Source organism: Aptenodytes patagonicus, chromosome 11 (genome assembly GCF_965638725.1).
Source record: "Aptenodytes patagonicus chromosome 11, bAptPat1.pri.cur, whole genome shotgun sequence".
Lineage (NCBI taxonomy): Eukaryota > Metazoa > Chordata > Aves > Sphenisciformes > Spheniscidae > Aptenodytes > Aptenodytes patagonicus.
Window position 1 is genome coordinate 24,609,135 of NC_134959.1, and position 69,023 is coordinate 24,678,157.

At 53.9% G+C, this 69,023-nt stretch overlaps 3 protein-coding genes across 7 annotated transcripts; 1 reads left to right on the plus strand and 2 right to left on the minus strand.

Annotated features, from left to right (window-relative positions):
• Positions 1–806: 806 nt before the first annotated feature.
• Positions 807–12,087, minus strand: CFAP20 (cilia and flagella associated protein 20). 2 transcript variants are annotated; one of them, XM_076349611.1, is made up of 6 exons: positions 11,904–12,073; positions 5,224–5,303; positions 4,021–4,132; positions 3,468–3,656; positions 2,180–2,290; positions 807–1,289 (listed from the first exon to the last, which is right to left on the minus strand). In XM_076349611.1, the coding sequence occupies exons 1-6, from the start codon at positions 11,985–11,987 to the stop codon at positions 1,284–1,286; spliced, it is 582 nt and encodes a 193-aa protein (XP_076205726.1). In that variant the 5' UTR covers positions 11,988–12,073; the 3' UTR covers positions 807–1,283. The 2 variants fall into 2 exon arrangements, with proteins under 2 accessions (XP_076205726.1, XP_076205727.1); XM_076349612.1 differs by lacking the exon at positions 807–1,289 and having other exon boundaries at positions 2,171–2,290; positions 11,904–12,087.
• Positions 12,088–18,349: 6,262 nt separating this feature from the next.
• CSNK2A2 (casein kinase 2 alpha 2) lies at positions 18,350–46,419 on the minus strand. 4 transcript variants are annotated; one of them, XM_076348762.1, is made up of 12 exons: positions 46,286–46,419; positions 45,934–46,045; positions 34,809–34,910; positions 33,875–33,925; positions 27,724–27,783; positions 25,458–25,541; positions 24,188–24,298; positions 23,876–23,977; positions 23,441–23,541; positions 22,588–22,736; positions 22,293–22,386; positions 18,350–18,790 (listed from the first exon to the last, which is right to left on the minus strand). In XM_076348762.1, the coding sequence occupies exons 1-11, from the start codon at positions 46,387–46,389 to the stop codon at positions 22,310–22,312; spliced, it is 1,053 nt and encodes a 350-aa protein (XP_076204877.1). In that variant the 5' UTR covers positions 46,390–46,419; the 3' UTR covers positions 18,350–18,790; positions 22,293–22,309. The 4 variants fall into 4 exon arrangements, with proteins under 4 accessions (XP_076204877.1, XP_076204880.1, XP_076204876.1 ...); XM_076348765.1 differs by lacking the exon at positions 18,350–18,790 and having other exon boundaries at positions 20,854–22,386; positions 34,809–34,906; XM_076348761.1 differs by lacking the exon at positions 18,350–18,790 and having other exon boundaries at positions 20,854–22,386.
• A 5,655-nt stretch (positions 46,420–52,074) lies between these two features.
• Positions 52,075–60,430, plus strand: CFAP263 (cilia and flagella associated protein 263). The gene is made up of 9 exons (XM_076349028.1): positions 52,075–52,139; positions 52,628–52,754; positions 54,121–54,282; positions 55,328–55,483; positions 55,907–55,987; positions 56,549–56,704; positions 57,382–57,489; positions 58,040–58,195; positions 59,727–60,430. Exons 1-9 carry the CDS (start codon positions 52,075–52,077, stop codon positions 59,787–59,789), a joined length of 1,074 nt encoding a protein of 357 aa, XP_076205143.1. The 3' UTR covers positions 59,790–60,430.
• Positions 60,431–69,023: the final 8,593 nt, after the last annotated feature.

The window sequence follows — 69,023 nt, forward strand, 5'->3', positions numbered from 1 at the left end:
AGACCAGCTTCGTTTTACGGGACAATAATGAAAGTGAAGTCTTCCCAATGCACTGCACAGCCCAACACCAGGGAAGGATCAGCACCCGCCTTAGGTACCTACCCGCCGGAGTAGCTGTTGGGGGCCTCGGCCCCAGGGAGGAAAGGCATCAGCTACTCCCAGACTCTCTCTGCTACTGGCAGAGGCCTGCAGCCTCCCCTCCGCAAGCCTTTCCACAACAAAGGCAGATTGGTTTGAGGCAGGGAAGGGCAGCCTCAGCACAGGAAAAGACTTCCGCTCCTGTTATGCTGCTTTGCTAAACCTCCCCTTTGATCCCTGGGGAAAGGGACCATTTGGCAGCTGGAAGGCTATTGTGTGCCTCTTGCTATAAGTAGCTGCTAAAGGCTTGGTTGAGAGCTGGAATGAGTTGTTTAACTACACAGCAAACAAGAGCTGTGCCCTAACAAGCAGGTAAGACCAATTTATCACTGCTGGGAAAACGGTTTCAAGTAAGAAGGGAATGAAAAACCCATTTCCATGTACTAAAAGTGAACGGCGTGAGTTTTTGTCATAGATAGAGTATCACAAACCTCATGGACTAGAGACAGATCCTGTCTCCTCTATGGAAACCTTACTATTTTTCCTCTCTCCAGATTGCTGTTGTTCACGTCTGTGCTACCCCTTAAACAGCGAGGCTGCCAATCAATGTCAAATTCAGAGGCAAATTCTAACGTTTGGGTTCCTAAAGAAATTCTTCGGCACTTTCTGAAGCGCTAACATGTGCAAGTTAAACGATCCATCAAAGGAGGAAGAAGCCAGAAGCAGACTTACAGAGTCAAATGTTTAATAACTTTCCAAGAGTGAGTATTACATCCATATTTAGGGCATATATAAAATAAGAGATGGAAAACAAAGAAAGAAAAAATAAAATTGGTATCTTCAAGAGGGCACACTTAACCCCGTAATTCCTGCTGAATCCCCTCTTCGGAGGCACAGTGGCAACTTTGAGCAACCCCTCTGTGCAACACAAGGTCAGGTACCAGGCCACTTGCAGTGTTTAGGCTCAGCACTTTAGGAACAGCTAGGAAAACTCTGATTCTGTACAACTCACACACCAACAACATAGCCCCAGACCTGTTACATGGTTAATTGTGTCCTGCCAGAAGAGGGATACCAGATGAATCAAAGTTACCCTAGGCAAGGTGAGCTGATCTAAAACTCGGTCTCAGCAGGGCCTTCTCTTCCACCTGCTTTTGTTTTCCTACTGACCCCAAACACTTCTCGCATCTCTTCCCAACGTGGTGTTATTGCTGGACAGAGCAGGGAGAAGAAAGGAGACACTTATTAGACTCAGCAGGACCAAGACAACTGTACTGGGAGGGCTCCAAGCATTCCCCAGACACACCCGGGAGGCTGCTACAGCCCAGAAGGCAGTGACAGGTTCCCCAGGGGTGTTACCTACTGTTAACACTGCCTTCTACCTCCCACTAAGATCAGCACCCAACATCCTCCCTCAGCTCCTTGAAATTTTGCCCAGGAATCTTCTCTGCTAAAAGAAGCATCTGCACTGGGACAGGCTGGCCCTGGCAAAGAAGGTGCTTCCTCACAAGCCTCAAGGCTGCTGCCAATATGCCAGGGACTCTGCTCCCATCACCGTAAGAGCAGAGCTTGGCATCTCCTCCTGCTGGGCAGCCACCACCTTGCCTATCCCCTTCCCACCTCATAGCACCACCATCTGCACTGAGCGGGGAAGAGATCAGAGGGGAGTAAATTTGATCCAGGGGGACACAAACAGCATCTCTCCTGGAAGACAAGTGTGGAGCTGCAGCTAGCTCTGAAGAGCAAAGCCGCTGTGCTGAGTCATGGGTGAAAGCTCCAGAGAGATGCCGGAAGGCTGCCACCCTGCCCAGAGTCCTTCAACACGAACAGGAAGGACGTGGGGAGCAGCTGCACAGCTCACCCTGCTCCTAGATGGGAATGACAACTTCCACGCCGAGTGGCTTTCCTGCCAAAACACAAGGCACCCCTGACAGACTGCTCACCCTGGCAACAGTGAGGGTGCTCCCTGGCTGACGGCCAAAGCTAGTAAGAGCTCTGCTGCTAGAAGAATCTCTGGATTGTGAAGGCAGCGGGAGGAGGAAGAGGAATGCTAGCCTGGCCCAGCTGCTGCTCCCACCCTCCTTGCCCACGGCTAGCTCACCTTGGCCTTGTTCTGGACAGGCAGATACAGCTTGAACTCAGCTGGGAGCTCATCCTCTGAGTAGAGCCGGTCAGAGAAGTACACCCGTCGGATGCGACAGTTGGCATGGATCTGAGAGTCAAAACAAAGAGTCAGTCCATTTTCCATACGCTCTTTCCACATCCAGCTTTGCTGTCGTGCAGCAGCCTGGATTCCTTGGCTCAGCAGCTGGAGAAGAGACCTCACTGTCTCTCTCGGAATCTAACAGGGCATCAGAGAAGGAACGTTGACTCATGCCCTCTGCTTTGCGTTTAGATGCTCTCTCCAGTGATGCAAGCTGGCTCAAGAGATTTGGCCAAGCTCTGGCATCTCTGCAAATTGAGATCTGCCTTAGTTGCTTAGAGGGTTCTTTGCTGTGAACCCACCTCTGCTTCTCCACTGGTATCGGCATTTGCCAGAACACTCTCAGCCTCAGCTTGCTGCATTTTTAACACTCCCTCTTCAGGGCCTCCCTGAGGTCAGGAATGAGACTGTCCAGCCTGTGCTGCCTCCACTATCAGCTGGCAGCGAAGGAGTTGCTCCAGTCCCCCTCATGGGCATGTGAGAAGGCAGACGTTTCCCAGCTGACTGCCTGCTCATCTCAGGGCAACCCCACAAAGAACTGCAGCAGTCCCATCGTACTAAGGGACAGCCACGCTCCGCACACAGGCATTCCTCAAAATAACGCATGCCACTGGACACAGCGAACATGAATCCCTAGCATATGGAACAAGTCTCACGTCCTCAGCAGGAACAAACACTGCATCAGCTCTGGCCCAAGGGGCTCGGTGAAGGCAGGATCACTCCACCCGCACTAGGAAACAAGCTTGACCAGGGATATGTACGGACCATAAGACTCTGGGTCTTTACCAGCCAGGCTCCCACTCAGCCGGTTGCTGTCTAGCATATCTGGACAGCAAGGCAGCACACAGCTAGTTCCCAGCAGACCTCCACGCAGCAGGATGTGTAGCACGCCGCAGAGAACTCCAGGTGGACTGCAACTCTTACCCTAACTGACAGCCAGCAAGAGAAACAAGATGGAAATGGGCTCCTTCATCCCAGTCTAGTCCAGTGAAGTGAGGCAGCACCAAGACCTCTGCTGCCTCAGTCTGGCCTTTGCTCCCCTCTTGCAGTGCTCTGCAAAGAGCAGGACTGGCAAAGGAACCAGTCAGGGCTAAACCCTGATTCCCAATCTACAGCAAGGCTGTCCCAGCCAGCAGGAGGACTACCAACCATTGGATTCTGTGGGCAGGACACGCCTGCTTCTCACCTGAACTCTCAGGGTCTCGATGTAATTTGTCCCGTAAGCCCGGCGTGTGAAGTCTGACAGGTTGAACTGGATTTGGTTCCAGCCGTCGTCCAGCCGCATGGGCATGGTGCAGATGAAGGGCTTCACCCGAGTCGTGCTCTGGTAGTTACTCGCCCGGAAACGCCGGCGTACGTTCTTATCATCCAGCACCTGGGGCAAGGGAGGAAGGCTGCTGACCCAGGTGTCAGGGGCCCCCAGCTCCCCGAGACAGCAGCTGTTCTAGACTCAGGCTTTACCCGTCTCTGAGAGAGGGCTCTCCTACTCCCACCCCTCCATTTCACAGCAGAAATATTTTTAACACAGGAAACAGACCCATTTTCAGGAATAGCAACGATGTGCTTGTGAGCTGACCGATGCCCCCATAGCAGAAGACCTGACACATCACATGGCCAAGAAAGCAAAACTGTTTTGGGGACCACACGCTGCCTGGGACAAGTTCCAACGTAAGACTGCGGGCTCCCTGCCACCTTCCTCACTGGTCCCTGGATGGGCCTCCCCACTGCACACTCCTCACCTGCACTTCAAAAGTGAAGTATTTCTTCAGGTTCTTGATGATCATCACTAGGAAAGGTAGTTTGATGCCCAGGGTCTTCTTTGGGTCAGCAGGGCACGTGATGTACGTGGTACTGAGAGGGACAGAAAAATGTTTTAGGATCTCACATGGCACAAAGCACGCAGCCCGAGTCCCAAGTCTCTCCCTTGACCTAATGCAGTCTGGGAGGACAGGCAGAAAAAGACAGCTGTGATCGTAAGATCTCAGCAACAACCAGGGCTTCCTACATCAGGAGGAAGAGTTTCAGAGGTAGCTGCAGGGAGACCAAGATAAGACCCAAAGAATGCATTTCAAATCCCACCTTTCTCACCCAGGGCATGAAACACCTTCCTGGACAGCTTCACCTCCCCAGTTTCAAGGCCACGCCAGCGCTGTTTCTTAACACAACCTCCTCCTACCCTTGACTGAACAGGTAGAGCCCTCCAGAGCACAGCAGAGGCCCTGTGTGCTCTATATGGCTGGGAAAACAGAGGTCATGAGCCCTAGAAGTACACGTCACGCCTGGCAAGTTCTGTATCAACACATCTTGGGAGGAAGAGAAGCGTTGGCTCAGCCTGTCTGCAGGAGAGGAGTCTCCGCTGCCCTTATAAGGAGTGCCCTGCTCCGAATCACCCCTGGAGAAGCCTTGGAGACTCTGAACCCGCTCATGGAGCTGGCGTTTCTCTCCCAGATCGATGGAGACGAGGTTGCTAAGTGAAGCACCATAAGCAATTCCCCTCATAAATCTCCCTTTGATCTTCCTGCTGTCGGGAGAGCAGCTGTCACGTGGGGAGAGCAGCAGAGCAGCCCTAAGACAATAAAAGATGCAGAAGGCAGTGCTGCTTTCTCAGTAATTGGCAGCACTGACTAGGGACCGGGTATCAAATACAGCTTTTTTTCCCCCCCAGGTGATGGAAAAATAACAGGACTTTATTTTTATTTTTGTATCCCTTAGCTCCACTGAGAGGATGACAGAGAGCTCTACAAGCACGTCCAGGGAAAGGCACGGTACAGTGCCACAGGGGGGTATCAGTGATCTGACCCCAGATCATATTCTTCCATTTATTGACAAAGAGATCGCAGTAGAGTCTGGAGGAGACGTCGGCTGGGCACCGACATCTTTCACTCTGCTCCAGGGCCAAGCCCCCAGGGCACACTAGGGCAGAAGAAGATGCCTTCTCCTACCTGACATTAGTTCCTTCGATCTCCAGCACCAGTGACTGAATGTCATTGTCGGTGATTCGCTTGATGTGGCCATTGCGCACCTGGAAGAGAAGTGGGGCAGACAGCACAGACGTTACTTGAGAGGGAAACAAGAGGTGCCCACAGCTCCACTGAGAGGGGGAAAAAGATCCCAGGAGGACCCATCTACGTTCACTTGGCTCCTGTTGTCCTGGACATGGCTGTTTCCAAGGCTTTGATCACCGCCCCAGAGTGCCAGGACTCCAAGCAAGAGTTTATGGCCCAGCATGCTGCACGGACACCGAGTGCAAGACTTCAATCTATCAAAATACGCTACAGTGAACACAAGTGACTCAAGCCTCATGTTAGAGGCCCAAATAAACAAACAGAAAAGTGTCAGAGCAAGATCAAACTAGAGTGGGATAAGGGGTAAAAACAAGTACGAGCAATACGGGGGGCAAGCAAAGGGAGCCACCAGCCAGCCACCGGTCACCAAGGGGTCTTAGTCTCTACTGCTGGGCATGGCTGACTGCCTCTGTGGAAGAACTTGGTTAAAATTCTTCATAATTACAGCACACGCAAGCGCAGAGCCATCGTCTGCTCTGCTGAGGGGCACAGGGATTTGGCTACTTGGATGCAGCCAGCTCCCCACAGAGCTCAGGGAGGCCAGGGCTGGAACCGGGAGCCAACACAAATTCATTTTTCTCCACAAGCAACATGGCTGAATCCCAGGATCTGAGGATTTATTTTTTTAATGAAGCAGCTCACTTCCCATCAATTTATCTCCATTTAAAAAGGCACTTTTGCTAATTAAGCCCTTTGCTCTTCCCAAAGCTAGATCAGTGAATTGCAATGCTCCTTCCAGCTCCATGAATTAATTTCTTTAGCACCTATCACCGCTGCTAACATACAGGATACATTAAGCTTCTAATGGGATGGTTCCAGTCATGAGCTACAAAATGATTTACGGGTTTAGCAATTCATCTTCAAAGTTCATTTCTTCAGAGGGACCTACCTGGGTGATGTTGCATACATTTTCTGGAAGAAAGAGATAAGCCCTGTGAGCAGCCCACCCCCCTGGCCTGTCTCTACACTAAACAGTTTCAAGAAACCTCAGCCTGGATCACCCAGCTGCTGCTGCTAAGCGCACGAGTGCAGCTCGCCCTGCCAGGCTGCTCTTAACTCCGCTTCAAGCCCGCACAGATACTTCCAGAAAACATTAAGCTCAGAGAGAGGATCCTTACAGGATAACCGTACCTCTCCTTTGCATCAAATGCAACTCCCACGGATGTACAGGTCTGTTCAGGAGAAACCAACTGCATGAGGTCTGGATGAGTTGCCTTTTTTTTTTTTTTTAAAAAAAATCACCAGCCCAGCAGAAGCCCCATGTGCCCCTCTCTACTTGAAGCAGTGGCTGGCATATGGGAAATTAAATCCTGAAGTCACAGGGATACAGCGTGCGGGCTTAACATTGGGAAATAACCCTGCCTAAGCAGGTGACAGTAGTGCAAAACAAAGCCTGCCTCTGCGCCACGTAAGACAGCTTTCACCAAGGGTAGCTTACGGCTCCACAGAGGGGAGAAAGTTCAGGTTTGGGCTTTGCTGGAGAGGACAGTAACAGAGAAAACAGCTAAACATGCTTTAAACCAATTAGTCAGCAGTGTTTCTATCTGCATCCCGGTCCCCTTCCTTAGTCTGTGAAGGCTTTCCTCCCCCAGATTACAGGGACAATGAAAAGAAGCAACTCTTCTTCCTCAGCATTGCTAGAAACAGGATGAAAGACAGCAGAAAGGAGAGGAGATAAGTACAAAGCAGGGCCAGACTGCGGCAGAGCCCTTCCTCCCAGCCTGACCTAGCTCGGTATGAGTTTTTGCGAGCTGCACTACCGCCCAGCTGCAGGGAGACGGTGGCCAGGTCGCGCAGGCGCTCTTCCGCACAAAAGCCAGCCTGTCCGCACGTGCCTGCAGCCAGCACTGGCAGGCCAGACACACAGACATTTGGAGCATGACATCCAGCACCGGCTGGATCAGAAGTTCAAGCAGGCTCGCCGTTTCGGTGAGATAAGGCTGAACGGCATCAGAAGTGCGCACCGCCAACAGGGGCTCAAAGCACTGCCCTCCGGGACTTGGTGGTGCCAAATGCCCGAGCTTGGCCCCTCGGCTCACTCCAGAGGCTGGCTCCCCGCCGGAGGCTGAGCTCGTCTCCTGCCTGCCTCAGGGACCACCTCTGGTGGAGGACACGTTTTGGTCACAGCCAGGGGGGTACTTCTCCTCCCCCACCAGCTCTGAGGGTCCCTTCCCAACCGGCTCGCACAGACCAAGAGGCGACCTCCGGCTCCATCAGGCACAGCCGCCAGCTCTGTGTGGTGCAGGGCTGGTGGGACGGTCCTGCTGTGCTCGCAGCGGCTACTCAGTGAGAGCTCCTAGTCTTCAGGGGCTTTCCCCTACCTCACAGAAGCTCAGAAAGAGAAGATCTCAGAAGATTTTAGAAATCTGAACGAAACACTCCACATTTCTACTTGGCCAATATTTTCTAGCTACCTTAAGCCCAAGAAGGTGGATTTTTGAAGCTGGAAAAAAGGGTAATAGCCCTCTTAGAAAATAAAAGTTCTTCAAATGCCTAATAGCCCCTGAATCAGGATAACTGGGAAGTTACCTGCTGTCTAAAGACAAACTGAAAAGGCTTTTTTCGTAGATGCAAACCTCAAATCTCACAGGGTTTGGAGGAAGCAGCAACTTCACAGACATTTGTGTCTGAACATATGTATTTTTGATGCTGCCGCTGCTGCTAGCAACACCAGTCAAACGTAACAAAGACCAGAGGAAAAGCAGCAAGGAGCAATCCTCCCCAGGCCCCGCCACCCACCCGCCGGCAGATGGGACGCCATGGTCCGAGGCCGACCTCTGGAGGCTTGCTCCCGCATCGTTGCCAGCTGCCCCGTCGTCAGGCAATGGGCTTGTGCCAGCAACAGCAAGCTGAAAGACGGCTGGCACCATCGCCCAGACTACCGTAGGCATGGGTACGCCCTCGCCTTGGGACAGGCCAGCACTTCTCAAAGCCAGTGGTGGGTCCAGAACAGCCACGAGGCCCTCGTGTCACCTCCCTCCCCCAGGAAGGGAGAGGGGGCAAAACAAGAGACAAAAGCAGGAGCTACCCAGCTCTGCTGTAGCGCCTGGTGCACACAGGTTTGGGGAGGAGGAGTGAGCAGCACAGACTGCTGTATTTGAGATGCAGAGATCTGGGGCAACCCCGACAAGGATGCTGTGCGAGAGAAGCAAAGGAGGGTCCCCAGACTAACAAGTCAGAGAAGGGCCGCAAGAGAGGACCCCGCCACAGCGTTCGCAGGGACTTGATCCTGGCCACGTTCATCAGGGAAATTGTTATCTGCATCCTGGTGGCAAAGCACACATTTGACATTCAGACGGGTATTGAACACTAGCTGACCTCGCGTCCTCCCAACAGCGTTTGAAACTGCTAACAATATTCCGCGTTGATGCGCCAGCAGAAGAAATACAGAGAAATTAGCAAGAGGATCGATAGGTTTGACAAGTTTCATCGAATTTGCTCTGCAGAAAAGTGTCAGCGAGTCCCCTGGAGACTGGTCAGCGCGTCTCCACACGTTGGCAGGGGGACCATGGTGGCAGGACGCTGCAGGAATAAACAGAGGACTCTCAACAACGAAGTGCTGGAAGGCAAACAGAAAACACCTCGCAAACAGGTCTCCAAACCAGCCACATGCAGCGCTGGAAGGCAGGAGAAGAGACCACAGCCCAGTAGTTACCAGCTCCCTGTGGACGAAGCTGAGGGAGGAACCTCTGCCTGCAGGGACAGTGGGACAGTCACTGCGCTCTTCCCAAGGCCTGTACACTTCAGTCCTGCCAGAGTCTCCTGGGACAGTATGCTGGTGGCCAGGACAGATTGGGCTCAGTGGGGTTTGTTGCCAAGGCCTGCCCAGAGCTTACCCACTGCCCCTGAGAGAGAAGGGAGAGAAGGGAAGGACTGTATCCCACTGCTCAGAGGGAGGTTACAAACACTCACAACAAGGAAAGGCTTCCAGTGCCCCATTTCTACACCTATATCAAATGAAGAAGCCTCTACTTCACACTGTCTCCATCAGCACAAGGTGCAGTAGTAGGTGCACGTCCTACTAGGGCCAAACAAGAAATGGTTTTCCCCATGTCACAAAAGCTTGAGATTCCCTAAGATCTAAAAACCAAAAAAATCACCGTCTGCTGGTACTTTTTGCGAAGATAAGAGAGTCCACATTAGCACAATGAATCCAGTAATCAGGGCATTCACCTAGGACACGGGAGAACATCAAATCCCTTGTTTCCAATTCTCACCAAAACTACAGGTGCATTTCATGCACCCCTGAAGAGAGCAGCGATCACCTATTGCAAAGTTTTGGTTGCTTTCCCCCCTTCCAGAAACCCCAACCCTAACCCTCTCCCTGTGGCAATGCCAGAGCTGGAACGTTCCTGGGATGTCTGTGTTTGGACAGATCAGTATTTTCCAATAAATAAATAAGTAAACCCACGGGAAAAATCCCTCACCATTTCTGGACATTTACTCACTTCTTGAACGCACTGCCCAAGTCAGACACCAGCCTGCCCCTCTGCTGCAGGTCTGGCAGGTTCTTGCGTCGAGCCAGAGCGCCTTCATCAGCAACTTAGCACCCAGCTCCCTGCTTGCAGCAGGCCATCAGCACCCAAACCATCCGTGGCACTTCCCCATGCAGTCTTCGCACTGCCCAACACGTGAGTCAACAGCATGAGCAGGATTTTCTGAAGGGGCTGAACAGGGGAGATGACACCCACACGCGGTGGAGTAAAGACCTGAGGGACTCCTCTTTCTCAGCTCCAAGGCAGCGAGATGCCCCAAGTGCCACCCTTTGCCTCCTGCTGCTGCAAACACACCAAGGGTGTCAGATCAGGAATGCTGAAGCTATTACAAACCCACCACCCCGGTTCCTTTTAAATGGAAAAGTGAGGTGAAAGAGCTAGCCACGCTGACATCCACAGCAAACAAGTCAGAAAACCCACTCTGGTTTCATGCCACACCTTTGCGAGCAGGGGGATCCTCACAACAAGCTGGCCATGCTTCCTCAGGACAGACAGACCTCTGAGCGAGGAAGAGCACCCGCACTCAGCCCTGCTGCTCACAAGGATGTTGGGCTGCTGCCGCCAGGCAGTGCCAGAGGAGCCCAGCCACATGCAAGCCCTACAGCAGGCGATGGAAACAGCCTGCACACCCAGCTGCTGTTCTTGGGAACAGCAGTGCTAATTTTTTGTCAGTCTTTTCTGGCCAATCCAGCTACTATTGCACCCGAATGGACCGCTGCTTACATCCACCCTGCAAGCAGCGTTCCTGCTGGCCACCCCACGAGCTGCACGATCGCAACGGTATCACCTTGCACAGGACAATTCACATTGGAAGGTACCTCAGGAGGTCTCCAGTCCAACCTCCACCTCCAAGCAGGGTCAGCCCAGATTGCTCATGGCTTTATGCAGTTTGGAGGCACGATACATCCCTTTGTCTAAGAGTCTTCAATGTGTCCCATCCTCACACCATCCAAATAAGCTGCTGATCCTTTTTTAAAGTCACAAATATTTGTGCAAAAGCCTCAACGCAGGCACATGCACACAGCCAGGCTATGCGAGGCAACACAGTTCTTCGCAGAGCTGCACGGGTACCCCATTGATGGGAAATGGGATGGGTCTGTGCTGCCTGTCCCCCATCCCACAACTTGTAAATGCTCACGCAAGCCCACTGAGGTCAAACAACACTGCTGTCTGCTGAACTGCCTTGAAGGCTTTCATTCCTGCTGAAACCACAAGAAATTCAGATTAGTTTCAAGCACAAGTAACTGAATACACGCCGTAACCTCAGAGAGGGGAGCCTGCTCTCAGAGAGTCTAACAAGCGTTCTGCAGAACCACTTTTAGGTAGCAACACAACTAGGGGTGGTTTGTGAAGGGGAGGAAGCAGCAGGTCTCAACACCTCCAGACTTCCTGATAAGGGCTCCCTGATGCGGGATACCCAGGAGAAGGCGGGGGACCCTCAACAGAGCCACTCTAGAAACAGACAGGAAGGAAAAACAAACAGATGAAACATTCATTGTACGCCCTAAAAGCTGCCATGCAGCCTACCTTTAAATACCTTTAGCAAGCCTGTTTAAAAAACGGGTCACGTACAAGAGAAGACCCCCATCTCAGTTACGTCCAGCTACCGTGGGGAAGCTGCTGGGAGTGGCGAAGGGTCATTTTGTTGTCTGCTGCCTATTTCCAGCGTTTGACATTTTTTGCAGCCTCTTGCCGCACTGCACCTCCTGACACCGGGCTGGCCTGCGCCCCTGGCAGGGCTCTGCTGCTCAGCAAAGGCAGAAGAGAAGATACCGTTATAATAACACATTCCCCTCCAAAAAACCAACCCCGGGGGGGGGGGGGGGGGGGGGAGGGGTGTGTCCCGGTCACCTGGCACGGGCGGCTCAGGCACCGGCGGCCTGACGAGAGCGGCCCCACGGGTGCCCGGGCCCCGCCGGCTGCTCCCCGGCGGGCCGCGGCCCCTCGTCTCGCCACGCCGGGACGGCAGCGGCCCCGCGCAGCCCCCGGCCTGCCCCCGGAGGCTGAGGCGAGCGGCCGCGCCGCTCCCCCGGCCCCGCTGCTCCCCCGGCGCCGCCTCACCTTCTTGTCCCAGATCTGGAGCGGCTTGCTGCCGATGCTGTACAGTACCGAGAGGAACCCGCTCTGGAACGTGTTCTTGAACATGCCGGGGCCGCGGCGGGCCGGGCCGGGCGTCGCTCTCCCGCCGCCGGGGCCGGGGCCGCCGCTCTGCGCAAGGACACGGGGGCTCCCGCGAATCCCTCCGCGCCGCTGCCCCGCGCTTCCGGGTCGCGGCGCCGCCGTCACCAGGGAACTACTTTCCGCGCCCCCCGGCTGCCGTCGGATCTACTTCCGGCCGCCGCCGAGGGACGGGGTGTTGTGGGAGCGCGCGCTGCCACGGCAACGGGGATGGGCGGGGCCGGGGCGGAGGGCCGGGGCCGGGGGGGGGAGGCGGGGGGCGAGGGCCGGGGCCGGCCGCGGCGGCCCGGGCGGGGCCCTCTCTGGATGGCGGCGGGGCGGCCCCGCGGGGAGGCCGCGAGCGGCCCCGGGCAGGGCACCGGCTGGTCGGTTTCGGCCTGCCGGGCCCTGTGCCTGGCCGCCGGCGTCGAGCGGCAGCGGGCGCGGCCCTGCCGCGGGCTGGGGCGCGCCCCGCCCCGGCCCTGCCCCCCGGTCCCGGCGTCGGTGCGGGGCTTGCCAAGGCGCCGGCCGCAGGCGCTGGGCGTCGGGGTTTCCCGCCCGCCGGTGGGCCTGGTGCCCGGGAGGGGACCCCTGCCAGGGCCGGCCGCCGGCAGTCCCAGCCCGGAAGGGCGTACCGCGGGGCGTCCGTCAGGCCGTGGGGCAGGTGGGTCTGGTGTAGCCGCAGCGCTGGACGCTGTCCCGAACAGACCCTGGCCGGGAGGGAAATCCTCGGCGCGGTGGAACCCCGGCATGGGCCGGGCCCTGTGCGCTGCTGCTGCAGGGTGCCGGGGCTCCCGCCCGCCCCGGAGGTCTCGCCGGGCGGGAGTCGCACGAGCACGGACTCCGAGCCCTCTCCTCGTTCACCCAGTGACACGCGTTACTGAAGCCAAGGCCATTCACAGCCACACGCCCGTGCCCAGTCCGCTGTAGCTAATGAAATGGCTGGTACTGCATCTGCTGAACACTTGGGACGTAGCGGGTACATACTTAAAATGTCCCAATCCTCCCCCTGCAATTCACAACCATCAGACAAAAGGCGACGCTTCGGTTTTCTGTTTCCAACAATGCACTTTGCTCGTGGAGTGTTTCTCAGTTTGGGCTCTGCTGTTTTCTCCTAGGGGCCTCCTTCTCTCTGTGCTGGTTTTACAAGACTGGAGTGCCCGGGCGGTGTTTGCTCTGCTTTGCTGCTTCCTTTAGCCCCAGTCTTGCTCCCAAGTTCCCAAGCTTCACTTGCCCCAGCAGGTGACATCCATCCATCCATCCATCCATCCATCCATCCATCCATCCATCCATCCATCCATCCCAGTCCCGGTGCTGCTCGGAGCAGCCTGTGCGTATCAGCAGGTACGCACGCCCGTTGGAAACCCTGCGTGACTGTTAATGCCAGCGGCTCCATTAAAACATGAGTGATAAATGCTCACCGCTTAGCCCTGCGTCTGTGGACCTGCATTTTTGGGTAGCACTGCCGCGAAGTGTGAGTACCGGAAAGCAGCTCCTGTCACTCCCAAGCCGTTTCCTGACTCTGGTCTTCCAAGACACGGCCAGGCCCTTTCCTGTACCTCTGTGGCCAAGGGAAAGGCAAACACCTTTGATGGGAGTGGAAGGGAAGGATGTTTCGGTCACACAACGGCGGTGGGCACGTCCCACCCTCCGCCAAGCCATTTCCCAGCCCTCTGACGCCGCCCGGGCTGGAGCTGGCTGCAGCCGTGTGCTCGGAGCGCTCTGTTTCTGCCACGTGCCGATGTAGCACTGACAGGGATGCACTGGTGCCGGGGGCTGCTGCCTCGTTAGGTCAGAAACCGCTGGGACGTCTGCAAATCCGTGCTTTCCAGAGGAGCCTCCTGCACATCGGCCGGTGCAGGAGGTTGTCCCAGTCCTGCGTCATGCTTGCTGTCACGGTGGCATTTTCTCAGACAGCATTTCAGGCCAGAACTGCTCCGTCGCCATGTGGAAATGGGCCGGAATCGCTGACATCAGAGATGCCCATCACGAGGCAGACCACTGGAAGGGGCAGGAAAGCTCTCAAAGACAGCAGTGCCATCAGTGCAACACCTCCAGCTTCTACTTGCCGTGCAGGGACACCAGCGCCGTGCGAGGGTCTCCTCCCAGGGGAGAGTGGCAGCAGCTCCAGCCCACTGGCTTGTTTGAGCAGAAAGGTGCTGATCTGTGCCCACGTGGAGATCTGGATTTTCGGATTAGTGGAAAGAGGCATCTTTGCCCTCCTGGAGAAGCACCAGCCCCCAGGGCCGGGAATACTGCGTAACCGCCGAGGGACTGCAGTGTGCACTGCTGGGAGGTGGGCAGACGCTGCCTGGGGTCAGAGAGGGCTGCGTCAGATCCAGCCCCCGCTGACGCCGGGGGGGGGGTACCCAGCTCAATGCATGCAGTGCCAAAACCCAAGCATGAATGTGTTCGCTCAAGCAAGTAAAGGTGCCCGAGGAGTGAACCTCTGGAAAAAACTTTCCCAAAGGCAAGAAACTTAAAAGCGGCTTCCCATGGGTGTGAGAAACAGATGATGTGATGTGGCTGCACACACTCTCCCTCCCTCCCCTCCACCAGCTGCCACTGCTCAAGCCAAAATGGTGCCTCTGTCCTTTGCTGATAGCAGTCGGTGAAACCCTCTGCAATCAGATTCACAAAACTCCTCGCACATGAGCGCACAGGTGGGCAGAGCCCTGTCCCTGCTGCGTCTGCTGCCCGGCTGCCAAGGGGCCATTTATTTGTCCAGGAAATCTCTGTGGCACAGGGACACGAGCCAAACCCGGTTCCTCTTCAAAAGCAGCCCTTCTCTGAGCACGAGCAAGAAGCGGCAGAGTACCTGTACAACCCTCATTTTTCATGCTGCTTACTTACTCCTTTTAAAGTATTGCTTTCAGCTCTGGCCTAGCCTCCAGTAGAAAGCTTTATCTGTTTGAGTATGTTCATCTTCGTGCTCTGAGATAACTGTGCCAGCAACAACCCTTGTCTCTTACTGCATGACTGCAAAGAAATGCTTTTTTTTTCTTTTTGTGAGCTGGGATAAGATGCAATGCCTTGACGATATAAGCGGGGGGCTGATGTACAGCTTTACTGTTGTGAAAATGCTTTCGAGTATAGACAGGGCCTTGCATGGCTGAAGAGGCTTAACAGGAACAGCTTGGGCTGGAAATTACATTTTTAAACTGAAATATATTACATTTCTTCCTGCTGTAATAGCATCCGTAGCATCTATTTTCAATGTACAGACATGAAACAGCATAAAAATTACCATCCTGCATCAGCTTTATGGTCCTGCAGTTTAACTCCAGGCCCCTGTGTAGCTCTTGTTGCTAACTAATGCCCCGTCCAAATCCCACTGACAACCACCACGTCGTCTGCTAGTTGTGCTTGTCTCTCCCTTGGGCTACAAATGCTCTGACTGTCCCAAACGCGCAGTCCCTTGCAGCACCCGGGTTAGCAGCACTTTCTCCTTCGCGCAAACAAGTGGAGCACACAAAAAGCAAGGCGTTATTTATAAATGATCGGCTATATTTAGTCAGTGGGTTAGAGTACACTTTATATGGCACGATTAAATAGCTTGTTCCCTTAATCAGATGGTAAGAGACAACTGGGACAAATATCCAGCTGCCATTCCTGAACAGCCTGCTCATTCACACGCTCTCCACTTACCATTTTAATGTCATGTTTTACTGCAAGTGATGTGCATGGAAATACGTTGTGGTTTCAAATTGTCCCTATTTCTCAATGAATTTTAACGAAAAATAATACCCATTGCCTCTCCTCCTTCCCCAGGGACGTGTGGGCTAAAGGAGAGGGCAGAAACAGAGGAGCCTAATGAGATGTTAACACATAATAATAGTCAAGGCTGGCATTCGGAAAGAGGCCTCTGGGAGATGTATTTCAATGAGACTCACACACTGATGTTATCCACCTGGAAGATCGCTAGGAAGATGTCGACATGTTACATCACCCCCGTTCCCGTTTCCCAGGGTGTAGAGGGATTGGATTTTGGGGAGCAGGTGGAGGAAAAGGCCCATCCTGAGAGAATAATCTGGTCCAAGGAGTGAGCAGCGGTTGCCTGCTCCAGAAATAACTGTTCACTAAAGCATTTCCTGCCCTTCAGAGTTCCCAGCAATCCGATGCCTTCAGAGGAATGAGATCTTCAGGAAGCTCCTGAAACATTGCTCCTCTGAAGTTTCACGTTGCTGGGTGCAGTTACTAGAGCAAAATGTAGCAGCTCTCTCCAGTATCACCAAGCCTGTGCTTGCCTTGGAGCACACTCTCCAGGTTCATGGCCTGGGAAATCCTAACCTGGACCGTTACCCTCTCGGCTTAAGCCATTGCCGGAGCGCAGGTGCCTAGGGCTGGCTGCGTGGCCCAGTGGGCAGCTGAAAGGACAGTGCTTAGTCCAGTAAAACCAGAACCGGATTCAGTCGGTACCTTTGTGAGCCAAAAGCCTTCATTGCATGGCAAAAACGAGAACAAAGCAATGACTTCTGGAAGGAGTGTGAGATCCTGCGATTTGTCCAGATGACTCCAGCCGTCTCTCCCAGCCTGGATTTTCCTACGGGAGCAGGACTGGATGAAGGGCAGCTGTAATGAGGAAACCAAAAAGGGAATTGGGCAGGATATCCATAGCCACCACATGCAAGGGGAGGCAAGGTGCAAAAGTGGCTTTGGGTGCTGAGGGAGCCTGGACAAAGACTTTGGGCCTCACACTGGCTGAACTCCAAGCAGTGCAGAAGGAGGAGGAGGAAGCTGGGCTGCTGCTGAGCAAGGGATCAGAAGAGAGCAGGGGAGCGTAAACATCAGTGGGTGCAGGAGACAATGCGAGCAGGTGCTGGAGCTCTTTGGCAGAGAAAGTCAAGGAAGCAGGACACGCTGCCTTGGTGGGACCACTGTGCAATGGATGTCACGGTGGAGATAGGGGCGAGAACGAACAAAACCTTTCTGACTCTTGACAAACTGAAGACAAAAAACGGGCAGGCAAAGAATTTATTTCTGACAAGCAACAGTTAAAAAAAAGAGCCATTGAGAGCATCCTTTAGAGACAAGCTGTTGACTTGGAGAGGAACCTGGGCTGCAGCGGGCAGCAGGTGGGAACGGGGGGCATGCCCCAACAGTGTCAGGAGAGGGATGGATGAGGTAGCAACAGCACTTGAGTGTGCCACCATGCTACAGGGACCTCAGTTCGGCATGTGCTCGCAGCGCTGCTTCTGCCCAGCACATGCGGACCTCAGGTGGACTCTGCCACGGGCACTTCCCTGCAGGGACAGGCTCTCACCACTGGCCAGATCTACACCAGCCAAAAAAAGACTCTTGCTCAATTTAGGCGCCAGAGATCAGCACAGTCCTGGATACGACAGGGCTATCATTACACCATGCCTCGGCAATGGACCAAGCCCTGCCTTACAGCACCAGTAGCTTGAACTTACCTGATGTACCATCCACATCTGGCCCCACATCAGCACATCTCCAGGTGTGACGCACGAGGACAGTGTTGGCAAATTTCCACCTGTACCACTCACAGGCTTTGTGCGAGGACTCACTCCTGCATTTCCACTTCAGCCACTGCCCAGGGCTGGGTGAGCACCGTGTGGTTCTGTGCCAGCAGGAGCCCACGGCTCACCTTACCCAGGCTCCCCTCCCTGGGAACCAGCGATGGGTCTATCTTTCCCAGTCAAGAGCCTTGTCTCAGAGGTACCCTTAGCCTGGGCAGCTTCAGTATAGGGGAAGACTGTGTAGGGAAAAACACATGGGCAGTGAAGGAATGGGACAACGGAAGAGAAATGACCGTGTACAGTCGTATGGAGTCCAGCTGGGGGTTTTTAGACCAGAGTTTCAAGTGGTCCGTTAACACCTAAGACCAGAGCACAGCTTGGACAACCACCAGTGCTGCAGCCAGGCTCTCCCAAGAGCTGCTGGTGAAGCACCACATCTGTAGGGAAACTCCTGTGATGCAGAGGCCCACGGGCAAGAGCTCCAAGCTCAGGGCTTTGCAGTGATCGTGCTGGGGAGGAGGAGGAGAGTCTCAGCCCAAGAAAGAGGAAGAGATGGGAGCTCCTGGGGTGCAGAGACAGAGCCATGCCCAAGCCCCAGGGGCTGGGAAAAGCAGGTACCAGCATTAGCACCCAGGCCACCACCCAGGCAGGCACCTCCAGAAGAGGGTGGGGGCCTAAGGAGGGACACCTCCAAAGGCGGCAAGTGGCTCCTTTGCCTCTGCCCGCGGTGATTTTGTACAACTAGTTCCTCCTGCTCTCCTCACCCAGCCTGTCCTAGCAGGGCACAGGGAAAGGCTCACGCTGCCAGCGTCCTCCAGTGTGGCCGGTCCTGCCCCACAGCTCTCTCCCCACTGAATACTCCTCCTCATATGCTTCTTTTAAAACTTTTATTCAACAATATAGAATTCTTTTAATTATATAGAACTGTCCATCGTGATACTACATTCCCTGCCACCCCCGTGCCCTGGCAGAGACAAGCACAAGCTGGCTAACCGTGGTCCGTCAGAGGTTGGGGGGGAACAGCCAGAACGGAGGAAGGAACAACTAACCAACAACTGCTTTGCACACCCTTCACATTTCCACGCTTTCTGGGTCAGGAAGAGCTCAACAAGGAACCAAAGGCAGAAGAACCTTTAACACTCGGAGGGAAGGGCTGCGGTCATAAAGAGGCGAGTGCCGTCCAGCCAGGCGTGCTGCCCCGCTCTCAGCCCTGCCCACGCCGTCTGCCCGCCGTCACTCTACACGCGCCGATAGGACGTTTGATTTGGTTCTCATTCTGCTTATGGAAAATTGGGAGCAACAGCATCGGACCTGAGGAGAGATGGGAGGAGGGAAGTGAGCGTCACGGGGCACTGCCAGCTCGACACAGAGCTCCTCTGGCCCCAGGTGACGAGGAGGTGGCTGGGCACGCTGCCCCACATCCTGCCACCCCGCTCCCAGCCAGGCCCGGCCACGCCCTCCACGCCCCTCTGGATGTGGGGACAGCGGGGCATCCTCAGCCTGCTTTAGAAGGGGTGGCAGGGTGAGAGGGGAAGGCAGGGCCGAGCAAGGCAAAGGAGAGACCCAGTCTGGCAAAGCAGCACTTTCATGGGCAGCCAGACGGAAGTTTGCACTTTTTTTCTCCTTTAAGTGCCCCTCCACTGCCTCAAACATCTCCTCTAGTTCCGCTAAAGGCTTCTGTCATGCCACAGCACACTTGCAACAGGCACGGAGAAGCTGGGGAAGTTGCTTACTGCATCCCTCTCCTACCGCATCCCTCAATGGCTGCCATGGTTCTGGTTTTGAGCCTTTCCTCTTACAAGGCACGCAGCCAAACCTGCGCTCTACCTCTGCTAGAAAGCTGGGGCCAGGCCAGCTGAAAGGCCAGGACGTGCTCCAGGACTCTCCCAACTTTCTCCAGCAGAAAGCATATGAAGCTGCATGTTCCCCAGCCTCCTTCCTTCGTAAGGACAAGACACTGCCTCCTCCAGCTCCCGGCTGTCCCTCCAGGCAGGACGACGCTTTGCTAAGGTCCAGAGGAGAGCAGGGTTTCCTGCTCTCAGTGCTGGAAGGGCTGATGGCACAGAGAGGGATTGGCCTGAGCTGCAGCCAGGCGTCCACACCACCCTGGGATCAGGAGACTTCACACCCTCCTCGCTCCCAGGCCACGCTTGCTCAGCTGCCATGTTTCCCTCAGGGATGAATCCCTCACAGCTCATCTACCCTAGAGCTGGGGTAGGGATGTGGGGAGATACAGGGCAGGTTGTTCCAGCCTCTCTGGTTACCGCAACCAGGGAAATCCATTTACCCATTTCACTCGCTGGGAAGAGCATCTCTCTTCCTCTGTTTGAGGGTACCAGGAAAGAATTTCTGACTCAAGGTTTACAGAACTGATACTTCCTGAAACATACACCACCTTGAAACTCCACCATCAGGTTTGGACACTGTCAAGCACTCGTATACAACGATCAACATTTTTCACCTATCAAAATTCCCACACTGAACCCATTCTTCTCCCTCAACGCCTCTTCCGCCTTGGCTCTCTGGGAGCTGGGAATGCCAACACACAAGAGCTGGAAAATGGGCAAGTTTCCTCCATAGCAACTTGGACAGGCCATGAGAAACATCCACTCCTGCCTCTTCCCAATGGAGCAATTCAATACATGTTTAAAATCAGTTCAGAAATTGATGTTAAAGCCCCAGACCAACCCTGCTGGTATTAGCACAGCTTAAGAGCACGAGAGACCCCCACGCCTCTCAGGCTAGGCAGCCTGTAGGTCAGGCAGATGGAAGGACAGGGGGCTGGAAACACTCGCCAAAGCCTTCAGCAGCATCTGCAGGAGAGTTAATGTTAGCGAGGGCCCTGTGGCATGTCAGCAACGCCACAGACAGCTCCTCAGACCAGAAACCGGTAACTGAGCTCATGCACCGGTTGCATCCCAGGGTGGGAGGAAAGAAGAGCTACTCCCTGCTCAGCACATCTTTAGAAAAAGCCATCCACCCAGGCTGAGAGGAGACAAGCATGGGGGGCACGCACGCGGAGAACCCCCAACTTCCAGCCATGCATTGGTGACTTCTGGTCTGATCAGCCATGTAACAGGCAGACTGAGTCCGCTACCCCGGGCACCGGCTGGCCGAGCGCAATGTACCACGACAGCTGACTCCCACGCCGTACCCAAAACCTTGCACCTCCTCTGCAGCCCCGTGGAAGCGGAGACAAATCTGCCACAGTGAAACTCTCAGGGCTGACAGCATGAAGAGCTGCAACCAAAGACTAAGAGATCCCAAAATACTCAGACAGGAGGGTCTGGAAGAGCCAACCTGACCTCCTCGAGGAGGCAGTGCCTTCAGCTCTCACTCTTTCTGGCTATCCCATAGATTTGAGACGGCAGACGTTCAGACGTATAGATATTTATTGGTTTCAGTGAATTATACAAATGGATTGACCTGCTATCGATGCCAATAGAACTTTATTGGAATATGGAATGTAAACAGATGTTTCAAATAGAAACATTGCAACCTTATAAAAAATTAACTATTTCAACAATGCCGCAGAAGGAAATTCTGTGTTTAGGTGCTGGTGGGAAAACACTATCTCCAGCTTCTAGGTTTGAGTGTCACCAGAACCACTTGATGAAGTTACACACAGAACAAGTAGAGGAGGCAACTGTGAATTGTGGGGCTATAAAGCCATCAAGGGATCTGATGAAAGAACCCGCAAGACGAACCCCCCACCCCCCCGCAACAGGATCGGCACCCCAGAATTCAACAAATGGCTGACTTTGTTAAAACACTACGTGGGATCCCAAGTCCTGGATCAGTAGCTGCACAGCCCCCTCCCCGACAGACCACGCCGCTGTTTGCTGATCCTTCTTCCTCCCTGTGCTCTCTTCCCTGGCCTCCTCTCCACTCCTCCATCCTGCGGTGCTGGATTGAACTGCTCCAGAGCTGTGCTCTGGCACAAGTCTGCGTCTGGCACGAATTCTCATGGGAGCCACGTCATGAGGTACGTGGTTGCACACCTATCACAAGAAGTCTTGCAACACTGACTTTCCCGAGCTCGGTGGGAAAGTCTGGATAGTCCCTCCCCCCTCCTGCCACAAGAGCAGCCCTCACATTCACAACTTTCCAAAGCAGGTCTATTGAGTTTCTTCTCAGAGCGAGCCTTTGTCAAACACACCTGGAGGAGGGATTCTCACCTCTCCCCAGCAACTCGGATCAGTGCCTTCGTTTTAATGCTCCAAACCAATCCTGAGATGCTGCTGGGTTTGTGGGCCGTTTTTTGTTGAACCTCCCCCCTCCCCCCAACCGCCCCGGCATTCGCAATTGAAACTGGAATTCAAGGGCCAAATTCAAGCCCAGAGTGAGCAGTAGGACTTGGACCTCAAAACAGAGTTGCACCTGCTGACCCCCAGCCTGAATTTGGTTCATCCAGAGTCTACAAGTCAGAAAGGCATGTTTAGAAAGAGGCATGCTAAGGGCTGATGGTGGAATGACCAATTTGTCCCCACCAGCGTGGTGGGGAAGGCTGGATTGAGAAGGAAGAGAAGGATCCATAGAGATGTGAACCAGAATCAGTTGTGTTGAGCCCTGGGGATATCACTACATGTTTAGCTCTTGCAAGACCATTTGCCCAGGGCTTTGGTACCACAGGGTTAGAGTTACATTAACCACAACCACCAGAGAGGAACTGAGGTTTATGACCCCCCCAAGGTTAGATTTCTGCCGAGTATAAAGGGGAGGGGAAGGAGGGGGGGGGGGGGGGGTCCTTGGTTCTTTTCCCTTCACTGCGTGACTGAAGGTTTTGCTTTTATTTGTAAACATCTTGAATTACCCGTCGTTTTCCAGTCTTCATCGCGCTGTTGTCAGGCCACTGGAGAGCACAGCATTTTCTGAGCTGGGCTGGGACTGCTCCTTCACCACTGGATCTGCAGGAGACACAGACCAGGCAGGAAGGGGAAACAGCATTTAATAAAGCGGAAGCTCCACCCTGGCAAACCCTTCCAGAGAAACTGCCCTCAAAACCCACACAGCTGCTAAGGTTTTTGCAGAGCGGGGAGCCGAAATTTGCCCCCACAACCCAAGACCCCTCTCCATCCCAGCTGGCCCCAGCTTCTCCACAGACTCACAGAAATAGGGGTGCTCCATCGCCTCCTTGGCGGTCAGCCTCTGTTGATGGTCATATCGCAGGAGCTTGTCCAGGAGGTCTAGGACTTCAGGACTCACCAGGTGTCTGTTCTCACTGTGGATGAAGTTCTCCCAGCGCTTCCGGGAATGCCTGCAAAGGGACCAGCTGTCACTGCCCAGCTCTGGCCAGCACAGCAGTTCCCAGAGGTCCCGGAGGTCCCAGGGGAATCACCTGCCACTATCTACTTCTGAGAAGAGATAGCTGCGACAGACACTGCTTACAGCTCTTCCTTGCACAAGCTACTGCTCAGCAAGCACTTGCTGAAGGGGGAAACCCCTCTTCTTCAGGTAGACAATTGTGTGGATGTCCTACGCCTGGGAAAGGCAAAATATTGCACGTTCCCTTCTGTCTACAGGGACTAGACAACAGCATGCAGCAGGCAGGGTGACACCCTTGAGGCCAGAAGTGCTCTGGCTTGCCAGCCAGCCTCACAGAAGCTGTCCTCGCTATCTCATCCACCTCTCATCCTTCTTAGGAATCTCAGCTGGGAGATTTTGAGCCCCTCAGCCCACACTCAACTCGTGTCTACATCTCCACTTCTACGATGTCAACAAGCAGGAGAAGGAAGAAAGAGGGGATGGCTCGTGGATCACGGGAGAGGCAAAAGGAAAGTGCCTGCATTTCAGTGACCTCCTGAGATGACATGAACAGCCAGATGGGAGGCCTGCAAGCAGCACTGTGACCCAGAAGATCAGAGCAGGCCTTTGCCGAGAGTCCTTCAAGGGGATGGACATCAGTTTATCTCCCTCTCTGTATTACAAGGAAAAAAGGCTGCATTTCACTTCTCCACTTACTGGCCCAGGATATCATTGAAGTGCGGGTCCAGTTCTATGTGGTACTTCTTGAGATACCCATACAGCTCATCTGTGCCCAGGACTTTTGCGATGCGAACCAGCTGGAACAAAAGGCATGTTGAGAGAGAGCAGAAGGGGCAGGCTACCACTTTTTCGCAGAGGCAGAGCTGCCCAAATCTAAGAGCTCTCCTTCTGGAAACATCCCAGATGGAAGGAGTATCTCCCTCAAAACTTGTTTTTGCAGCATGTGCAGAAAACAAGTCTCCTACACAAGGCAGTGAAGCATAATCCCAGATGGCTTAACTAAGCACGTAGCTTAGTTAAGATCAGACCACCCAACCTGGTGGTCTGATCCCCAGAACCTCCCCACTATACACACAGGGATGAGGCGGTGACAAACGTCTCATGAAATAAGCCAGGTAGCAAAGTCTTTACTTGGTCATAATTGTCCTGGCCGTGGAAGAAGGGCTCCTTTCGGAAGATCATGCTTGCCAGCATACAGCCTAGACTCCACATGTCTAAGCTGTAGTCATACATCTGAGGGGAAAAAGGAGAAGCTGTGAGAAAAGGCATGCTCACCACGGCCCGGTTCCCCAACCACACGGGCAACCTCAGCCTTTTCACTTCACAGCCAGCCTCTTTCCAACCCAGGCAATGCCCTGGCAGGCAAAACCTGGCCACCTTTGGGTTGTCTAAGTGCAACCACAAGTGGTATCACTGGCTAGCAAGGAGGAGGCAGACTCTTACTTGGTAGTCCACAAGGAGCTCCGGTCCTTTGAAGTACCTAGAGGCCACACGGACATTGTATTCCTGAGCTGGATGGTAGAATTCGGCCAGACCCCAGTCTATGAGCCGCAGCTGAACATGCAATAAAGAGAGACAGAGTCAGGAGCCTCAGTATGAGCCGGTTAGGGGAAGCCACCTTGGCCAAACCTCTCAATCCTGCGATGCAAGAGTGGAGCCTGGGATGCAGAGAGGCGCTCTGAGGACAGGAGATGCTCTCAGCAGTGCTCTGGTCAGGCTCTTCCCTTCCCCCTATCACCAGCTGGTGAGGCAAAGCCCAGCTTAGAGAGGTCCTCTGCCTCCTGAGTCCAAGCACACTGTTACTGCTGGGCAACTGGCTCCTTACCAGCACCACCAGCCACAGCGGACAGGTCGTTGCATACTAGGAAACAGGCAAAAGCCAGCCGTCTTATCCTGATGTTTAGAGGGGCTGGGCTGAAGGCAGTGTTGATTTTAACTGAGGGCTGAGAGCAGGAAACGAGGTAGGAGGGGGGCCCCCCACATCCTGCAAGGCAGACCACCTCCTCCACAGCCACAGGGATGGACGACCTGCTGTGTTACCGAAGGACAGAGGGTCTAGTAAGAGACTTCCCCCTCCTTATAAACCTTGCCTTGCCCGTACAGCCACCAGTGATTGACAGGGAGGGACCTGTGGACCAGCAACTAATTTGCTGCTGCAAATCCCAGGTCCCTGGGGAGACAGGTACACACAGCACCCGATGAGGTGCAAGTACCATGATGGGGTGGGGAAGCTCCCTGTGCTGCCCATTTCCACGGTAGCGAGCTGGGTACAAACGTTTCCTGTGATCTAGCTAGTGCGCCCCAGAAGCGAGGAAGCCACTGTGGGACAAGCAGGCTGTACTACAGGAGGAGCTTATGTTCCCTAGGTAAAAATATCCATGTGTATTTCAGACAAGGCCACCCTTCTGCCCAGGGCCTCTGCACCCTACTGCCACACCTCCCCAGGTGGAGATTAATGGCCCAGACTGGCTCCTCTCAGCAAAGAAACCCAGCGTGGTTGGCTTGGGGGAAGAGCCACCTCCAAGCCACGGACTCCCACTGTGGTGCTCCCCAGTGGGACTTTAGCCATCTCCTGATGCAGGCACAAGTGGAGGGGAGCTGGTCAAGAAAGGTTAAAGGGGTAAGTACAGCTGCCCAGGCTATGGGTACAGAGGTGGCAGAGTTTCAAGTTTCCCTGGAAAAACCCTGCTTGTAAGCCCTGGTGCCACGGTACCTTTTTCTGTTGGTGGTCTATCATGACGTTGTGGGGTTTGACGTCCCTGTGCATGATCCCCATGCTGTGACAGTAATCCAGGGCCTGGCAGACACACGCACATACATTAGACATGTCTGTAACCACAGGCACAGCATTAACAATATAACAGACAGTTCTCGGCTGGGAGCAGGAGTGCCCTGTCCACGAGGAAATGCTGCAACCCTGGCACAAGAAACTGGCATTTTCAGCTCTTATGCTGCACGTGATGAAGCGACAAGCTGGCAACAAGACTATATTGATCCCGTGTCCTACTGCAGTCACGGGTCCTGGAAGCGTGTTCCCTGCACAGTCTTTGAAGAACGTGATGCAGAGAGGCGTCCCACCTGGTGACAAGCCCAATCCTCCAACCTGGGTAGCCCTGTGCTTCCTAGGTCACGCTCTCTTCCCCAGAAGGGGATGATTCTTACGTGCATACAGTTTTATGGCCTTCCAGTGCAGCTTTCTACCTGTGTCCCAAAACACACTTAAGCTAGAAAGTCACCTCTGCCCTGCTCATTTAAGCCAAACCTGCACTTACAAAAGGCAAGTGATAGCACATGAGGGAGGGCGATGCTGCTTAAAGCTTGAAGGCAGGAGCACACGTAAGCTCTCCAGCTCCGTGACCTTGCACCACTCGCCCCCCTCCGCAGCTGTTCTTTTGAGCAAGGGGGTGAGAATGTTGTTTTCTTATCTCCAAGGGGGAGGGAGATCCATCCATCAGCATCTATCAGATGCTCTGAGGTCTCCAGCAGCACGGAAGGAGGGTACAGCCTGCAGTCATTCAATATCCAAGACATCAGCGCCAGGGAAGTAACACTGTCCTTGGGCCCCTGCTGCAGTGGGAAGCATAAGAGGCAACAGCTTCCATCACAGCAAGGCCTCAGGGAATATCCCTGCAATGACACGTGGCCTCACAACCAACAGGAGTCACAGCAAACGGTGGTCCTGGGATCTCTAGTACAGGAGATCTCTAACAGGTTGGACAAACTGCTTCCAGGGATGAAGCTGTTCTAGCGTCTGGCTCGTTCCAAGGATGGATCATCTGAACCTCATCACCCCTCCCACCCTAATCCTGGGCTGCCTCAGGCTCCCTCCAACCTTCAGTAGGAAGGTCTTTCCCTTGCAGACAGGTGCAGCAAGCTTGGGGGTACAGAGAAGAAAGCCTCCCTCAAGCTCACTAGATCTTTTTCAGGAAGTCTCCTGCAGTCACCAAGTCCTGGAGCACAAAGGGCTTTCCCTAGCCTGTCCCACTCATCTCCAGAGGCAGGGGACCTGCAAGACGCCAGCCCAGAAGTCCCGAGGCCCTGCTGGGACCTGACACAGCCAAGCTGCTGCTCCAGCAGGTCAGCACAGAACAGCCCTGGAATCAGCCAAAACCTGTAAGCTCTCCCTAATGCCCTGCTGCCTCCCGTGTCCTGCAGCTGGAGAACCCAGAGAAGCAGTGCAGCAGATCTCACAGATCTGCCATATGGCTCCGTGAGCATTTCCATGGGGAGGTGCAAGCGAGGCTAGTTAAGAGGAGGTATTTAGGGCACTCCCTGCCCTTTGTCAGAGGGGCGGGGAAAGCTTTGGCTGGGAGGTCTCAAAGGAAAATACCAGTGTTATACCAACATGTAACAACAGCCAACATAACCAGAAGCTTTGTTCCCCAAGACCACATCCATGGAGTTCTGTGACCACAGGGCACCAAGCTGGCCAGCTTGTTCTTGAAGCGTCCTAGATCCCCCACCCAGAGACAGAGGGGTTTAAGACCAAGTGGACAGGAGTCACCTTCTGGGGCTGCATTTGAATACTGCAGCAGAAGAAAGCCTGGAGCTGGCAATCCCTCTCTTCTGCTCTCCCTAGCGTGCTAGAGTCCCCAGTTCCCCAGCCCTGCAAACACCTCTCGGTGCTTGTACTGGATCTGGCTGGGAGGAAGTTGATTTTCTTCATAGCAGCCCAACAGTGCTAGAGACACAGGGAGACTGAGCACAGCCCTACCTGGCCACTAACAATCACAAACGCTTCACGGGGAAAGAACAGACCCCAGAGAATCAGAGACTCTTTGGAGGTCACCAAAGGTCCCTAGTTTGGCTGTAATACCTCACAGCAACAAGCCAGGTAGCCAGATCTCTTCCCAAACCTTCCCAGGTTATGAGACGTGGATTCTGCATTGAACATGAGAGAAGTAACCGCTTAGTAGCACTGCCCCGTGAGCCCCACTACTGCCTCTCCCCATCCAGACTGCCATTACAATGCCACTCACCTTCAGCAGCTCATACATATAAAACCGAATATCAAAGTCTGTCAGGATCTGGTACAGTTGCTGAAACAGATTGGGGGGGGGGGGGGGGGAAGAGAAAACAAAAATAAATACTCCAGATTTGGATTAGTTTTGTTTGCTGCACCCCACCTGCCTCCAATCATTGACCCCATTCCACATCCCCTGTGAATGCTGCCACTCCTGAGGGCTGTCCTGGTCTCAGACCTGCCAGGGCTACATGCTAGGAAATCCAGAAAGGACGCAAGAGCTCCCGTGAAATGCTACCAGGATCATTCAGACCTGTTATGACTTCTTTCCAGCAGGAGACAGGCAGGCTGTCTGTCCAAGGAGAAGACAGCAAGCCTTTCAGAGCATGCTGGAGTTGGCACAGATGATCTTGACTCTCTGTTCATATGCAAAGTCATCACGGTGACTTGACAACATGGATAACAGCACTCAGAGCAGGCAGGCTGGGAACACACGGGCAAGGCTTCCAAGTGCTCAAGGTGGGGCAGGGAGAGGAAAACATTAACCTAAAGGAGAGTGGGGTGGGGAAGCACAAAGGGTAGAGACAGTCTCAGAGCCGCAGAGGCTCCCCGCTATCCCAGGATAAAGGCTAATGCAACTCAACAGCACAGAAATGCTTGTGGGGCCAAGGAGAGCACAGCTCGGAGTCTCAGGGAAGTGCTTGTTGCCAGCACATGTTCACCACCCTCCTTTCCTCTGTGTCTTTCTGCAGCTACTCATGGGGAAGTGACAAAGATCCAGGGTGCACTTTAACCTGCACTGTGCCATCAGCACCGTCACTGGAGAACTCATCATCCTGCTGCTCCCATGCCAGGTCACAACTGGCCCCAAATTTGCCTTCTGCTCTATATCTGTCATTGGCAGCAGTGCCAGCCCAGCCCCGTTGGGCTGTGCTCTTGTCCAGGGAAAGCAAGGCAAGATGCCAGGGCAGGGCAAGGAAGGACATTCACAGGGCAGCAGCGGGACCAGACCCCTCTGCCCTTTCTAACAAACAAGAATCATCTCACAGCTCAGTCAAATCATCGATTGCATCAGTGCTGGAGCCAGCTGCCCATCACGGGCACTACTTGGCAGCTTCAGGAAAAATCCCAGAGCAAGGGATTGAAATTCACGTTCCAAGAAAGCAGCTCCGGCCCCAGATCCCCTCCAGGCCCATGCCAAGATCCTCAGGATCCTGCCTTACTTAGGGCCAGCTCCAAACAGCCCCACCACCCCCAATACTGCTCTGGGAAATCATTTGACAACATACAAGTGTCACTTACACACGCAGAGCTTTAACAGCCTCCATGACACAAGCTGTATTGTATTCTCATGAGCTGGGATGATCCTAACGCTTTGGAGCAACCCACTGAAGCAGACAAGTGAGCAGGGAGCAAAAAAGACATAGCCACAAGCTACAGCAGAGAGAGATTTCGGTTGCGCATGGCTCTGATGTATGACCTGGGGCCAGCAGAGGACAGCTGAGCCCTTCCAGGAGTTTGTTTAAATGGCTTGCTTAGGTAGCAAACACTATGGGGAGACAGAGATGCTTAAAACATGTCTTTCTGGGAATCACCACCCTGTTCAACTTTGCCTGGCAACATCAATGCACTTGGGGAAGCAGGAGGGCAGGAGAGGCAGTGGCAGAACAAGGCTAGACCCCATTTTCCCCATTCCCTGGCTCCTCTGCCTCTCGCTGCCTGTAAGCAGGGAGGGGATGGAAGGGAGGTCACTGACGTCTTTCTTCTGAGGCCCATGATGCTGTCGCTTCTCTAACTCATAGCTATCAGCAGAGGCAGCTGTTGGGCAACCAGCTTTCAACAGACTTCCCTAGTAGAGCTGCCTGTAAAACCCAGCACCTCTGACCCTCTCGCTGTGCCAAGGCCAACAGTGTGGCTAGCAGCGCCCAGGCTCCGCTTGCTGCGGTGAACAGTCCCTGCAGGAGCATGCTCAGTCCCACTGCAGGCAGCCGGTGAATGCAGAAGGCTTTGAAGGACAGAGCCAAGGTTTCCACTGCAAGTGGGTCCTGCACAGCAGCTGCCCCAAGAAAGCTTTGACAGTGGGCTCCAAATCCCGTTTGCCCAGCCTAGCAGGGGAGAGCAGACACTTCCTTTGCAGACATGTCCCATGCTCTGCTCATACAGCTGGCTCTTCAGAGTAAAACTATCAGAAACATCACTGTGGGGATCACTCAGACCCAGCTCAAACATCTGCTCAGCTAGTTGCCAGCACTCGGGATCGCACAAGGCCTCGGAGACCTGGGCTGGTCTCCTTTCTCCATACAGAGCATGAGGAAAGGCCAAACTCACCCACCAGCAGCCTCCACCCCTCTCCAGCTTTCGGTGATATTTTGGCACACATCATGTAACCAATCGTAAATTAATCCCATTAGTGCCCAAGGAGGCACAGACATGCTTCCCCTCTCCATGGGGCTGACAGGAGTGAAACACTTATTCTTCTCCCTTGAGTGAGCAACACAGCTGGAAGCAGGAAGCAGCATCTGCAAAGCAACAGGGTGGCTGCGAGGAGCCGTCGGAGGAGGGAGACACTGCTTTGGGGTGCAGGGCAGGCAGCAGCAAAAGAAAAGGAAACAGCTCCCAAAGCATCCCGGCCTCGGCAGCCACGCAAGGGAGGAAAATCTTTCATACTTCTGCATCGCCTACGCAGGGGAACAACTATTTTTCAAACTAACCTTGGATGTACAAGGATAAAACACAGGCATACACTTCCCTCACAGCAACTTGGCCTGAAAATTCAGCAAGGTGCACACAAAGTGGAAGATTTGACTCAAAAGCCCTCTGTCCCCACAACTCCAACAGGCTGAACATCCTGAAGCAACCTTTCTTGCCCATCTCCTCTTCTTCAGCTGCAAACCTGCTAGTGTGTTTTAAGAACGAAATAGCAAACCCAACCCAGCACTGCTCCTGGAGACCTGGCTCTGCCCCCTTCTTTCCCGAGGGATTTGCCTCTTCAGGGCAATGAAAGGCACGGTACCAGGTACGCTCACAGACTACACAAAATATGCAACAGCTGATGGTGGCTGAAGGACAGGCGTCTCATTTCTAGTTTGAAACCAATTAGCAAAAGACATTTAATTTCACTGACGGTTACTCAATTGACTGCATGGCTCTGCAGCGCAGCTATCATTTAAGGCAGATGACTGTGGGTAGCTTGAGTGCTCACAGATGACAAGTAATACAGCAGGTCTGAAGAGAAACACTAGCCCCATACACAAGCTGCCGTCCTCACACAGCAGAATATGCATTTAGTCTAGTTCCAACTCATCGTCCCTGTGAGTACAGAGCCATGACTTTCAGAAGGGACCCATCCGGGTAATTTAAGAAAATGTAATCAGCTCTAAGGAGGTATCAGCTAAGTCTCCTGTTTATACCATCATTTAAAAATAGCCAAACCGTATGGAATACAAGCTTGCGCTTCTGATCCGGAATTGTCCAGAGCCATGGCTTAGGCCCCACAGAACTGCAGCTTCTGCCCATGCACAGAGAGCTGAGGAAACCCAGCAGCCATTTTCACAGGTGCACAGACATGACTAGTGTCCTGCCATTCGAATGGGGAAAGGGGTGAAAGTATTAACATTAAGCAAAAAAATAATAATGTTGAAGGAAAGAAACTGCCAGAAAGGAGACAACTGAGGAGACATCCAAGCTCGTGAGCAACTATCGCCAACAGGAGAGCAAAAAACGCAATCCTGTAAAGCAGTCAGCAATCACCTGCTGTACACCAGCTGCCCTGGGAACCCCCTCACACACCCCGAAGGTGATTTGCCAGTGAGATGCATGGTACTCAGCAGTACTGCTGAATCCAGAAGTCAATGCAGAGATGGGCAGATCAGCAGCAGCCACCTCAAAACAAAGAGAAGAGGTCCCTGTCACCAGGATTAGCTCACGTAGCACTTAATTCCAGCAGAATTTGGCTGCCTGGGGAGATCAGGACTGTGGAGCAGAGGGGACAATGACTGGGTGGTCTCCAGCTGCTTCATAGAGGTATAGGGCAAGCCAAGACCTCCAACACAAGTGGCGTCATCTACTCTGTGCACTTTCTGCTTGGCAAGGGCACTTCAGAGCAAGGGAAGAGACAGCTTGGGAGCCTCTGTATAGAAGATATCCACAGGTATCTGTGAGTAGCAGCAGCTCTGTAATCTGCCAGTTAGCTGCGGCCCCAAGAACCTACCCAAACAGGCAGCAGAGCTTGTGGGAGTGTAGCTCAAATAACCCACACGCCCCATACATAGCTAGTGAAATTCAGGTTACAAATAAGCTCTGAACACAAACAGCCATACTACATGCCCTGGGGGACACGTTTGCATTCCCAAGACAAGTTATTCCTGCCTTGTACCAATCAGCATCAAAAGCATCAATACTTTCTGTCTCTGATTTGTACAGCTGTGAATCTGGACTTCCTCGAGCAGCCAAGCTTTCTCCTAGGAGCCTAGAAATCATCTGCTGCAAACTCATACAGTTGTTTCTAATGCAACAGCCAGGGCTGAGCACTGTCACTTCTGCTGTGGCCAGACCAACGTTGCCTTACTGGCTGCAACAGTGCCTGCAACGGCTCTCAGCATGGCTGGGACGGCTGACCTACCACATACTCCAAGCCCTGCATTTTTCAGTTAAGAGTCCCTATTGGCCACCAGCCTCAAGTTACTACTTAACGCTCCACTTTGTGAACATATTTCAGTTACAACAAAATGAAAAAAAAAAAATCTCTAAATAGAAAGTTATGAACTTCCAGGACCAGCCTTATGAAGAGTCCCTGGGTCACCAGGAGAAGCACGGGGCACGTTCTCAACATACATGTGGCACTGGAACAGCCCAGCTGATGTCAACGAAGCCCAGGCAAACCAAGGCTGCTTTAATTAGCCCTGAAAGGTCACCACATAGCACTCCTCTCATGGCTGTTTACTTGACAGAGGCAACACTCATCTCCCCACCCAGAGCTGTCAGGGCAGACGCTGCTGCAAGTTACTATTATTCTAGCCTCTGCAGTAAGTCTCTACATGAGATTAAATAGCACTAAGACTACCACCGCCAGCACGGCTCCAGCTCTGGCTATGCACAGGGTCCCACCCAGCAGGATTCAGCTTGTCAGACCAACCCCACAGGGACAGAAACAACGTGTGCTGCCTCGCAGTGTGCAGGGCTGCAGGTGAGACAGTCCATGGGCCAGCTGACAAGTTGCCTCCCTTCCACCAACAGCAACCCAGGGTCCTTCTCTGGGTGTTTGGTTTATCCACTGAAGCTGCATCCTACAAGGTGTGTACCTACGTAATGCTCCAGCACAGACAGGAAGAAAAAAGCACCATCCCATACCATGGAATGAAAGAGATCTCTGAACAGCGCAGGAGGGGATGACTGCTGGCTTTCTAATGGCAACTGCTCAATTAATTCTCCACCACTGACTTAATGACTTAGGGTAAAGATTCACATAGGGGAAGCAAAGATACCATTAAAATAGGTGTGGTTGCTAATTATATATCCCTTTTGTGTATCAGCTCGCTGCTGCCAGCCAGAAGCATTTCAGTAGCACAGGCAGTCATAACTGCACTCAAACAGAAGGACCCCTGTTTCAGGAAGGAGTAATACTACTTGGAGCTCCCCAGAAATCAGAAGAGCCAGGGAATATGCTGCAGCCTCAGGCAAGCAGAAAACCTCTTAAGATGTATTCAAGACTGCTCAGTCCCCTGCTACCAGTCCCACCGGCAGTGGGAGATGTGCTCTCCAGCCTCTGCCACCCCACGGTCCCCAGGTCTGAAGGATTCCAGCACAAATCGGTGTCACCTGCTCCATCAACTGCACTGCTGTAAATAGAGCATTGCAGCACAGGGATTAACTTGGGCTGAATATATAGCACAGCAGTAATTACTAAATTGAGAGGGGAGTAAGAATATCTAACCTGTTGAACTTACTCCTCAAAGTTGGGAGGAGATTCGGCACACAAGCTTTTTATTCCTTCTCATCTACAGCCTATTTACAGGTTTCTGATTTACATGGGGAAAGGAAGGTGAAGCTTCCATAGGTGAAAACTCCAAACTCCCCCCATAGCTCTTGAGGAGTATCTGACAACCCAAGATCACAGCACTCTTAACAGAAACGGGACGCCTCCCCCCTCCACACTCAGGCAGACTCACCTTAAAATCTGTGTTATTGATGTACTCAAACACCAGAGCAGGGGTCTTTGACTGCAAGAGAGAGAGAGTCATGGTTTAAAACACCCTCTTGACCTTTTTTTTTCTCCAAGAGACCTGAGAAAGCTTATGCTTCCTGCTCAACCCTCACTGCAGAGAGCAGGCAGGAGCAGGACAGCTAAAGAAATGCAGCCCTGCTCCCACAGCAGGCAGAGGCAAGCTCCGCTTATACCCCATGCAGCAAGCACCAACATGGCATTTTGGTCAGTGCTGCTCCTCCCCATGCCACGGAGCAGAGACAGCACTGGGCAAAGCAAAAGGTGTCACCAGGGGCTAAGGCCTCGCATCCCATCGCAGGAGGAAGGTCAGCCAGGACTGCCAACGCTACAGCAGTGTCATTTCCTCTCCGTGGCTGCCAGCAGGCTGGGAGTCACAGACCTCAGCCAGCTGCTAGTCAGAGAAAACTTCCCGGGAATGGGGTAATTGTGGCATTGCAGACAAAGGATATGACCTCTGGTCACTGGGCAGGACAGCAACCAGAGGGATGAAAAGTGCTTAATATCCAATTTGCCCTGGCAGATACTTCTGTTCCAGATGCCAGACAGAAGCTGGAAGGCTACAGGCTCTGCTTTCTTACAGAAAATTTGTAGGGCTACAAAACTTCTCCCCCATCAGCCATGTTAAACTCACAGAAGACACAGAAGGGGTGTAAAAGAGTCTGGGGAACCTGGAGGGGAACATGAGCTCATCCAAACCAACCCACCTCAGGAGACCCTAATGAGCTGGACACTGCTCGCCCCTGGCTGGCACGAAGGCACGGGCACAGGCAGCACCTAACCCAAGCCGAGAGCAGAAGTCATGCGGCAGTGCCTGCCCCGTGCCTGCAGCCGGTGGGGAGGCAAGCCCACCACACACACCGCGACACACAGGCACCTACCACCGGATCCTTGACAGTGTCAATCAGATTAATGATGTTGGTGCCACCACGTAGATTCTCCAGAATCTTAACCTCGCGTTTTATCTTCTTTTTCTTCACTGGCTTAAATAGACAAAAGAAATTAGAAGTGAGAGTCCTTTCAGAAATTAACACTGATTTCTGCCACTAATTTTGACTGGATCACATCACCTCCTCTCCTCTCTCTGCTCCCACCCTCACAAGGGAACATTTTTAGCTTCAAAGAGGAGACAGACACCTTGCGTGAACTAGGATTTCCCCTCTCATCAGTGAAAGCTTTCCACTCATCAGGGGAAAATCAAACCACTCCAGACAAAGATAAGTGTGACCCTGGTAACGGTGGTTAAAAGCACCTTGGACTGCTATGAGGAAATCTCAGCGCACTCATTCTATGTTATGCATTTAGAGCCACAGGACAAGCATGGTGGACCTCATATCTCAGCTTTTGTTTACGATCACAAACCAGTTTTTTACTCCTTAATCCCAACCCATTTCCCAACGAGTACTTTAATCCAATGAAACAATGACCTGAGAGTCTCCAACACCAAGATTTCTAGTAAGCTCAGACACTGCTGCGCCTAACTATGTGCACGTGTCTTTCGCAACCACCCCAAGAACATAGAACCAACTGCACAGCATGCCATCGCATCCATATACCATGATTATTTTTAAAGCCTACAGACATTTTAAACAGTTTTTGACTCCTCCTTGAATCTGTGCAGTCCCAGGAACTCCCTTTGCAAAGTAAGCTTTTCTCTGGACATCACCCTGCAGAGAGTGACAAAGAACAGCTGCTCCCAAGGCAGGGGCTTGGAGGTTGGGTTAGCTTTTACACTCTGCTGATCCAGTGGTTCACTTCAATGCAAATGAACGATTGTTTCTGTAACTCATCCACTCCCAGGACAACTCTAGTTCTGCGCCTGCTTGAAAGGAAAGGCAGCTTAGAGCAGCTAAGAGGTGAGACTTCTTTAATGAGCCTTGGCTAATGACCAGCGTGGGCGTCACCGGTTGCGAGGCACTGAGTATAGCAGCCCTTCATTGAAGAACTGGAACATCCCCTCCTGCACCACTGGTACCATTGCAGAGAGATGCAGAGACATCTTGCAGAGACTGGTAAAGCCCTTGCCCTATCTGTGAGGTTTGCTGATGAAAACACTCATCTCCAGACATTTAGCTTTCTAAAACATTCACCATCCGGCACAGAGTCCAGTGTGTGAGGAGGGGTGTAACAGGGAATGGCAGAGGTACAAGGCACCTTACCAAAGCGACACGTTATCAGATGTCTACGTGAAGGACAAGGAGCCACAAGAGCTCAACAGCTCGCGCTCACCTCTGCTGCAGCCTCCCACTTCGATGACGGCTGCAGAATGCCGATGGGGCAACTCACACTCCCATTACAGGCAAATCCAAGGCAATCCCTGGTTTCAGACCCCTCACAGGAATGTATGAGCAGACAGGAGAAGGAACAGAAGCTTTTTATATAGTGAGAAAATATGGCGTTTATATAAGTGAGAAAATATGCTGTCTTTCTAGGCTCTTCAGGTGGCTGAAACCTTCAGATTCAAATCCTGCCCTTCTCCTCTTCCAAGTTAAAAGGCAGGAGCTAGACTTTCAAGCCAAAAGATGAGAATCTCAGCCCGAAGCAAAGTGCCAAAAATAACACCAATGCCTGCACAGGGAGCGTCAGCACCTCATAAAGCCACTGTGGAAAACGGCAGCAAGGCCTCCGCAGCTGTCAGCCAGAGCTGGAGCGACATGGGGTAGGGTTCGCTGGGGAGGGGCAACCAACAGCCCCAGGGCAGCACCCAGAAACAGCTGGAGCCGGTGGGAGGTCAGACGGACAGGGAGAAGCAGCCAGAGCAGGGGGACCAGCAGAAGTGAGGGCTACGTTTCTGAACCTGAGAGGAAAATGTTTCATTAAGGACTAATTTCATTTATGTCAGCATGGGGACAGACACCACCCTTGCATCGCCCACATGCACTGATCTTACCAGAAGGCCACGATGGAATTAGAGGATGTAATTTGGTTACTCTGCTCGTCCAGTGAGGCAGATGCACACACAAGCTGTTTTCCAAGGAACTTCAAAGAGGGAGCTGAGCCACTGCCATCCTGAATGCGCTTGCTGAATGGCCTGGCTACCGACAGACATGTATCACAGCCTCTCTGCTGCGACACGTGCACCTGACCAGGAGCTGAAACAGTGCCTGAACACAGCCAAGAGGACCCAAAGCCCACTTTGAAATACCTTTTCCTTTGTACTGTAGTTATTTCGGGGGCCTCTTCCTTCAGCTAGGTAGGGGAGGATATCCCTCCGAGATTTCCATTTCTCCTTCCATAGCAACCACCACTCCCGCTGGGGCAGATGATGTTGTCTTCCAGTCACTTCACATGTTTCCACCTTTTTCAGGATGGGAAAACGATGCCCTGCGTGATCTCCACCAGAAATCTACCCCTACCCACAACACACTTACTAGAAGACACGAGCAGACAGAATCAGCAACTTTTGGAAAGAAGGAGAGAAGAAAGTTGGTCTTTTTTTAATGAAATGCCTGCAGATAATCGCCAACAGCAGCATCACCGAGGGAAGACACTCCAGCGAACACTGTCTCAGCAAGAGGTAGTGTTAAAAGCCGCTTGCTGTTTGCACATTTTCCTGCTAAGCTGCAGTAGCGCAGGCTGTCTGCACACGGCTACACTACTTCCATGTCGGCTGTGAGCCAGGGCAAAGGCCCCGCAAGCCTCTGGGCAGGGTGGGGGTACGGGAAGCCCTACTCATTGCAGGGTTGTAAGCAGTGCATCGTCAGAGCGCTCTCACTGCCTGCAGCCAGTGGTCAGGACAGGGTTTTCCACCACTAGGCAAATAGGGGTGAGGCGGGGAGAAATGCCACGGGCTGAAGTAATGTTGTCTTAGAGGAAAGCTATTGCCTGGAAGTTTCCTCAGAGAGCAATGCAGGGGAACGGAGGATTTCCCCATTTCAGATTTGCAGGAGAAAACAGTGGCGACTGCTGGCCTCCACCCCACACAGCTTTCACCTTACCAGCCTACCCAGCCACACACCACCTCCCACCCACAAGTTGACCCACGCCACTGCTCCAGCCACAACTGCAAACGCTGTCTACTACCCAAGAGTACATCACTGGGGCTCAGTTTTTGCCCAGTAACTGACTCCAAGCCCAGGGTCTTGCATCTGGGAAGTCAAACACCTTGGTGCAAACCACTCCAGCACACGGCCAGTACTGCACTGGAGCTAACTGGTCACAACCACAGAAACTGCTGACTTCTTTCCTGTCCCCAGACCCCAGTACTGCTGAAACCACAGGCAATCAGCAGCGTATCCTCCAAGCACCAGGATTAAGTCTGGGTTGCTACAACTGTCTCTCAGTCACCCGATCTGTCTCTCCGAGGATGTTGACTCCAAACACACATGGATTAAATGTGAACTAACTGAAGCTATTATGGCCTCCAACCATCTGCCTCTCCCAGCAGGGATAGCTTCTAAAACACCAGCCCTTGCAACCAGAGTATTTTAACAATACCTGTTTAAGGCTATTTTATTAAACCAGGCTATGAACAGAGGCATTTTGGGTTGCGTTTCCTACATGGCTCAGTCCCCCTGCCCTGGGAGGGGGATTTCCAGCAGAGGAATGGAGCAGGCACCTAGACAAAATTAACTGCTCCCGCATTTGATCCGTCTGTGTTTGCAAGGCAATGTTTTATACAGGTGCAGACTCCAACTTCATCTGTTCCCATGGCAGAGGCATTTCAAAGCTTTCCTCCATGCTGGGATTCTCCAGTGACCAGTATGAGTCAAAACCTCACTGCAGCCTCTCCCTCTGAGACAGGCTCTGACAGAGTCCCTCTGCTCTACACAAACACCTATTTCCATGAAATCCGTAAAAACTTGACAGCTTGGAGACTTCTGTCGCATTTGGTTGAAATTGGCCAACCAGTGCAAAAACTACTGGGTGGGAGGAGGGGGAGAAAGGCTGACAGACAGCAGGATTGCATAAGGCTCGTTTCCATAGGAAACCAGGCTAAAAGACATGTCTCAGTTTAACCGTGTCTACACTGGGAGGGGTTTAATTACTTCAACTGCAGCAGTACCCTTAGAACAACATGACTGTCTAGCACAAGCCAGTTTTCCAGTTTCCCAGGAAATTGCTTCCTTCCTCAGGCAAGCTGGAAGTGAGGTGGCTGTAGACGGTGGAGACAAAACACGCAGCTCACGGCTGTCCACTACACTAAGCGCCCAGAGCAGAGGGACAAGGTGACCTCCAGCCACAGGAGGATGGTCTCTGCTGGACCCGGCAGCTCTCACTCGACTGTCCCCAGCCAGCCACCCTTTGCTGCAGGTTTCCCCCCCTACCACCCAAAAGGATCCCATGAGGGTGCTTCAATCCACTTGAAAGTCAGGCAGAAGAGGCAGTGACAGCGGCCAGCGCTATCCCAACTGCCTTTGCCCAAAGATCGGGGAGTATCATGCAATGCCAGCCCTCTGCAGAGGTAAGAAATGGCATGGGATAAGCAGTTGCTTGGCAGTCAGGTGGATGCAGAGAAAACACCTCTCTGTGACTGAGAGATCAGACCCTGGGTCATTTTCCATGAGATCATGTAAACTTGTAAGCAGGGAAGGAGTCCAGCTGCAGCAAACACCAGCTGGGAGAATTAACATTGTTTGCTAAAATAAACCTTTAAATACAAGGCTGCAACCATCATTTCCTGTCTTGAACGAATAAATGGCTGCCTGGTTAATCATCTTTCTTGCTTGGTTTCTAAAGCAAAGGGAGTACACTCTTCTGTTAGATGCTTCAGTTCCAGCCTTCCCCAACAACCTGGGGACCCATCGCTTGAATTCAAGCAAAGAGAGAAACTAAATTTGTTATCCAAAGTTCTCTGCGCATTTCCACACTGAGAAAGAAAAGTAGTGACCAGGAAGGCATGTGAAATACGAGTTAAATCCAAAGCATAAAAATCATTTTACGTTAGCCAAAAGCAGGCAGCCAGGCAACACACACACACTGCCAGCTGAGGAGCACACGTGCTGCTCTGAAGGAGTCACAGAAGGTGCTGGGTTTTGCCCAGCAGGTGCTCTGAAAAAGAACTGGGGTTAGCGCAGCAGGGGAGAAGGTTTAGCAGTCAAAAGATACAAATCCGCGAGAAACTGAAGTCATTTATTCCACCACCCCATAAAGAAAAAGATCTATTCTTTGCTCACCAAACCTGAATAGCCTGGAAACACCACGATGCTTCCAGTGAACAAGCAGGGAAATCTCAACACATAATGTCCAGGACCAGCAAAAGGCTCAAGCAGCATCCTTATGACAGGCTTTAAACATTTAAAAGCTGGCACTAGAACCTCATTCGTCTCTAGCAAGTATTATCAAAAGGATCACAATAATCGGCCTATAAAGCCTGACACCAATTGCTCAATAGGAAAATTGGCTTCAGAGCAGCAGTGCTTATTTTGCCAGACATCATCTGGGAAACCAAATAATTGTATTCAAAAGAGCTACAAAATCAAGGAGCCCACTTGTGTTAATATTCTGTTGGTTGTTTGCATCTTACAACTTCCATTATGGGAATTCAAACTTTCCCGAGCTGCTCTTGAATTTTAGAAAAGGGAGAAAAACCTACCCTGAAACTACTAAAGCACTTTCGCGTTTTTATTTAAGTTTGATAGAATATAGCAGCACGTATTCTGAGGGCAGTGCCGTTCTTTCCTTCAGAATGCCTGTCCTCCCCCCATAGCGCATCCTGAAACAGCCCTCCCGGGGCTTCAGGACTGCCCACAATGCATCAAGACTTCTGCAGTCAGCTAAAAGGGAGACGCACAAGGACCAAGCCCCGATCCCCACCACACCATTACAAGGGATGAGAATCATTCATTCAGGCTCTGCCCTAGGCCACTGCGAACAGACACAGTGCCGTAACTCACCCTCCTCCTTGCAGAAGCCACAGCTTCGCAGCTCACCAGTTCCTTGGTGCTAGAACACCACCGCAAGAGTTATCAGCTGCATCTCCAGGCCTCTGCGAGACACCCGGTACCGCCTCAGTTGGTCACAGCTCCAAGCAAGGCTGGACTCCAGCAGCCAACTGTGCCAAACTCAGTGTGGGCAACTGGTGTTTAAAAGAGAAGAGCTGTGTACCCGGCTCTCTTGCAAAAGGGCTCATTTCAAGACTGCCAGGGGAGGAAGTGGGCCAGGGAGAGCTGATTCAGTGCACGCAAATGCAGGAGGAGCAAGAGACACAGATAGCTACCCGGAGCAGGCATTGAACGGCTTTGGTGGAAGGTCACTGACGCAGTCAAAAGCTCCAGCCTGAGGGACCAACACCATCCAATCCTATTTCCCTGTGCAATCCCTTCTGCACACCAGCACGGGAGTCATTTCAGCCTCCATCTAGAACATGCTGATGTATGTGGGCTCTAAAGCTTTTAAAGACGGATGAAAATTTATCAGAGCCACAGGGCTACCTCCCCCAAACGGTTCTCTAGCTACTACAGCGATAATTTGAGTTCAACACTGGAAGGACCTTGCACCAGTGCCTGGTATGAGCAGCAGCTCTGGAGGGTTCACACAGCCCAAAAGGGGGAACAGGGGAAAAACAAAGCCAAACAAACAAGAATGCACTTGTGAAACCACGTACATGGTTGAAAGTTCCAGTTCATGGACTCAGCACAGAGGGACAAAAGCCACCAAAGGAGAAAGGGGCTATTTCATCACTGCTGCAGAACCTCCATTTCACTGGTCCCTCTCCTTGTAACTGCATTCTTCCCCTAACCTCCGCCTGCGTGTTGTGCCTATGCAGATAGTAACCATACAAGGAGACAAAACAGTCCCTTTATGTGATGGGTTTAATGCTTTGCAGGCAAGTAGAGTGTACATAGACACACACGTGCATCAGGAAAGCAGGAGGACTCCTGCACAGAGCTGACAATATGGATGCTGTAATCTCCACCTTGAGCAGACATTCAGATGGCAGTAATCAGTACAAGCGAACGGGCTGTGAAGGATGCTGCGGTACAGCTGAAGCTCACCAACAGCCATAACTGTAGGTAACTAACAGCGGCATTCTCACCACAAAGACTCACCCATAAAAGTTACAAGCAATGTGGAAAGTTTATCTTTGGTTTTTAGAGTGGCAACTTGCAATGCTGTTCACACCCCGCAGGGACACCATTACCCCAGAATGGAGGATTCACTTTTAAGGCACACGAGGAGACTGGCAGACAGTTTGGAGCTGCATTAGCAGAAAAGTGAAATGAGAAGTTCATCAAAGAGACGGCAGAAAGGTTGCAGACTGACCTCAGTGGTCCACCAAAAATCTAAATCTATGTGGTTAGATATGAAAGAGCAGAGCTGTGCTTTAGATACCTGCATTGGATGTAGACGATAAATGACTCACTGGAAACAAAGATGTCTTAAACTTCCTTTGTACATGCCAAGGAATGTCAGACCTCATCATGGGAGTCAAACCTTAGCATCAGATTTAAGCAAGACACAAAAGCACGTACAGGACTTGTTCACACATTCTCTCTTCCTGGCTTGGCCCTCCCCTAAGCATGCAGGAAGCATGCCCACAGCTGTACTGAGGCCAGCCAGATCAGAAAGCTCACAAGAGCCTCCTACACCAGCTAGGGACTGCAGGAACACAGCTGCTGGCTAACTCCATGCCCTACTACCCATGACGGGTAGGAAGGTCAGTACAGTGCAGAGTCCTCCGCTACCTACCAAGATGACTTCAGCCCCACGGCTTTTTTTGCTGAATCTTTGCTCCCTGAACAGATTGAAAAGGTGGGGAGTTGCCCTCTGCCTCGCTTCTCAAGATAAAAGCTTTTGGAGGACGCTTGGCAGGGGGTGTCTGTGTGGGAAACCAGGGCTCCTGCCTCACTGCTTTGCACACACTGTCCTACACGGCACGTCCTGATGTCTTGCTGCAGTGGAGTGAGAAGCAACCTGCTTGCTTTGTTTGCCTTTTTTTAAAAAAACTGCAAAATTTTCCTGGAAAAAGTGACATTAAGAGCACCATATTTGCAAAGAAAGGCACTTGACTCAGGAAATGGTAATGTTATAGTCATCTGCATGATCTTAATTCTGCTCCTTTGCTGACACATCTTATGACCACAACTAGTGGCGTGAGCACATCCCGTATTCCTGCAGGATTATACCTGGTCCTGCACTTGGGGTAGCAGAACAGAAAGGCAGTGCTGGGTACTGGCCAGGGAAATGGGGCATCTTGCTTTATGCAAGCCCAAAAGGCCTGCGGCACTGTGATACCAATCAGAGCCATTAGCTCCCTGGCCCTGTCCAATGGTAAAGTCTTCATAGGGCATTTAAACAAACAAGGCAAGTAGCTGCCAGAAGAGGAAGAGCAGTTATCTCGTTCATGCGGCACTAGACTAGGACCTATGCTCTAGTCTCAGCTTTGTTGAGGCTAAGGGACTTGCCCAAAGTCACACAGGAAATCTCTGTGGCTCAGTTCTGCATCACAGAAAGGGTGAGAAAATTTCCTGACCTCTCTGGAGGAGGGTACAAGATGTTCAGGTAGCACAACACCAAAGAAGGGGAGGAAAAAAAAAGGCAGGGGAAGTACTTGCTACATGCTAACTTGAGCTCAGTAAGGACAAGCTGCTTCAAAGAGCAAGGCTGGGAAGAGACACCAGTCACCTCCTATGAGGTGCAGATATTAAAACAGTGACTCTTGCTAAAAATCACTCTAACACATAACATAAATTGTCCTCTCAAAAAACCTTAAAGAGAAAGGAGCAACTGTGCTAAACAGCCGCATCCATCACCCAGCAACAGTCTTCTGCTTTGTCCCACCCCTACAGCCACACAAAAACCTGAAGACTTTTGGTTGCATTTCCCATGGGCCTCACAGGATCCAGCCTGAGCCAGGAGGAACAGAGAGACCCAGCCTCTTTGCTAAGGCTCCACTGTAGATACATGTAATTACATTTGCAATTAAGTTTGAGTCTAGCTACAGGAAAACAGAGGCACTTTCCACAGATCAGAGTGATGTTATTGCCACACTTCACAGGTTTTCATAACGTACGCAACACGGTGCTCTGAAACTCACTTTTCACTGACCCACTTTCCACTGAGAAGAAAGTTCATCTTTATTTATCTGGACTTTCTGCTTTTCCTTGCTCACTCACTCACAGGAATGCTGTCTGCATGTTAACGCAAGTGGGGGGAGCCAGGGGAACTGGTGGCAACACCATCCGCTTCAAATCTGGGACAATCCAGTCCCCTGCTCGCAGGGCATTAAGGCAACACATTCAGGCCCCAAGGAGCACCCAGCCGCCCTCAGATGACTCTTGCCAGCTGACTCACAGTCCAATGCTGACAGGCTCCCTAGACATGACAGAGTTTGGCTGCCACAGGGAGAGGAGCATCGCTCCAGGGGAGGCTCTTTAGGCTGGGAAGAGGCAAGGAGGAAGATTTCTGATGACTTTCCCTGCAGTCTCTTCTCAGCCTCATGGTGCCTTTCTATGTGGGACAAGACCTAGGGTCTCAACAAACCACAGCAGTCCTGAAGAGACCATCAGGGGCTCCAGAGCGGCATGCAGAAGTGCGCAGTTTCCCCAGCCTAGCCACAAGCCAACTTGCTATAAAACCCAGCTCTGCACTGGCTACCTTTGACTACTCTCTCATAGCAAAACCTCCTGCCTGCCCCTACGCAAAAAAAAAACCAACCCAAAAAACAAACCCACATAAAGCATCCAAAGGAGGGGGAGGACCAAACAGCATGCCAGAGGAACTCAGCTCGGCAAGGGCACATGAGCCTCACCACGCTGCCCTAACGTCAGGCTCAGCCACAGGGGCTCTCCCACACGGCTCACCTGGCCACCACCTTGACCACAGCCAACGCAGGGGTGCGCGCGCCTCCTCCCAGAGGCAGATGGGAGATTACACCTTGCCTAGGAGCAGTGGCCGGACAAACCGTGACAAGTTCTCTGGGAAGCCAAGGAAGATGCCAAGGAAGCAGGCACAGTGAGCAAGTGGGGATATCAGCAAAGACAAAACGAGACAGCTAGCCACACTATCAGAGTGGATCTAGCAAATGCCTTAAGGCTAGAGCCCTGCAGAGAGACCCGTGTCCTAGGTAGCTGCTAGTCTTAGTGGCTGCAAGGGCAGATTAAGCTCAGACCCCCCTGCACGCTGTGGATCAACACGTGCCCAAATTCTTAGGGCACCCATGGTCAGACACCAGCTCCCACGTGCTCTTGGGGAACAAGTGACAAGTGTTGCTGGTCCAACAAGTGACAGCCACAAGCGTCAGCCAAGCCAAAACCAAAAGCACCTCAACTCTAACCTTTCATTTCTGTTTTTTTAACACCCCTGTCTACCCCCAGATCACCAACACAGGTTGCTGCTAGGACAGTTACCACAGCTCGCTGTGAGCATGCTGCTTCAGCGCCAAACATGGTAAGGTGTGCCCTGCAGCGGCTAACCCGTGCATTCAGCCATCCCAAACTACAACCTGTTACTACTGCATGAAGGTCCCCATAGCACTAAGGCCAACATGTCAGAATACAGGTCACCGATGTTGCCAAACTTCAGACAGCCCCTTTTCAGTCTCCTCAAGTTTCTGTGGTGTTTTTGGCCTGCCTGTGGGGAAGTTCTTTTCCATGTAAGATCCTCTAAAGGACTGAACATAAAATTTTGCCTGCTTTTTTGACTGCTGAGCATCCCACAGCCTGGCTCCAAAAAGGCCATGTGCCAGCTGTCTAGAGGTTAACAGGATTCCCCCCTCCAGGCTTCGCATTCCTGTTGACATGGCAGTCCCTGGGCATTGCCAGATACAATTTACCAAAGGCAGGCAGCACATGCAACGCTGTTCAAATGTCAGGACTCGCAGCTCTCCTCCTCCAGAGGAGCTCTCAGCCCAGAGCTATGCTGGACAGGAGACATCAAAACATCGCTACAGCACGCAGGACACCAAATCCATTTCCAAACCCACCTTCCCAATGTCCTTAATGAGCAAACAAGAGTTTTGGGGTGAAGGAGGAGATCCAACGGTCCTTTCGCCCTGCCAACCCAGCTCCTCTCCCCCTCGCCTCCAGCCACTGCAAGCCCCTACACCATCAACGGGACACTCACCTTGAGGATCTTTACGACGACCCTCTCGTTGTTGGTGATGTTGATGGCCTCGAAGACCTCGCTGTACTTCCCCCGCCCGAGCTTGCGAACCAGCTGGTAGTCGTCCTGATTGCTGCGGGCACCAAGAGGAGAGAGGAGGAGGAGGGGGGGAGAGGATAACTGACAGGGCAGCAGGCCGGGGAGGGGGGGGCCCTCTCCCAGCCCCCCCCTCAGCCGCCCGCAGACCCCCGGGGACACCCCAAAACGGGGCGGGGGGGGACAGGGAACCCTCCCCGTGGGCTGAAGCCCGCAGGAGGGTGCGGGGCCGCCGGCGGCCCGCGGAAGGAGGGGGGGTCCCCGCGGGGCGCTTTACCCCCAGCTCGGGACGTGCGCCTCGTAGTCCCAGTACTCGCGGCTCCTCAGGCTGTTCACCTCGGCGTACACCCGCGCCCGGCTGCCGGCGGCCGGGCCGGGCATGGCGGCGCCGGGCGGCGGCTGCAGGAGGAGGAGGAGGGCGCGGGGCCGGCGCGGGAGGCCGGCGAGGCGGGGCGCGGCGCGCAGGAGGGCGGCGGCGGCGGGCGGCGGCAGGGCCAGGCCGGAGCGGGGCCGGAGCGGGGCGGGGCGGGGCCGGCCCGGGGGCGGCGGGCGCGGGGCCCGCGCGGAGCGTGCCGAGGCCCGGGCCCGGTGCCGGCGGCTGCAGCCTGGGCCGGCCCCGAGCGCCGCGCAGCCAACCCGGAAAAGGCGCCGCCGCCGCCGCGAGAGGCGCCCGCCCGCTGCCGCCCAGCCGCCCGCCGCGCAGCGCCCCCCGGCGGCGCGGAGGTCCGGCCCCTCGGCGGCCGCTCGCCGGGTGGCTGCCGTCACGCCTGGTGGCTGCCGTCACGCCTCGTCACGCCTCGTCACGCCCCCCTCCCCGCCATCGCGACCGTCACTCCCCCGTCAGGCCCCCGTCAGCCCGCCTCAGCCCGCCTCATGTCACCCGCCACGGCCCCGGCACCCAAACCCTCCTCATCCCCCGTCACCCACCCGACCTCCTCCTGTCCCCATCACGGCTTCGTCGCACCCCGTCACACCCTGACACCCTCGTCACCGCCTCACACCCTGTTGCAGACCTTGTCACCTCTGCCGCCCCTGTCACCCTACCTCAGTCCTGTCACACCCCTGGTCAGCCCCCTGTTACACCATCACCCCCATCATCACCTGCCACAGCCCCACCACAGTCCCTCATTACCCCCTGTCACCCCACCACCTCTTGTCACCCCCAAGGTGGGGCCTTGGATGGAGGAAAGACTCCGTGTTCCTCTGGAGGGACTTCACAGAACCACAGGCTGGGGGAGATGAGGAGATCATCTGGCCCAACCCCCCTGCTCCAGCAGGGCCCCCAGAGCTGGTTGTCCAGGACCATGTCTGGTCAGCTTCCGAATACCTCCAAGGATGGAGACTCCACAGCCTCCCTGTGCAACCTGTGCCAGTGCTCGGTCACCCTCACAGTGAAAAAGTGTCTCCTGATGTTCAGAGGGAACCTCCTGGGTTTCAGTTTGTGCCCATTGCCTCTGCTCCTGGCTCTGGGCACCACCAAGAGCCTGGCTCCCTCTTCTTTGCACCCTCCCTCCAGTCCCTCATTCATCTTCGTGGCCCTTCGCTGGGGCGTCCCCAATAAGTCCCTGTCTCTCTTGTACTGAGGAGCCCAGCACTGGACACAGCACCCCGGGGGTGGCCCCACTGTTGCTGAGCAGAAGGGAAGCATCCCCTTCCTCCACCTCCTGGCAATATTTTGCCTAACGCAGCCCAGGGCACCATTAGTCTTCTTTGTGGCTTATGTTCAGCTTGGTGTCCACCAAGACCCTCAGGTCCTTTTCAGCCAAGCTGCTTCCCAGCTGGGTGGGCCCCAGTGTATACTGATGCCTGGGGTTGTTCCTCCCTGGGAGCAGGACTGTGCACGTCTCCTCATCCAGGAGAACTTCAGGAGGTTCCTGCCAGCCCATTTCTCCAGCCTGTACAGGTCCCTCTGGACGGCAGCACGACCCTCTGGAGTATCAGCCGCTCCTCCCAGTTGGGTGTCTGCAAACCTGCTGAGGGTACGCCCTGCCCCGTCATCCAGATCATTAATGAAGATGATTGGATTGGCAATGCTTTACCTAATGCAGAGCCCAGGAGACCATTCACCTTCTTTGCAGCAAGGGCACGTTGCTGGCTCATGTTCAGCTTGGTGTCCACCAGGACCCCCAGGTCCTTTTCAGAAAAGCTGCTTCCCAACGGGACTGGACCCAGTATTGACCCCTGGGGTACACTGCTAGTGACTGGCCTCCAACTAGACTTCGTGCCACTAATCACCACCCTCTCGGCCAGTTTGCAACCCACCTCACGCCCTCACCTCCCGGTGCCTGGCGAGTCCCATGGGAGCTGCCAACTCCAGCCCTTCCCCAAGCCCACGCCAGCTGGCTGCAGCCAGGTCTCAGCACCAGCCACCAGCCCATGAAGTGACAGAACAGAGCTCGGGACACGGGTTGCTCGGTCTTACTCTGGCGCTGCTCCTGGCTGGCCTCCAAACATCAGCTTAGGCTCGGCTGGAAATTAGACTTGGCTCCAGGCTGTTTCATGCTGGCTGCCGAGGAGCCTTTCTGGCCGTCAGGTCACAGGGCCACCACTGTCCTTCCTTTTGTGTAGGCGTGCACTTTCAAGTCAAAACCAAGGTGAGGTTGGAGCCTTCAAACGGCGTGCAGATTTTGCACTTCCTGGTATTGCTATTAATGGGAAAAGCAGCACTTGGTAAACAGAGGAGATAAGCCTCAGGCTGCTCTCCCTGATGGAAGTACATAGATGATTTTCTTTTCCTTTGGGTGCTAGGAAAGGAAGAGGACCCAGAGGGTCCTCAATTCACAGGGCTAAAGCTGATATGAGTGCTGGGCTTTGAGGCTTTGAGGAAACCTAAGGAAAGATAAGCACGTGGAGTCAACTGTGCGCTGCAAAAGCCAGTGAGCTTTCCAGGTGCCTGAGACTGAATGACGAGAAAATCCAACAAGACTATCATTTTATACTTTGGGTCCTGACCAAATGTAGTCCAGGCAAGACTTTCGCAGGATCTTTGGAAAACAAGGAGGATGTGTTCAAAATGGCCGCTCTCCCAGGGCACTCGGCACTGGAGAGAAAAGGCAAGCTCGACACCCACTCCTGCTAAACCTGTCTTAGCAAAGCAAGAGGATAATCAGCTGTCCTTGGGGAAGTCTGCCACGTCCAGAGTCCAGCTTACTGGCCTCTTCCTGCCAGGACTGCAGAGCGAAGATGAACATCATCTCCTAGGACCCGGAGGAGATGCAGAAATGCATAAGCAAAGCAGTCAGCCCTTGCATAAACTAGAATTTATGACAGCATATGCAAAGGCATTGGAGTCATAGGTTTAAAGTGGTGCCGTGATACCGGCATGTGTGTATGGCTTTTTCACAGAGCGAGATGGCTAGAGCTGCACTGTTAACACAGCTGAGACGTCATCTCTCTCAGTAAATTCTGCATGGGACCAGGGTAAAATCCTGTGTTAAAAGGGAGATTTGCATTCCACAGGGTGCTGCTATTTGGGCATAGGCGCTCAAACGTCGAGTTGGCTAAAATTTTTCTGAAGGATCATTTTCCCGGTGGAGTACGCCAGGTTGTCAGCAGTTTCATCACCGGTGACATCTTCCTCAGCGCTTTCCAGCGGGACACAGGCAGGCTACCGAACCGGCTTGCCAGGCTGATTTCTGGCAGGAAAGCCAGCCGGTGTGCTGCCAGCTCCTCCAGCTGACGCCTCGGCTGCCTGGCCGCGGGAACCGGGGCTGCCTGCTGGTTTCTGATGCTGCCTGGCGCTTCCCACAGCAAAAAGCCCTGTTTGCAGTTATGGGGAAGTTTGCCAAGGTTTACCTACTTTCTCTGAAACACTAGTGAGCTGTTTTTATTATTATTATTAATATTTTCAAATCTGGCCAGAAAGGTCCAGCTGTTTCCCAGAGCAAAGTCAGGGAAAATATGTTTTCGGCCATTAAAAACACCTGGAGATCTTGTCCTGAAGGTACGTCAGAGCTCTGGAGCCTGGCATTAGGCAAAGGACAAATCTTCTGGCAGAGATGTGCTGAGGCTCCTGCTGACCTCTGAAAAGCTTTGTGCAGCTGGACAGAGCTATAAACTTCTTAAAATCTACACCCCCACGTTCCTGGAGCTGCAAAACCTGCAGCACAACATTGCTGAACCCTCCAGAGATGCCATCCCTGCCCACCATCCCATCGTGGCTCCCCTGGGTCACTCAGCTGCCTCTCCCCATCCTACTGGACAATGAAATACTGACTGTCTCAGGTTGGAGCATCACAAAACACGAACCGGTGCAGAGACCGACAGTCTGGTGTTATAATTATCTCTGCGGTCTTAATCAGCCAGCTCACACAAGCACTGCTTTTAACACAGGTTTTAATTCATGACCCCATGTTAAGCTTTTTCATGGGATCCCCATCCCACCCTGCAAGCAAAGAGGACCTCCAGGCTGTGTCACATACGTGCCGTCCCCTCCTCCTCATCTCAAAATGCTTGATTTCTGCATTGAGTTCTGTATGTGATGAAGATCCTGCAATGAGGGGTGTTCATCCCTGCACCCGACGAGGCCGGGAAGCATGGTTCCTCCTGTGAATCGGATGCAGTTATGACTCAAGATGTGTTTTGAAGATGAGTTTTGACATGTTCTGGCCAGAAATAGGACCGGCATTGCCAGGGCATTGATTTTTCTCCCATTTATATAATTAGGTTGACTTGCATCCCTCATCCCAGAAAAGCCGTGGAGATGCATCACCGGCCACATCATCAACTTTCAGGGGAGAGGTGCACATTTAAACTCACCTGCCACCTGCTGCCGCTGTTGGTCCCGAGCATCCAGCACAGGGAAGTCAGAGCACATCACTGTGCCATGGTCTGGATCCAGCAACAGGGACACTTAGAAACCGTGCTCCACACCCTTCTAAAATTAGGCATGCCTGTGGGGGCAGCTGCCTTCAGGCCTGGTGCTACTGTTCCCCCCGGTTTTACAGCCGGACCGTGATAAAGCAGAGTCTGTAAGAGGCAGATTGCAGCATCACAGGCAGAAAAACCCTTGCCGTGGTGCAAGTGCACCCCAAATGTGAGCTGGGGGCCAGCGTTTGCCTGTACCCCTCCGGAAGCTTCGCCGCCCAGCTGATGGGCCAGATCCCGTCTGGCATGTCTGGTGAGGAGGAGCCAAGAGGCAACGCCTAACCAGGAGCTTCTGGGAGCGGGCACTGCAGGAGCGGGAGCGATGGGCACCCCAGCAGACCCTCGGGGGGGGGTTGCCCCTTTGGCATCGTGCCCCCCTGTGTTGCTCCGGCCAACCCCCTGCGGATGCGTTTGCACCGCAGACGCCTCGCTGAGGGCTCAGGGACCCCCTCGAGCTGCAGCCCCTTGGGCAGGGGCCAGCTGTGCCACGGGGGGCTGCCTCCCCCCACGCCCTTCCAGCAGCAGCCTTCCTCCACCCCAGAGGCCTGCAGTACCCCACCGGGACCCCCGTGTGGGTGGGGAAGCAGGGCCTGAGCTGCGTGTGTGTGCACACGTGTGTGCCCTTGTGTCAGTGCGTGTGCGTGCACGTGTGTTCAGGTGTGCATGCACGTATGTGCGTGTGCATGTGTGTGTACGTAAGACCCCATGTGTGTGTCTGTGTCTCTGTGCCCCTGTGTCCCCCCATGCCCCCTGTCCCTCTGTCCCCATGTCCCCGTGCCCCCTGTCCCCGTGCCCATGTCCCCCTGTGCCCCCTGTCCCTGTGTGTCCCCATATCCTGTGTCCCATGTCTGCCCATGTCCCCCCCATGTCCCATGTCCTCCTGTGTCCCCTATGCCCCCTGTCCCCATGTCCCTCTGTGTCCCCATGTCCCGTGTCCCATGTCCCCCTGGGCCTCTGTCCCATGTCCCCCCGGGCCTCTGTCCCATGTCCCCCCATGTCCCATGCCTCCTATACCCATGTCCCATGTCTGCCGGTGCCCCCGTGTCGCCCCTGTATCCCATGCCCCCATCCCTGTGTCCCCCCGTGTGTCCCTGTGTTCCCGCGCCCCCCCGCGTCCCGTATCCCTCCGTGTCCCCCCCGTGTCCCCCCCGCCGCCCCGCCGGCAGCGCGCACCGCCCCCGCCGTTGCCAGGAGACGGCCATGGCGGAGCAGGGCCTGGCGGCGCTGCCGCTGCCGCAGCTCCGGGCGCAGCTCCGGGAGGCGCGGTACCGGCGGCCGGGCGGGGGTGGGGGTCCTCGGGCTGTGGGGCCCTGCTGGGGGCTGCAGGGGCCGGGCCGGGCCGGGCCCGGCCGCGCCGCTGGGCCTTGACCCCCGGCAGGGCCGGGCCAGGGTGGGCAGGGCCGGGCAGGCTACCCCCGGCTGCCCCCGCGCTGGGCACCATCCCGAGGCCCCGGTGGCCCGGCAGGGCCACGGGTGCCGCCTCGCCGTGGTCGGGTTCTGGAGCCAGGCTGCCCGCTCTCCCGCCCCAGACCCCTGGGAGGTCTCGGTGCCCCAGGCTCTGCCAGCTGCTTCGGGTCTGGGAAGGAGCGGGTCTGGCAGAGTCCCTGTGTCCTGGCTGGGGTGACCTCGGGCCCTCCCGCCCCTTTTGGGTTGGCCGCTGGGCCCTGCGGTCGCCTGTTTTGGCTCAGCCACTCCCCGATGCGGTGCTTAGCTTGGCCCAGGGGAGCTCAGCCTGACCCCTTCCTCCTCGCAGCCACACCAACGCCCTGCTCCGAACTGAGGTGGAAATGTTTGAGAAATGGTACCGTAAGATGGAGCCGTGCGGCCCGCCACTCCAGCTGTCATCCGAGATGCACGATGCCCCACCAGAGCTGATGCAGGTACTGCTCTGGAGCCAGGGCAGCGGCTGTGCGGCTGCAGGTACTGGGGTTTTGGGTCTGGCTGCCGCCTTACTGCACAGAGCCATGACTCTTCCTCCCTCTGCAGCCCCTCTGACCTCCTGATCTCAGTGCTTATCTGACAGGAGGTCAGCAGGCAAGATCCCCGGTTTGAAATGTGATGAAGAAAGTCCCCCAACAGCCCTCTGCACTTGGGCTTCACAGTGATGAGCCCTTAACCTAGAGATCTCCTTGCAAAAAGGTGCTGCTGGTCTTGTAGGTGTAAGAGTTCGGGCTGCCTTGCCGTTCCTGCACTCAGTGTAAAGGCCAGGCTGCCTTCTCATTTCTCCTCCTCCAGCTGATGCTGTCTCTTCCCTGCGTGACAGCACTGTGTCCTCCTGAACATCGAGTGCCAGGGAGATCTGGAATGAGGTAACCCCCCCACAGCATAATTTGAAGCAGAAGTTAAACAAATAGGGATGCTGGTGCCAAGAAAGCAGGAGACTTGCCCAAGGCCGTGCCAGGTCTGTGACGGGACGCTCTGCTCCTCTCCTCCCTCTTGGGGAAGTTCACGTGGGCTCGGACCTGTGTGCGTCCACACTCGGGTACCTCTGCTGAGTGCATGTTGCTCTCTTCCTTCTTACTGGAGCCGTGAACAGGCTTTTGGAGCAGGTTTTTACCTCCTGGCCCGAACGTCACCTTTTCACCAGAGACAGAGTGAACAGAAGCTCTAGACCCTTTGCGGCGGAGCTCCTTTCAGCCAGTGTCCTGCGCTGGGTTTCAGTGTCTGCCTGAGTCCAAAGTAGCCACCTTCTGGTTAGTCTCAGACTGAGCCCTTAGAAACTTTGCCTTTGGCCCGGTGGGCACTTGCCCTCTGCAAAGCAGTGCCTGCCTCGCTGTGCCCCACAGCACTGGGAATTGCTCCTGAGTGGTGTCATTTCTTCCGAGAGCATACTCCAGCCTGCCCACGCTGCAGTAAGCTCAGCTCCTCAGGGCGTCTGACCCAGGTGGTGGTAGGAGACCCCATCTGTCCTACACAACAATTAGCGTCTTTGCTACGAAGAGGTGTTTTACCTGCCCACATGAAGCTGTCACGTTGGCTTTAACCTCTTAGCCCTGGATTTGCCTGTTGAACTGGAAGTGCTTGCGTAGGAGGGTTTTGTGGGTGGATGAGAGGACAGATGGGGTCAGCCCAGGTGTGGCCCTGAGTAACCTTTGCTCTGGAGAGGCCTCTTTGTCCTTGCTGTAAGCTGGAATCCTGCTAACGTGACCGTTGAGGTGATTTTCTTTTTGAATACAGGAAAATGCAGCAACAGTTGGCCAGTGCTGGCTTTCTAACAGCATCTGCGTTGTTCCTTGGTTGCTGCAGGCACGTGGCAGGTACAAATCCAAGTTGCATGGTGCGACGGACTATTTTGTAGGCCTGACAGTGGAGCAGAAATGTGAGCTGGCTGAGCGGGAGCTGACTGAGATGAAGGATGAGATTCAGAGGATGGAGGAGGACTCGGAGCAGACCTTGCAGAACCTCGAGGTATGGCTCTCCAGGACCCTTACGATCACCAAGGTGTCAAGCAGTCTTGTTACTTTTCACACCTCTTTCAACGTGCCATCCCTCAGGCAGTGAGACAGACTTGCTTGGTGAGGGCTGTTCATAGCAGAGCATTGCTGTGAGTGGTCCTGAGTTGAGAGTGGGAGCCAGAACTGTCCTCTTGCCTCACCCCTTTCTCAAAGGCAAGTACACCAACAGAGATCAGAGGTGCCCGCTCTCTAAAGATGGATCTTATTATGGCAAGAACTAATAATAATACAGGCGAGGGGAAGATTTTTAGGTAGAGAAGCTCAGATCTGCTATGTGAGATGAAGAAGTCAATGCTCGAAAGAAAAATCTCCTTTTTGTCAGCTTCTTGAAGGTATGCCCTTTGTGCCAGACATATTTTTCATTCTAGCAGCTCCCAGAAGCTTCCTGATTTGGCTGGGCTCCATGCAGTCCACTCTGGGGTCTGCCTTTCCGCTGTCTCTGGGATTTCTTCAGAGCATGCTCCAAGTCTCCGAGGCTGCATTCCTGCTGCAGGCTCCTTGTGGCTGCCTGTCCTGTGCTGGCTGCCAAGACCTCCTCCTAGCCAAAATGCTCAGGAGCTTTTGGGGAAGGAGAGACTTCTGCATTCGGTTCAGACCACTGATGCTGCCTGCAGTGGCCGGGAGAGGTGAAGCAGGCAGCCCATCCCTCTCGTGTGGCCACAGGGCATATGCAGTAAACAAAGGGTGGTAATTTTTTGTCTTGTGTTGGCTTGGTCAGACTGGCAATGTTTGTAGGTCAGGATGGAGTGACAGATGTTGAAGCTCAGGCACGTGAGAGAGTTTTTTCTTGTTCTTTTTGAGTCAGTGAAGTAGCAGTGCTGTGTGAGTCTGCACCATGTGCCCCGAGCTGCACAGCGCGAAACTCAGTGCTGCCACAGGAGAAATGCTAGTAACTCCAGCAGAGAGCATGCTTGGTCCTTTCCGGTTCTCTGTTCCCAAACCTGTTTGAATAAGGGAAGTTAGCACCTCTTGACTGTTACATGACTTTATTTCTACAGGCAGTCATAGAAGAAGCGGATGTTTGGTGGACTGATGTTAAGAAAGCCATCAGTGACTTTGAGAAAGACATCATCAGCACCATCTCCAGCAAGAAAGGGAGTATCATAGCTTCTGAGAAGCTGCTGAGATACATGGAGGAGAAGAACCGCCAGAGGGTCAGTGCATCATGGAAAATTTTGAGGCTGGTCTGTCATCTGACAAGTATGTTGGTTAGGGAAAATCCTAGTTCCCATACTCCTGTGTGGCGTACATCATGTTTTCAGGCTGCCTTAGCAAGTCTCTTTGGACAGCCTTTGTCACACTTGTCAGTCGGTGACTAGCCCAGGTGCTCATCAGGCTGCTGAGCTGCAGCGCAGCTGTGAGCACAGATGATGCAGGGCTCTTAGTGGAGTTCATGCCCCCATGTTTGGGGCAGGGTGATGCTAAGCAGCGTTTCTCGCTGGGCTCCTTTCTAAGCCAGCAGTGAAGGCTGCAGTGCGGATGAGATGAACAGGAACCACACCGTAAGGAGTGGGGTCGGGGTGCTCCTTCTCCTCCCAGGCTCTGCCATTCCACTATAATCTGCTGTCTTTCTTTAGGATCTGCTGAGAGAGAAGTTGCGCTTAAAAAATTATTTGCTCAAGGGTTACAAGAAGAAGCTGCAGCAGCAGCTCAGGCAGGTGCGTGCAGCAGTTGAGGAGAAGCAGGGACTAGACGGCCCCTTGAAGAACGAAAGGAGTACAGCCCAGTGCAGACGCAGGGCCTGCTCTGTGTAGAGATGCGTGGCCCTCTGCCTCCTCCTCCCCTTCCTCCTTTGCTCCTGGCCTTGCTGCCTCTGTCAAAGGGCATTGTCGTCTGCCCACGTTCAGACCTGGCACATGTCTGCGTGCATGGGATGAGACCACAAGTCTCACAGAGTGGAAGCTGGCAGATCTCTTTGTGCCCTTTGTGCCCTGGAAAAGATGTATGGTGGATCAGAGCAGTTCCCTGGGGACTGGCTGCTGCTGGCATGGCAGGAACCTCGCCAGAGGGGACGTCTGCACTGCTTGGACCCTCTAAGCTAGGACACAGAGCACAGGCTCAGTGGCGCGCTGTGTCTCGCATTTCTCCCCGAGCCCCAGGTTTGCAGCCAGGCTGAAGACCCTGTTCTTTAGGTCTGCTTTCCCCACAGAGCAAAGTTCTCTTACTTGGGATGCAGCTTTGGTCAGCAACCTACAGCTCTGTTTCCTTGGGGTTTGCAGAAGGAGCAGATGGGAGAGACACTCCGTGAGGTCCGTTTGCAGCAGCTGCAGGTTAGAAATGCCCAGTACCAGGAGAAGATTGAGGAGAAGAACCAGGAGCTGCTGCAGCTAAAACTGACCTCAGGGAAGACTGTCCAAGTCCTCAACTTCTATAAAGTAAGTGAACCTCCCAGCACCTCCATTTTGCCTTTCTTCTGTTTCCGAGGGTCACACACGAGCTCTTGCATCCTTCCCTTTCTCAGTCAGAGGATGCCAAGCACCTCTCTGCCTTCCCACTGACTTAGCAGTTCAGTTGGGAGGTTTGCCTGACACACCAAGAGCAGTGATGCCCTCATTCATGTTTGGCTGCAGCCTGACGATGAGGTTCATGCTTTGCAGCATGGTTATTTTACACCGCAGGGGAAAATTCCAGTAGGAAAGAGCTTTGGTGCTGTCTTGCACAGAAAAATACATTTTTTACATTACCTGTGACATTTGAAAATATGTCATGAGCTGCAGCCGTCACCGTCTGCTCTTATCAGTGAAAAGTGCTGCTCAACTGGGTGTATTTGCTTCTCTCCGATCAGCCATTCTGTCTGGGTCAGTCCTAAACCCCGGCTGCTGTGCCGTGGGCTGTGCTGCAGTGTGACACAGAGGACATAAAGAAGCAGTAGCTGCGTGACCAGGGCATGATGCTGCCTTCTGCAGGGGACGATCGGTGCCGCAGAGCTCCCTTGGGAGCAGAGCTCCGGCACCGCCAGCTGAGACCAAGCTGGAGGAGTAGAGGGGTGGCTTTGCAGGTGGCTGGGAGCTGCCACTGCGCCCGCTGATGCTGTCCTGCTCTCATGTTCCAGAGGAAGCTGCAGAACGCCATGGAAACGTCCACGTCTCTGATGAAAGACATCTCCCAGAGGAAGGAGCTGCTGGAGAAAATTGAAAGAGAAGCTGCTCTGGTGGAGGAGGTAAGAGAGCGATTTGGGAGGCCCTGAGACCACTTGGGAGGACTCTTTTGAGGTACTTTTTGTGGTATGTTGGATACCGCTGCCCATTTGAGGCCCAGCAATGAGCTGGGTACCTGTGTGCCTTTCTGGGTCTGAGCAAGACGTGGGGCTCCTGCCGGTGAGCATGGGCCGGTTTGCAGAACAGGCCATGTTGTGGATTTTGGCTCTGGCTCCACAGGGACCTGCCACTGGCTTCCTGAAATTCTGTTTTCTTGAACTTTTCATCAGCAGTGTCCTCCCCAGGGAGAAGTGGCACTGCTGTCATGCCAGTCTGGGGTATGTCCCCCGGCACTGGCAGGGACACCACAACTTTGGGAAGCGGGTTCAAGGGGCTCCCTAGCAGTGCTGCCTGGCAGGGATCGAGGCACTGGTGGATGCATCCCACTGCTCCCCCACAGTGCCAGGGGTTTAATTTATCCTGCCTGCCTGCTCCTCTGGAGGACTGGCCACCAGCTGGCAGAGGGACATTTCCCTGGGATCTCCTTGCCCTCTGTCCCTATTCCTCCGGCAGCAACGAGCTGAAGCTGAGAGTGTGAATCGGCAGCTGCGGAAGCAGCTCTCAGACTACAGCGTCCCCCCTGTGCTGGGTTATGTGCAGAAGAAGATGGCTGTTACTGACCTCGAAAACAGCCTCAAGGCTTGGGAGAGGAAGGTGGCAGTTGCCGAGGTGAGCGAGACTGGGCGGGGTGTGCAGCAGCCTGGACGTGTGCCAGCTGGGTGCTGGGTCCTGGTGGAGCTGCATCTGTGCCTGCCTACCTGCAGCTGCCCTGGGGACCGGAGCGCTCGCTCCTGACCTGCTGGGAAGCCGTGTGAGAGTTCTCTTGCGGCGGTTTCACCGGTACCTGGCAGAGCCAGAGGCTCTTCCTGTTTATGGAGCAGCGATTGCTCCCTACCTGAGGACAGAGGCTGAATTTTAATGACTGAGCTCAGAGGGGAAGCCAAGGCAAGGACACAGCTTGTAATTTGACAGGAAGCACCATCGGGCTGTTGCTATACTGAAACCCGCCGTGCGTGTAAAGAGAAGGGGACATATGGCAGCCTGATACGTTTCCGGCTCTGCATATGTGATCTGCACCGGCCTTTTCCAGCGCCCTTGATGGCTCCCCAGTGTTTGTAGTCCTCTTTGATGATCTCAAACATTTCTTACTCACTTGTATCTTGACTCTTCCCCGATAAGGAAAGGCTAGCCAAGATCCAAACATGAGTTCATGGCAAAGTTGCAAGAATATCTTTGACTCTCCTCCTGCCCCAACTCCTGCAGCCTGGGAGGAGATGGAGAGATAACACAGAGGAGCATAGTCAAAGCCTGGAGGTAGCAGGACATGTCTGTATCCCTGCCCCGTGCAGGATGTCTGTGTGCACAGCAGTGTGGGGAGAGAAGTGGCTGGGTTGGATGGGATGGATAGTGGTGTCCTGTACCTTGACACCCTGCTTGTCCTCGAGCAGAGATGGTCTTACCTGTGGCTGGGATGGGGAAGGCTCTGGGCTTGAGCCTGTCTAGCACTTAGCCCACCGGTGCCCCAGTCCACAATGGACAGGACTTACGTGGTCCAGCCTCTCTCAGAGGTCAGAACTATGTGGATTTGGGCTTGACCCATCAGCGTCAGTGCTGTGAGTTCAGAAATAGGGGTCCGGCTGTGGCTATCCCAGAGCTGGTGGGCAGCCTGCCTGCAGGCCTGTCTTTGCACAAGCAGATCCCTTCTCACTCAGCTGCTCCCCTTGACCGGGAGACCCAGGCTCTGGCTTGCATGCTGTCTATGCAGCAGTGCCCAGAGTCCTGCCAGTGTCTGGGAGCTGGAGAGCAGCGAGGGCCCGAGGGGTTAAAGAAGGAACCTGTAGTTGCCCCTGGGATAAGAGTGAGGCTATAAACCTGTTTTTTGTTTGCCGGCCCCTCTGTGGCAGGGCATGTCCAATACCCCTGCTGCCATGCAAGGGGCTGTAGGTTTCTATACAGTGCTGTTGTGGGGGGTCTCCAGGCTTCCTGTGGCATTCAGGGGAGAAACCAAAGCTGGTGTAGACCTGCAGGAGCTCTCCCCAGCATGCCACAGCAAGCCTCGATCTCAGGTGGGAGCAGCGGGGGATGAAGGGGCAAGCAATACAGCAGCTCAGGCCAGGCTAGATTCCAGCCTTGCAGCTTTCTCCACAGCATATCACTGCTGTCTGAACATATTAAGGCCTTCTCCTTTCTCCTCTTGCAGATGTCCTTGCAAAGATACCGCAGAGCGTGGAACCAGGTCAAGATATCTGGTAACCAGCACTAGGCTTGTCTGATGCTGCAAGGCGGGCAGTGAAAGCTGCAGAAGGAGGCAACCCAGTGGGGAAGTTTGCTGTGAAGCGGGTAAACGTAGCACCCTGCAAGCTGCAGTGAGATGAAACCACTTCTGCATGAAATGATAAAGAAACCCATGGCTCTGTTGTGAGGCCATCTCTTTGGTCTGTCCCAGCATGTGCTGGCTTCCACCAGGCTCTGCTGCCTGGCCCCTGCGCAGGCCCTGCTAGGTCAGCCAGCTCGGCTCTGGGTGCTCCCCCCTCCCTCCATCACCACAAGCAGTTATCCTCTGGTGATCAAATCTGACATGTTCACAGGAACTGTCCTTTCTCTCAGGGCAAGCCCTGGTGATCACTTAATGCAGGAGGAACCAGGGGGGATTCCCTGGGAGACGTGGGAGTTCAACATCTCTGAGTGTGCACCAACAATAGAAGAGAGCAGAGCAGTGTGAGCATATAGGGCAAATCATTTCAACACGGCATGCATGAACCAAGCAGGCTTTCTGATCGCAAAAGGATACTTCATTTACCTAAAGAAACAAAACAGCAAGAAGGGAGCAGCTACCCCCTTCCCAAGCACCTGGGGCAAGTGTAAGTGTCCCTTGGAGATGGGAAATGTTTTCCCGCTGCAGGAGTTATAAATCATTTCAGATGGCCCAGCCTCAGATGAGTCCAGGTCTGTCTTTCCCTTCTTGGGGTTGAAACCAACTTCCTGAAATATCCTCACTGCTGGTCTGGAAGCCTCTTCCCAGTCTCTGGGTGGAGCCTGCAGATCAGCTCGTGCCCTGACTAGCATGGGGAATGCGGGAGGTCCTCTCCTCTCAGTGGTGGCCAAGATCCAGTCACTGTAGTAGGACACTGCGGTATACAGGAACGGTCCGTAGCATCTCATGCCACCCTCACTGAGAATGCCTTTCAGGACCCATTTCTCAGTCCCTCTAATCTGGCACATGACGGGGTTGCCGGCATCACCCTTTTGAGAGACAAAAAAGGCAGGGTTGTGTCTCAGCAGTATCCCTCCTGCCATTGCTCTCAATGGCTGTGGACTTCACGGGGGTGAGAGGAGGGCAGATCACAGCACTTCGGTCCTTTATCATCACTGGCAGCAAAGCACCGCTGGTTCAGGGGGCTGGCTGCCTTTGGGCTGATGATGTCCCTGTGTGTCCCAGATGAAGTGACTGGCATTGCTCCCTGTGGCTGCCCACGCCCCCATCAGCCCAGCCCCATGCCTGATCCTTCGGTATGTACCACAAGGAACGCCTCTCGGTTTTGCCTCCTGAGCATCTTTGACCCTGGCCACATCAAAAGCCCTTTGAGGCCCCAGCAGCTGGAGAGGTCCAGGGACCAGGAGCAGCGCCCGCAGGCCTGCAGGGAGACAGTCACCCCGCAGCTCATGCAGAGACGGGTGTCACACGTTCACAGTGTCCCATGCCTGCTATGTGCAAACTGCACGGAAAGGGATCTTTTCCTGTAAGGACTGATCAGAAGAAGCCCAAGTATTTTGGCTGCTCTCCCAGCCTGGAGTTGGAGATGAGCAGAACGGGGAGGAGGTGGTTTGGCTAAATGTGTGCCCGGTCTGGGTTGGTGCTCTGTGTCCCTTACCAAACAGCCTGCCACTTTGTCGGCGTCCCTGTGGCTGCAGCATGCAGTTGCAGTGATCCTTTTCAGCGGGCAGGGATCCACGTCCACCACAGAGAGCATCCTCAGGAAGTCGCTGCAGCACTTTCCCCTGCCTGGCCGAGGGACCACCGTGAGCCTGTGGCTCTGGGCAGCCCCTGGCCTCCAAAAAGCAGGGATGGGTGACCAGTGGGTGCTTCTTCCTCTCAGGACAAGCCCTGTTCCCCTTCCTCCCATTGGGGCTGTTGGCAGGAGGGAGTGGGAAGGCGGCTCTCTGCCCTGCTGGAGGGAGCTCTTTGCCACCGGAGCCGGGGGGTTACCTGCGGTGGGATGGATCCAGCCTGAGACCCAGCAGTTCACGAGGTCCGAGGCAGAGAGGCTCCCGTAGGGGAAGCAGATGGGCTGAACGATGCTGCTGAACTCCAGCGGGGTGGCTGTCCTGAGCAGAGCAACGTTGTTGTAGAGCGTCACCTCGTCAAAGTCCTCGTGGGGGATGACAGAGCTGATCGAATACTGGGGCTGGTCCTCCCATCGCCTCTTCATGGCGCTCAGCCCAACCAAGGCCAGCAGCTGCTGCCTGCGGGGGGTGGACGGAGGGGGCTGGGTGCAAGAAAAAGCCTGGGGCAAACTCTGCCTGCCCCCGGTCTGACTGAAGGGTGCTTGCCCAGCTGCTGGGCAGCGACAAGACCCTCCGGAGCACTGGGAGGTGGCGTTATTCCCTGCTGATTCCCAAGCCTTGCCCAGGGCGATGCAGGGCCCCTCGCAGGGCACAGACCTGCTCCGCAGGCTGGATGCGGCGCTGAGGATCCAGTGCTCGTTCAGGATGGAGCCAAAGGCCAGGAGGTTGCGCTGCGTGTCCTGCAGTGCCACCACCCACGGGAACTGGTCCGTGGCCACAAATTCCTGCACTGATCTCCAGGGGGATGGGCTGACCTGGATCCCACAGGCTGCAGGGAAACAGGGGGCACGTCGCCGGGCGTGCCTGGCCCTGTGCTCTCCTGCCGCTCCCCTCTTCCCTCTGATGCCCCCTTGCCCCTTGCTGTGGCTGTCCCAAGCTTTGGCCTTGCCTGGGACTGATGCCAGCATCACTCAGTCTCGCTCACCCACGGGGCCGAGCTGGTGGCATGGCGTGTGGTGCGTGAGGGTCAGATCATGCCACCTCTCTCACCTGATGCTGGAGCGGCACAGAGACACAGCAGCATGAGGCTTCGCACTGCCCCAGCTGGGCAAAGAGCTGGGGCCGGGGAGCCAGGGCCCCCCTTCTCTGCCTGCCTGTGGGGAGAGGGGGAGACGGCGTGCTGGGTGCCAGCTGGCAGCTGGCCTGGAGGGGCTTGGTGTGCCTGTGCTGAGCGCGCCAGGCCGGTTCCTCGCCCTGGTACGTGGGCGCTGCACCTCCCAAGCACCCTGGCAGCAGGCAGGGACACGGGGAGACCCAGTGGGCCCATTGCCAGCTCCCCGGCTCCCACCACCTCTCCACGGGCCTCATCCTGCTGCACTCTGCCTGCTCCATCACACCCCTGCCGATACCCCGCTGGCCCCATGCTGCCCCCCCTGCTCGGCACCCTGATGCTGCCACGGTGCCCAGGCAGCAGGATACGGGCACAAGCTGCTCTGTGAGCTCACCGTCGCTGCGGTGGCTCACAGGACCCTGCTGGCATTCCTGCACGGTGGAGGGGGCTGTTGGAGGCTCTTGCAGCACATCTGCCCGCACAGAAAGGATCTCTGAGGCACAGCTCCTCCTGCCCTGGGCGCTGCTGGATGGTTTCTCCCTGGGACAGCCTGTCCTGCCCAGGAGCTTCCTTTCTGCGCGCCCACTGGGGTCTCTGCCCACTTGCAGGCCGAAACAAGGGCAGCAGGAGGCAGGAGGAGCTCTGGTGCTGCTTAAGGGGACTTCTAAAAAACTGAAAGACCCCAAAGTGCCTGGGGGTGGTGGAGGGTAGCAGGGGCTGTTACAGGGCCACGACCAGCCTGCGGCTGGGCTTTCCTGCAGGGAGGTCCTGATGGGGACAAGAAGTCCCTTCCCAGCTCATGAGAGGCCAAGTGTGCCTTTGGAGAGCAGGACAGAGAAGGTGGGATGGTGTGAGGGATGTGAAAACTCCTTCTTTCCATCAAGGATGAGAAAACTGTTGAGAAAGAGAAATTACAGTACCCCTCGTATGCACTAATTAATAGCCAGGGGTAAAAGGAGCTGGTGGAAGGCAGAAAGCAAAGGCACTGGGGCTCCTGGAGGGCTGATATGCTGCCCGCAGGTTATCCCCGGATCGTTCTTCTCCCTGGCGAGGCGTGCGGTGGCTGCGGATGCTCATGCCCAGACCAACCTCTTGGGTGCCCTCTGCAATACTGGGGATAAGGACAGCCAAGGGGAAGGGAAATGGTGCTGGGAGAAGGCTGGAGGGAAATCCAGGTTCGAGCGCTTGTCCAAACCTGCATACAGACTAGGGCAGCACCAGCTGAACTGATTTTTTTTCCCAGCATCTGAATACATGTTTATTATATGCAGAATTAGCAAGGGCAGGGTCCATGCAGTGGCATGTTTAGGACAGGGGCATCCCGGGGAAACCTTGGATGTTTTTTTCATGGTTGTCTTCTTCTCCCTAGATATAGCCAATCCAATGGCTGTATATTTCCTACAATTTCCAATGTAGGAAATTCAGTACTCTGTGTTCCTGCAGTAACTCTGTTAGCGCTTATCTGTCCCACTGAGAAGGGCCCGTCGTGTGTATTATCCCTGGCTCTTGTGATGTGTTTGAAATGCTGTGGGAACCAGCCGGGAGGCAGCTGATGATCCCAAGGCCCGTTTGTAATTGATTTGTGCCAAAAGGGGCCACTTAACCCTGCAAGAGCTGGGAAAACATCTCTGAGAGGTGGGTTTCACCCTGCCCTCCCCATGGGGGTGCCACTCCGAGGCTGGTCCCGGCTCACTGGCTGGGCTGTTCCAACGCGATGCCAGTGTCACTGCAAACAGAATGTTTCCAAAGGTGATGCTGGCAGCTGACAGTGACACTGCTTGAGCCGGAGGTGCTGGCACCCGACTCACTGTGAGCACGACTTGACTTTTTTAATGTTATCTGGATCCACAGGGGTCAAAGCCAACCTGCATGAGACCAGGTGCTGGTGGAACCATGACCAGCTCATGTCCTTGACCCATGGGCTGTGGGTCGGCCAGCTTGGTGATGCCAGTCCCTTCCTGCTTTGCAGGTCTCAGAGGAGGTCAGCACTGCCAAAGAAGCACGACCCCCATGGCAGCTCTCAGGGGCAGCGTGGGACCCTCCCCGAGGCCAGCCCAAGCCTCTTCCTTTGCCCAAAGGACCAGCTGCCTCCTTGCCACTGCTGCTGGGAGACAGGCACCTCTCGTGAGGAACCGCAGCCTCCCAGCAGCCTGGCCGCAACCTCGGAACTATTGAGTTTTAAGCCCCGTGGTTAACGAAGCTGGCCTGACTCTGCATGGAGATAAAGCCTGAAGCCTGCCTCCAGCTCTGCCCACAGCAAGCTGAACACGACGCTTCTGTGAGCCTGCACAAAGCCTCCCTTGTGCAGGAGGGGATCCAGCCAAACAAGTGATCTCCTTGGCTGCGTGTCTCCTGGCGCTCCATCATTTATATTATTTGCTGGATTGTTCCCACTACCAAGGAAAATTTAACAAGTAAAAGCATCTGATAAAAATCTATTGACTGCAGTGAAACACCAACCCAGCCGAACCAGTCTGTACAGCACGACCTTCGCAGCCTTTGAGACACGTTCATTCTGTTTACCACCTAGAAAAACAAATGCTGTGTAGTACTGGCAACAACTGCCAGTGCGAAGGCTTTGATTAAAGCTTGTATTACCAAAGTGCAGTAAGATGTTTGAGAGCCAAGTGCTGCTTCCTTCCCCAAGCCCGGTTCCCTGTTGTGCAATGACATGTCTCTTAAGTCATCTCCTTGTCATTTTGTGCTTCTCCTTTTGTGTTTCCAGATCACACTGCTCCCCTTGCTGCCGGCCTTAGCACTAAGGTCCTGACTCCTGGCTTCTGGTGACAGCCCTTCTGGCCGGGTGCCCAGCAGGAACAATGCACCTTGTCTTTGCTGAGGAACTCTGCGAGAAAACTTTTGGCCACTGGTGCCTTTAAGTCTTACAGGATTACTCACAGGTGGTTCAAATCTCGCCTTGGAGACAAATCTTCAAGGCAAGATTTGTCTCCAAGGCGAGATTTGAACTATCTGTGAGTAATCCTGTAAAATTCCAGTGCAGCGATGGATGGTTTTGGTTCTGTGCTGGAGGCAGCAGCTGCAACTGAGGCTCCCATGGCGAAGGCATACACGGCCTGGATGGGTCAGGTACCAGCACGCACGGCAGAATGAGGCCACCAGCATGTTGCTCTTGGTTGAACTCATTTCAGCAGATAGGGAGCACACGTGAGCAAACCCATCTCACACCCAGAGATGATGGTGTTTGCCATCCTCAGAGAAGGTGGCCCGGGACTGTGCGGCCAGCAGTGAATGACTCCAGGCGAGTAGAGCTATTGGACAGGAGATCTGTTGCACGGCTTAGCCAGCTCCATGGCTTGAATACATCTCTGGGTGGGAACCTTGCTGTTTTATCAAAGCACACATGGAGACCACTGAGGGTGCTGCCTGCAGCAGCTGTGGCAGGGCATTGTTCCCTGGTGTGACCCACGGTGCCCTGGTGCAAGGGCTGTAGCAGCTCAGTGGGGCCATTTGGCCGGAGTTTGCATGGAGCAGCCTGGTGATGGAGAGGGCACCAAGTGACCCAAGAGACGTTTTGTGAATTGCTCAATACCTTTTGAAGGACATCGGGGTCAGTGGACCCTTCAAATCCCTTCCAGTCCTGTCCCACATGAAATCCCTCCCTCTCAATAAGAACAGAGAACAGCAAATAAAAAGAGAGGGGAGGTATTAAGAAAGCCAAGGCAGAAGAGGAAGTGTCTGAGGAGGCCTTTGTTCAATGTTATAACAATGGTGCGAAGAGCTGATCCAGGATAAACCCACCTTGCTGGCTCGGATTTGTTTACACGTCAGTGGGCTAATGTTTCACTGAGAGGCTTTACGCCAGATCAGGTATCAGCCACCCTTCAGCCACTTACACATGAGAAGTGACCAAGACACAGATCCTCACAGCTCTCACCACTCTGCTCGACTCCCTCACCTTCGCTATGGACAGACACCAACCTGCAATTCTTTATTTTTCTCTCTGTAGCCAGATGGGAGTTTTACAGCCTCGGTAGATTCTTCCACACTAACGATAAGGGTACTTCAAACCTGGGGTTGTATTGCCAGCTACATTTTGTGTAGAAAGGAAGGCAGAAAGTAGAGGGCAACCAGGTTCTGGGCAGGTCAGAGGACAAACAGTCTCCAAGCTGAGTCCTTCTAGCAGTGGATGATGTAGTAGTCCTGGAAGTACAAGCAGCACCGTTAGAGGAGGGCCCAGGACCAGGCTGGTCCCACACGAGCGTGTTACTGTAGCAGCCATCAAAAAGCCATTTCCACAGGCAGGACAGTGGGATCCATCAGGAAAAGCAAACAGCAGTTACTAGCAGGAGTCTGGTCAGTCAGAAATACCATTCTCTAAGGGATGTGCACGCCCTTAACTGGAGGACAGATCCATACTGAATTAGCTTTTCTATTATAAGGATGATGACTCAATTTATTTCTAAAGGGTGCCCTTGCCAAAGGGCTCTGTGTCTGTGTGCTTCATAATAAAACAATTAAAAACCCCATTAATGCTAAAATCTTACCAGGGTAGCAAAGAAAGGAGAAAGAAAGGGTCTTTCCCTTCCCACAGAGCCAGGAGCTGCCAAATTTACAGGCATCGTGGGAATGGAAAGAGTTTGAAATTATTTTTAAAGGCTGGAAGAGATGAGATGGGAAGGATTACAGATGGCCACAGGTTTTGCACTCAGAAATCATCGCTGTTTGACAGATTGTTACACTGGGGAAATCTGCCCCCAGACAATGCTCAGAAGCTTTCAAATAAGTGGCAGGCTCACTGTGGATCGGGTGACCCAGTCCACCCTCCCTGGGCTGGTTACAAAACCCTTCCAGCTCTGGTCTCACTCACTGAGACTGGAAGTTCAGGTATAAATGGCTCAAGGATCTGATTTATGTTTTCTCGCCTCTCCGATGGCTCTAGATGTTAGGCAAAGCCTCCAGAGAATGAGGAGGTGCCTTCCTGATGGACTTACAAACAAGGGATGCTGGATGCTTGGCTGGTTTTTGTGACGAAAATGAAGGATGCTCTTTGTGACGCAGCAGGAATTACACTGCCACGGAGCACTCCATCCTGGAACCGATCCTTCGCAGAGTCTTGCCTCTTTTATTCAGGTCAGAAAATCAAAATCGACAATTTTAACTACCAGCCTAAAATGACAATCTTTGTGCCTTAATTGTTAAATATGATTAAAATAACAGTAGCAAGAGCTTTGTGATCAGTGCCCTGATAGATTTACGTTTGCTGGCAGATTCCTCATTTTAATGTCAATCTTCCCATACCTGAGATGGCATAGCAGTAAACACCCCAAACCAGAACATCTTCAGTGAGATGGCAATTAAATACTGGAAAAGACCAGATCAAGAGTCTGACACGCACTGTCCTGTGTGATCATGTCTTGTATTGGCTCTGTACAATAGCAGGTGAGGCGCAGTTGAGTGAGCATGAAGGACCCAATACTAGTGGGGCTTCACTGACAGATTTTCTTCATATTGGAGTGAAACCTAAGTTAAAAGGAATTCAAAAGGGGAAAGAAAGCCTTGAGATTCACAGCTTATGCCAGGCCACTAGTCTATGGCACTGTTCCCACCGAGAGGAGCAAAACCGAGCTGGCCAGCCAGGATGTCTGTCCCAAGTGTGATTTTTCCAGCTTTGTTCATCTGTTTTTGTGATGGTCCCAACACTTTGGTCTAAACAGCAAGGATCAGGAGTACACAAAGAGAAGTCTCCTTAACACTCCAGTCCCTGCCTTGGATTGGGGCACCACTGGCTTCCCAGGGCTTCCCCAGAGCAATAGCTGGAAGTCACAAAGCAATGCTCTCGGTTTAAGTGATGGTGTTATCTGTGCTACAAATTCTTCTGTCCTAGGAGGAGGAGGTGCCATGCAGACCGATGGCTCTTCCAGTTTCTGCCTTCATCCCTGCCTGCATCCAGCTATCCTGCCTCATTGATGTGAGGATATGAGAGCTCCCTAAATTTTCTTGTGTGACATATCCCTAATCCCTGTGGGAACTGGGCTGTTCTACCACCTGCAAAGCTGCAGGATGCTCCAAGACATGAATGACTGATAGAGCATCCGACGACTAATGCAAAGGTTTGCACTGCAGAACAGGGTCATACTTAATGGCCCGTGACAGAAAGCTGGCCAGGGCCACGATGCAGTGCACAGATACTTTTACAAACAACTCTCCCCGTTGGGTACCGGATCCTTTGCAGTGGGAGGCAGAGTCTGGCACAGCCTATTCACATTTGCTGAATTGCTGCAGTGCCACTTTCCTCCAGGCACACTTACCTTTTAACTGACCCCATGCTGTTTCCCAGCCACTGTTTCCTAGGTCCTGGGAAACCAAAAATTTTCTTCAAAGGTCAGCTAAAGGTCTCTCCTCTAACCATTGACATTTCTA

Coding starts and splice junctions, on each gene's coding strand:
- CFAP20 (XM_076349612.1), bottom strand. CDS start 11,987: ATGTTCAAGAACACGTTCCAGAGCGGGTTCCTCTCGGTACTGTACAGC. Junction 5,304..11,903: donor TCCAGATCTGGGACAAGAAG/GTGAGGCGGCGC, acceptor CTTCTCTTCCAG/GTGCGCAATGGCCACATCAA. Junction 3,657..4,020: donor ACTTCACTTTTGAAGTGCAG/GTGAGGAGTGTG, acceptor CCCTTGCCCCAG/GTGCTGGATGATAAGAACGT.
- CSNK2A2 (XM_076348762.1), bottom strand. CDS start 46,389: ATGCCCGGCCCGGCCGCCGGCAGCCGGGCGCGGGTGTACGCCGAGGTG. Junction 46,046..46,285: donor GCGCACGTCCCGAGCTGGGG/GTAAAGCGCCCC, acceptor TGGTGCCCGCAG/CAATCAGGACGACTACCAGC. Junction 23,978..24,187: donor AGCTCCTTGTGGACTACCAA/GTAAGAGTCTGC, acceptor TTTTCCCCTCAG/ATGTATGACTACAGCTTAGA.
- CFAP263 (XM_076349028.1), top strand. CDS start 52,075: ATGGCGGAGCAGGGCCTGGCGGCGCTGCCGCTGCCGCAGCTCCGGGCG. Junction 54,283..55,327: donor AGACCTTGCAGAACCTCGAG/GTATGGCTCTCC, acceptor TTATTTCTACAG/GCAGTCATAGAAGAAGCGGA. Junction 56,705..57,381: donor AAGTCCTCAACTTCTATAAA/GTAAGTGAACCT, acceptor CTCATGTTCCAG/AGGAAGCTGCAGAACGCCAT.